Here is a 72089-nt window from a genome sequence, read left to right as displayed (position 1 = left end):
TCCCCAGCTCTCCGCCCTCCTCTCCCTTCCCTCCACTTCAGGGCCACACTGTCTTCTTGCCCTTCCTCAGACAAACTCGGCTTGCTCCAGCCCGGGGCCTCTGCTTACGAAGCTCTTCCCTCAGGTGACCACCCACAAGGCTTCTTTCCTCACTCCCTTCAGGGCTCAGCTCAGAGGTCATCACTGACGCGTTCTGTGACCTCCCTGTAACAAATAAAAAACCCCACCCAGACATAAACTGTCCCTTGAACGGCTTTATTTTTTCTAAATAATGCTCTTCCCCCACCACTGCACAGTGCATTTTACTTATTTGTTCATTCTTAACTTCTTTGACAAAAATGTGAAATACACAAGTGGCAGGGACTTTGTCTTATTCATTGCTTCATTCCTAGAATCTAGAAAGTGCCTGACATAGAGTGGGTGCTCAGCAACATTTATTGAATTAAAAGACTAAGTTTTAATGTGTGTTTTCTGCATGTATTTGCCCCTTCTCAGCCTAACATCCCTCCACCCCCCATCCCCTCCACACACACACACACACACACACGCACACGCACATGCACATACACATACTCAGCTCAATGAGCCTTGCTGTTGATAGAGGTCAGCAAAATGCTGTTGTCAGATAGATCACAGACACAGAGTTCTCAGATGCAAAAGACAGAAGTGCTTCTTCCTATCGAAGATAAACAAAAAAAAAAACTCTTGAGCTCTGAAGTAAGAAGCAGATGTCCACTACCCTCGGCCTGTGGCACACAGCATTGTGGAGCACACGTATATGGGCCCTGTCCCACGAGCGCTCCCTTGGGCACGTAACCACAGTTCCATATGGGGAGAGAAGCAAAGGATGACAGCAGAATCCATCACATGTTTTTTGTATTTTGTAATATAGAGAGCTATACAATAAATGGTAAAGACTTCGTATTATAGGGTATATGTTCAGTTATTCTCCAAATATAATTTCATCATCTTTTAAAAATATTTCCAAAGTACAGAATTTTCTTGTTTGTAAATGCAGATGCTCAGATCAGGTAGACCTTTAAGTGCCCAGAGATGGTACACTTAGGTGAGCAGCTTGTTCATTCAGAGTTCTGTCTGGATGTGCTTTGTGCTATATCAGCATGCACATTATTTTGATTAACAGACCCTTCCATGTAAATTCACATACCTGGAAATTTTGCCCTAAACCAAGGGTGGAAAGTTGACCTCATCTTACATGACAACTTCAATTCATCAGTAGGGCTATGTGGAGGGTTATTTTGAGAAGAATCAGATACTATGTCTGAGCACAACAGAAAAGAAAGTGACATGGCCCATGTCTGCTGAGGATAAAAAAGGGGAAAATGACGAGCATGTTGTGCCTTCATTTGCCATCCCTGCTTTAGTTTCCAGTAACGATTCCAAGCTTGGGGATATACTAACTAGGAGAGTGTTTCAGAATTGGCAAGGGATAGCACATGTCTGGTGTAACAAGACATATTCAAAAATCACCATTGTATAGATACTTTTATTGGTATATCATTTACTTTGAAATTCCAAATAACATCTGAAAAAGTGACACTTTTAATGTGTGGCAGAAAAAAGTGATGTGTTTTTAAATGCTGAGGAACATTGCTCTAGTCTTGATTCATAAATAACTTTCTTCTTGCATCTTGGCAATGAATATAGTTTAGTCTAACAAGCATTAATTGAACACCTATGAGTATGCCACTATGCTGCATACTCTGGTCAGTTCCTACAATCAAAGAGCTTATAATTGCTGAATCAAGTGCACATTCATGTATTTTTCTTTTATCTTGCGGTACTGAAACTCTGTACCCATTGAACAGCTCCTATTTTCTCCCTCCTCCCATCCCCTGACAAAACACTATTCTATTTTCTGTTTTTAAGAGTTTGAATACTTTGGACACTTCATATAAGTAGAATCATTTATTATTTGTCTTTTTGTGACTGACTTATTTCATATAGCATAATGTCTTCAAGGTTTACCCATGTTGTAAAATATGAGTTTCCTCTTTTTTAAGGCTGAATAATGTTTCATTGTATTATATATATATATATATATATATATATATATATATATATCATATTTTCTTTATCCATTCATCGTTGATGCACATTTAGGTTGCTCTCACTTCTTGGCTATTGTGAATAATGATTCAGTGAACATGTGTGCAACTATCTCTTCAGGATTCTGTTTTCACTTCTTCTGAATATATACCCAGGAATGAGATTGATGGATCATATGGTAATTCTATTTTTAATTTTTTGAGGAACCTACATACAGCTTTCCATAGAGACTTATGAATTTACATTCCCACCAACAGTGCACATGGGTTCCAATTTCTCCACACCCTCTCCAACACTTGTTATTTTCTGTTTTTTTGATAGTGGCCATCTTAATGGGTGTGAGGTGATACCTCATTCTAGTTTTGATTTGCGTTTCCTTGTTGATTAGTGAAATAAGCATTTTTTTCATATATCTGTTGCCTATTTGTATATCTTCTTTTGAGAAATGTCTGTCAAGTCCTTGGACCATTTTTTAATTAAGTTTTAAGGGATTTTTTGTTATGGATTTGTAGGAGTTCCTTATGTATTTTAGAGATTAATCCTTTATCAAATATATGGCTTGCAATATATAGATTTTCTCCCATTCTGTAGGTTGCCTTTTCAGTCTTCTGATTGTTTCCTTTGCTGTACAAAAGCTTTTTAATTTGATGTAGTCCCACTTATTTGTGGTTTTTTTTGTTTTTGTTGCCTATGCTTTTGTGGTCATATCTATAAGGTTAACGCCAAGACCAATGTCATGAAGCCTTTTCCCTATGTTTTCTTCTAGAAAATTTACAGTTTCAAGTCTTAAATTTAAATTTTTAATCCATTTTAAGTTGATTTTTGTGCATGGTATAAGATTCCAGTTTTGTTCTCTTGCTTGTGGATACCCAGTTTTCCCAGCACCATTTATTGAAGAGACTTTCCCTTCCTGCATTGTATATTCTTAGCTTCCTTGTCAAAGACTAGTTGACCATATATGCATGGATTTATTTCTGGGCTCTCTATTCTGTCCCATTGGTTTTTGTGTCTGTCTTTCTGCTAATACTATGCTGTTTTGACTACTGAATTTTTTTAAATTAATTTTTATTGGAGTGTGGTTGCTTTACAATGTTGTGTTAGCCTCCACTGAACAACAAAATGAATCATCTATATACATACAGATATGAAGCTTTGTAGTATACATTGAAATCAGCTTTCTTGCCTCCAGCTTTGTTCTTTTTTCTCAGGATCTATTGGTCTCTTTGTGGTCTTTTGTAGTTCAATATGAATTATAGAATTGTTCTTTTCTATTTCAGAAAATAATGTCATTGGGATTTTGATAGGGATTGCATTGAATCTTTAAATTGCTTTTGGAAATGTGGGCATTTTAACAATAAGTCTTCCAATCCATGTTCATGGGGTGTCCTTCCAGTTGTTTGTGTCTTAATTTCTTTCATCAACATTTCATAGTTTTCAGTATACAAGTCTTTCACACTCCTTGGTTAAGTTTATTCATAAGTGTTTTATTCTTTTTGATGCTATTGTAAATGGGTTTGTTTTCTTCATTTTCTTTTCAGATAGTTTTTTAGTTAGTGTATAAGAACTGATTTTGTATATTGATTTTGTATCCTGCAACTTTACTGAATTTATTAGTTCAAACAGTTTTTTGATGGTGTCTGTAGGGTTTTCTATATATAAGACCTGTAAACAGGAAAGATTTTTCTTCTTACTTTTTTTTCATGTCACATTATTTTCTTTTACTTTTTTCTTTTATTTATTCTTTTATACAGCAGGTTCTTATTAGTCATCCATTTTATACACATCAGTGTATACATGTCAATCCCAATCTCCCAAATTCATCACTCCACCACCCCCACTTCCCGCCGCTTTCCCCCATTGGTGTCCATACGTTTGTTCCTACATCTGTGTCTCAATTTCTGCCCTGAAAACCAGTTCATCTGTACCATATTTCTAGGTTCTACATATATGCCTTAATATATGATATTTGTTTTTCTCTTTCTGACTTACTTCACTCTGTATGACAGCTTCTTGATCCATCCACGTCTTCACAAATGACCCAATTATGTTCCTTTTTATGGCTGAGTAATATTCCATTGTATGTATGTACCACATCTTCTTTATTCATTCATCTGTTGATGGGCATTTAGGTTGCTTCCATGACCTGGCTATTGTAAATAGTGCTGCAATGAACAGTGGGATACATGTGTCTTTATGAATTATGGTTTTCTCTGGGTATATGCCCATTACTGGGATTACTGGGTCATATGATAGTTCTATTTTTAGTTTTTTAAGGAACCTCCATACTGTTCTCCATAGTGGCTGTATCAATTTACATTCCCACCAACAATGCAAGAGGGTTCCCTTTTCTCCATACCCTCTCCAGCATTTGTTGCTTGTAGATTTTCTGATGATGCTCATTCTAACTGGTGTGAGGTGATACCTCATTGTAGCTTTGATTTGCATTTCTCTAATAATTAGTGATGTTGAGCAGCTTTTCATGTGCTTCTTGGCCATCTGTATGTCTTCTTTGGAGAAAAGTCTATTTAGGTTTTCTGCCCATGTTTGGATTAGGTTGTTTGTTTTTTTAATATTGAGCTGCATGAGCTGTTTATATATTTTGGAGATTAATCCTTTGTGCATTGATTCCTTTGCAAATATTTTCTCCCATTCTGAGGGTTGTCTTTTCGTCTTGTTTATGCTTTCCTTTGCTGTGCAAAAGCTTTTAAGTTTCATTAGGTCCCATTTGTTTATTTTTGTTTTTATTTCCATTTCTCTAGGAGGTGGATCAAAAAGGATCTTGCTGTGATTTATGTCAAAGAGTGTTCTGCCTATGTTTTCCTCTAAGAGTTATATAGCGTCTGGTCTTGCATTTAGGTATAATCCATTTTGAGTTTATTTTTGTGTATGGTGTTAGGGAGTGTTCTAATTTCCTTCTTTTACGTGTAGCTGTCCAGTTTTCCCAGCACCACTTATTGAAGAGACTGTCTTTTCTCCATTGTATATCCTTGCCTCCTTTGTCATAGATTAGTTGACCATAGGTGCGTGGGTTTATCTCTGGGCTTTCTATCTTGTTCCATTGATCTGTATTTCTGTTTTTGTGCCAGTACCATATTGTCTTGATTACTGTAGCTTTGCAGTATAGTCTGAGGTCAGGGAGTCTGATTCCTCCAGCTCCATTTATTCCCCTCAAGACTGCTTTGGCTATTCGGGGTCTTTTGTGTCTCCATACAAATTTTAAGATTTTTTGTTCTAGTTCTGTAAAAAATGCCATTGGTAATTTGATAAGGATTGCATTGAATCTGTAGATTGCTTTGGGTAGTATAGTCATTTTCACTATATTGATTCTTCCAATCCAAGAACATCGTATATCTCTCCATCTGTTGCTATCATCTTTAATTGCTTTCATCAGTGTCTTATAGTTTTCTGCATAAGGTCTTTTGTCCCCCTGGGTAGGTTGATTCCTAGGTATTTTATTCTTTTTGATGCAATGGTAAATGGGAGTGTTTCCTTAATTTCTCTTCCAGATTTTTCATCATTAGTGTAGAGGAATGCAAGACATTTCTGTGCATTAATTTTGTATCCTGCAACTTTACCAAATTCATTGATTGGCTCTAGTTTTCTGGTGGCATCTTTACGATTCTCTATGTATAGTATCATGTCATCTGCAAACAGTGACAGTTTTACTTCTTCTTTTCCAATTTGTATTCCTTTTATTTGTTTTTCTTCTCTGATTGCCATGGCTAGGACTTCCAAAGCTATGTTGAATAATAGTGGTGAGAGTGGACATCCTTGTCTTGTTCCTGATCTTAGAGGGAATGCTTTCAGTTTTTCACCATTGAGAATGATGTTTGCTGTGGGTTTGTCATATATGGCCTTCATTATGTTGAAGTAGGTTCCCTCTATAACCACTTTCTGGAGAGTTTTTATCATAAATGGGTGATGAGTTTTGTCAAAAGCTTTTTCTGGGGCTTCCCTGGTGGCGCAGTGGTTGGGAGTCCGCCTGCCAATGCAGGGGACACGGGTTCGTGCCCCGGTCCGGGAGGATCCCACATGCCAAGGAGCGGCTGGGCCTATGGGCCATGGCCGCTGGGCCTGTGCATCCGGAGCCTGTGCTCCGCAGCGGGAGAGGCCACAGTAGTGAGAGGCCAGCGTACCGCAAAAAAAAAAAACAAAAAAAAAACTTTTTCTGCATCTATTGAGATGATCATATGGTTTTTATTTTATTCTTTAATTTGTTAATATGGTGTATCACATTGATTGATTTGCATATATTGAAGAATCCTTGCATCCCTGAGATAAATCCCACTTGATCATGGTGTGTGATCCTTTTAATGTGTAGTTGGATTCTGTTTGCTAGTATTTTGTTGAGGATTTTTGCATCTATATTCATCAGTGATATTGGTCTGTAATTTGCTTTTTTTGTAGTATCTTTGTCTGGTTTTGGTATCAGGGTGATGGTGGCCTCATAGAATGAGTTTGTGAGTGTTCCTTCCTCTGCAATTTTTCAGAAGACTTTGAGAAGTATGGGTGTTAGCTCTTCTCTAACTGTTTGACAGAATTCACCTGTGAAGCCATCTGATCCTGGACTTTTGTTTGTTGGAACATTTTTAATCACAGTTTCAATTTCATTACTTGTGATCGGTCTGTTCATATTTTCTATTTCTTCCTGGTTCAGTCTTGGAAAGTTATACCTCTCTAAGAATTTGTCCATTTCTTCTAGGTTGTCCATTTTATTGGCATAGAGTTGCTTGTAGTAGTCTCTTAGGATGCTTTGTATTTCTGCGGTGTCTGTTGTAACTTCTCCTTTTTCATTTCAATTTTATTGGTTTGAGTCCTCTCCCTCTTTTTCTTGATGAGTCTGGCTAATGGTTTATCAATTTTGTTTATGTTTTCGAAGAACCAGCTTTTAGTTTTATTCATCTTTGCTATTGTTTTGTTTCTATTTCATTTATTTATGCTCTGATCTTTATGATTTCTTTCCTTCTGCTAACTTTGGGTTTTGTTTGTTCTTGTTTCTCTGGTTCCTTTGGTGTAAGGTTAGATTGTTTTTTTGACATTTTTCTTTTTTCTTGATGTAGGCTTGTATAGCTATAAACTTCCCTCTTAGAACTGCTTTTACTGCATCACATAGGTTTTGGATCATCGTGTTTTCATTGTCATTTGTCTCTAGGTATTTTTTGATTTCCTCTTTGATTTCTTCAGTGATCTCTTGGTTATTTAGTAACATATTGTTTAGCCTCCCTGTGTTTCTGTATTTTACGTTTTTTTTCCCTGTAATTGATTTCTAGTCTCATAGCATTGTGGTCAGAAAAAATGCTTGATGTGATTTCAATTTTCTTAAATTTACTGAGGCTTGATTTGTGACCCAAGATGTGATCTATCCTGGAGAATGTTCCATGCGCACTTGAGGAGAAAGTATAATCTGCTGTTTTTGGATGGAATGTCCTATAAATATCAGTTAAATCTCTCTGGTCTGTTGTGTCATTTAAAGCTTTTGTTTCCTTATTAATTTTCTGTTTGGATGATCTGTCCATTGGTGTAAGTGAGGTGTTAAAGTCCCCCATTATTATTGTGTTACTGTCAGTTTCCTCTTTTATAGCTGTTAGCAGTTGCCTTATGTATTGAGGTGCTCCTGTGTTAGGTGTATCTATATTTATAATTGTTATATATTCTTCTTGGATTGATCCCTTGATCATTATGTAGTGTCCTTCCTTGTCTCTTGTAACATTCTTTATTTTAAAGTCTATTTTATCTGATATGAGTATTGCTACTCCAGCTTTCTTTTTTTGTTTGTTTGTTTGTTTGTTTTTTGTGGTACGCGGGCCTCTCACTGTTGTGGCCTCTCCCATTGCAGAGCACAGGCTCTGGATGTGCAGGCTCAGCAGCCATGGCTCACGGGCCCAGCCGCTCCGCGGCATGTGGGATCTTCCCGGACCAGGGCACGAGCCTGTGTCCCCTGCATCGGCAGGCAGACTCTCAACCACTGCGCCACCAGGGAAGCCCTCCAGCTTTCTTTTGATTTCCATTTACATGGAATATATTTTTCCATCCCCTCACTTTCAGTCTGTATGTGTCCCTAGATCTGAAGTGGGTTTCTTGTAGACAGAATGTATATGAGTCTTGTTTTTGTATCCATTCAGCAAGCCTGTGCCTTTGGGTTGGAGCATTTAATCCATTCACATTTAAGGTAATTATCGATATGTATGTTCCTATTACCATTTTCTTAATTGTTTTGGGTTTGTTTTTGTAGGTCCTTTTCTTCTCTTGTGTTTCCCACTTAGAGAAGTTCCTTTAGCATTTGTTGTAGAGGTGGTTTGGTGGTGCTGAATTCTCTTAGCTTTTGCTTGTGTGTAAAGCTTTTGATTTCTCCATCGAATCTGAATGAGATCCTTGCCAGGTAGAGTAATCTTGGTTATAGTTTCTTCCCTTTCATCCCTTTAAGTATATTGTGCCACTCTCTTCTGACTTGTAGAGTTTCTGCCGAGAAATCAGCTGTTAACCTTATGGGAGTTCCCTTGTATATTATTTGTCATTTTTTCCTTGCTGCTTTCAGTAATTTTTATTTGTCTTTAATTTTTGCCAGTTTGATTACCATGTGTCTCAGCGTGTTTCTCCTTGGGTTTATCCTGCCTGGGACTCTCTGCACTTCCTGGACTTGGGTGGCTATTTCATTTCCCATGTTAGGGAAGTTTTCAACTAGAATCTCTTCAAATATTTTCTTGGGTTCTTTCTCTCTCTTCTTCTTCTCTGGGACCCCTATAATGAGAATGTTGTTGCATTTAATGTCCCAGAGGGTGTCTGTCTTAGGCTGTCTTCATTTTTCATTCATTTTTCTTTATTCTGTTCCACAACAGTGAATTCCACAATTCTGTCTTCCAGGTCACTTATCCATTCTTTTGCCTCAGTTATTCTGCTATTGATTCCTTCTATTGTATTTTTCATTTCAGTTATTGTATTGTTCATCTCTGTTTGTTTGTTCTTTCATTCTTCTAGATCTTTGTTAAACATTTCTTGCATCTTCTCAGTCTTTGCCTACATTCTTTTTCTGAGTTCCTGGATCATCTTCACTATCATTATTGTGAATTCTTTTTCTGGAAGGTTGCCTACCTCCACTTCATTTAGTTGATTTTCTGGGGTTTTATCTTGTTCCTTCATCTGGTACATAGCCCTCTGCCTTTTCATCTTGTCTATCTTTCTGTGAGTGTCTTTTTTTTCCCACAGGCTGTAGGATTGCAGTTCTCCTTGCTTCTGCTGTCTGCCCTCTGGTGGATGAGGCTATCTAAGAGGCTTGTGCAAGTTTCCTAATGGGAGGGACTGGTGGTGGGTAGAGCTGGCTGTTGCTCTGGTGGGCAGAGCTCAATAAAACTTTAATCCTCTTGTCTGCTGATGGGTGGGGCTGGGTTCCCTCCCTGTTGGTTGTTTGACCTGAGGCAACCCAACACTGGATCCTACCTGGGCTCTTTGGTGGGGCTAATGGCAGACTCTGGGAGGGCTCACACCAATGAGTACTTCCCAGAACTTCTGCTGCCAGTGTCCTTGTCCTCACGGTGTGACAGAGCCATGCCCCACCTCAGCAGGAGACCCTCCAACACTAGCAGGTAGGTCTGGTTCTGTCTCCTATGGGGTCACTGCTCCTTCCCCTAGGTCCCAGTGCACACACTACTTTGTGTGTGTCCTCCAAGAGTGGAGTCTCTGTTTCCCCCAGTCCTGTCAAAGTCCTGCAATCAAATCCCACTAGCCTTCAAAATCTGATTCTCTAGGAATTCGTCCTCCCATTGCCAGACCCCCCAGGTTGGGAAGCCTGACGTGGGGCTCAGAACCTTCACTCCAGTGGGTGGACTTCTGTGGTATAAGTGTTCTCCAGTTTGTGAGTCACCCACCCAGCAGTTATGGGATTTGATTTTATTGTGATTGTGCCCCTCCTTCCATCTCATTGTGGCTTCTCCTTTGTCTTTGGATGTGGGGTATCTTTTTTGGTGAGTTCCAGTGTCTTCCTGTCGATGTTTGTTCAGCAGTTGGTTGTGATTCTGGTGTTCTCGCAAGAGGGAGTGAGAGCACGTCCTTCTACTCCGCCATCTTGAACCAAATCTCTGCTTCTTCCTTTCTTATGTGGATGCCTTTTATTTCTTTTTTCTTACCTAATTGCTCTGTCTAGAACTTCAAGTACTATGTTGAATAGAAGTGATGAGAGTGAGCATCCTTGCCTTGTTCCTGATGTTAGAGAAAAAGCTCTGTTTTTCACCATTGAGTATGATGTTAGCTGTAACTTTTTATATTTGGCCTTTGTTATATTGAGATACTTTCCTTCTCTTTTTAATTTGTTGAGAGTTTTTATCATAAAAGGGTTTTGACTTTTGTCAAACCCTTTTTTCACATCAGTTGAGATGATCATGTGATTTTATCTTGTATTCTGTAAATGTACTGTATCGTGGTATATGATCTGTTTGATGTGCTGTGGGATTCAGTTTGCAAGTATTTTGTTGAGGATTTTTGCATTTATATTTAAAAGGAATATTGACCTGTAGGTTTCTTTTCCTTGTGGTACCTTTGTCTGGCTTTGGTATGAAGGTAAGACTGGCTTCAGAAAATGAGTTTGGAAGTATTCCCTCCTCTTCAATTCTTTGGGAAGAATTTGAGAAAGATTGGCATTAATTCTTCTTTAAATGTTTAGTAGAATTCACCAGCAAAGCCATCTGGTCCTGAGCTTTTCTTTGTTAGGTGGTTTTCGATTACTGCTTCAATCTTCATACTAGTTATAGATCTGTTCAGATTTTCTATTTCTTCATGATGTAGTCTTGGTAGGTTATATGTTCCTAAGAATTTGCCCAATTCTTCTTTGTCATACAGGTTTTTGGTGTATGATTGTTCATAGTAGTCTCTTGTGATCCTTTTTATTTCTGTGGCATCATTTGTAATCTCTTCTTTCATTTCTTATTTTATCAATTTGGGTGTTCTTTCCTTTTTTCTTAGTCTAGCCAAGGGTTTGTCAATTTTGTTTATCTTTTAAAAACTCTTAATTTTGTTGATTTTTTCTATTTTTTATTTCATTTATTTCTGCGCTTATCATTATTTCCTTTCTTCTGCTAACTTTGAGCTTAGCTTGTTCTTCTTTTTCTAGCTCCTTGAGGGGAAAATTAAGTTGCTGATTTGAGATCTTTCTTCTTCTTTTTTTTTTTTTCTGCGGTACGCGGGCCTCTCACTGCTGTGGCCTCTCCCATTGTGGAGCACAGGCTCCGGATGCACAGGTCCAGCGGCCATGGCTCACGGGCCTAGCCGCTCTGTGGCATGTGGGATCTTCCCAGACCGGGGCACGAACCCGTGTCCCCTGCATCGGCAGGTGGATTCTCAACCACTGCGCCACCAGGGAAGCCCTTTCTTCATTTTTTAATGTAGGTATTTCTCACTATGAACTTCTCTCTTAGTACTGCTTTTGCTATTTGCCATATATTTTGGTATGTTCTGTTTTTATTTTAATTTTATCAAGATATTTTCTAATTTCTGTTATGATTTCTTCTTTGACTAACTTGGTTGTTCAAGAGAGTGGCATTTAATTTCCAGTTCATATTTTTTAAATGCTCTGTTAGAGCCAGCTATTACAAAGAGGCCTGAAGGAAAAAAAACAGACAAAGACTTTTGATGTTCTCCAAATAACATGGAAATGCAGGTCCCTTGTGTACAAATGAATTTAGTATACCTCACTTCAGAAATTTATGGTAAGAACTATATATCTGACCTGAAGAAGCCTTCACCCTAATATCATTCCTCTTTAATGTTTGCAAAATACCTAAGACAAACAAGCCCAGCTTCATCCTTTTCTGTCCAGTTCTAACTGGTTCCATCATTCAGAGTCTAGTTTCATCCTTACCCCTGAGCCAACATTTTCTTACCCTGCCCAGATTCTTTGCTAACCATTACTAATTAAAGACCTTTGGTCTCTGGCTACAGCGTGCTTTTCACGAGCTAGAGCTTAATCAGGCAAATGGGGTTTATAGTTTTCTATTTCTATATTGATGAATATGAGACATATAATTACCAGTGTCTGGAGTCTAAAAGGAGGAATAAGATATATAACTTGTAGTATCTACCTCTAGGTAATATTAACTCATAGACAGATTATATATTTTGAACAATACCCAATTTTAGCCATCAAATAAAATTCCAAGTGATTCCTAGAGAGAAGCAAAATTTTTCTTTACAATGAGCATAATGATACCATTTGCATTTATTATTTCCATTTATTAGTTCACTGGATTTTTATAAAATCTTAGTAAGAGAGGCAGGGTTTTATCTTAGAATAAATGCTCAGCATATGTAGATTTAATATGTGTAGTGTTAACTTTTGAAAGAAGGCCTACATTCCATGACATCAAATAACTAGCAATTTTGCTGAGAAATAAATTTCAACAGCATGCCCTATAAGCCTTTTTTGTTGGAATGAGTAGGGCATGCTAGAATGAGCCAGTGAGTGTAAGGGATCCTAACTGAGACTAAATATCCAAAGACAAATGAACTCAGTTGTAACCTCACCTCGTGCCCCCCCCCACCGACTACAGTGGAATTCACAAACCTTGAAAAAGCATGATAATATCAGGAGGAATTTCTCATGAATATAGAGATGTAGACATGAAGATTCAAAGAGATAAACAAGAACATGAGGGTTCAAAGAGAGAAATGATTTCCTAAACCTTGTCAGGTTGGATTATAGTAAAACTTGGACCAGAATCCTAATACTATAATTCTAGACTAAAACATTTTCTTCTACTTCATGCTGCAGTCAGCAGATATGAGCTAGTATCATTGAAAAAAAGAAGAAAGCTCTCTTTCCAAATCAGTGGACTGAATCAAACGCCATTCTGGCTCTGGGTAGATTAATTAAATCCAAATTGCATGTTAGAACAGAGAACTGACTACAACCCAAGATACATACCCTGGGGAGAGCTACCTCTGTGGAATGGTATGAAGAAATGATGGTCAGAAGGAGATCAGAAACCTACACAGTGTAGCAGGAAATTTTAGCAAAACTTAGGGTTTTAGAGAAGCCATGAATTCCTAATTTGGCTGTAAGTTTGAAAAGTGACAGGTTAAGGGATATTTACCAGATGCAAAAGATGTATACACAGAAAGTTAGAGACATTCTGTAGGTAGAAACTCACAGAGAATCATCTCTGAGATAGGATCTGAGTAAATGAAAAACTCTATCAATTGGACCTTATTTCTCCAGTGCTGTGGGGGTAGAAAGAAATATCTCTAGTTCATACCAGGGTTAAAGTGAGCTTTAAAAAATGGAAAGTAAACTGAAAATCACTTGGAAAAGCCTCATCTGCACCTGGTTATTTCATAGAACAGAATGTCTGAATTTCAGTTGATTTCCATGTAGGTAACATCCCTAGACTCCCTCAGACTTGTAAAGTTTTGGTACATTTTAAAGTGCTTGCTCTGCCTTGTACTAGAGAAGGCATGGAAGGAAGTTAGGGAAAAATATAAAAGAGAAATTAAAAGGGTAGAGATATATAGACTATGGGGAAGACTCATATTTTTCCATATGCTTAACTTAACTATTGAGCATTTTTACCTAAATGGAACATCCAGAACCTCAAATTCAACATGTCACATATTTAATGAAACCAGCTTTTGCTACATATGCTTTTTCTTTTGTATTCCTGTCTTAGTGAGAGGAACTAGCATCCATCAGGCTCCCAAGTTTAACAAAAACAAAAGCTAAACGTATCTCTCTCCCTAACCCCACATCCAGTGAATCACCCATTCCTTTAGATTCTTTACCATGAGTCTAGCTTAAGACCCTCATCCCTTAGATTACTGCAGTAGTCACCCTACTGGTCTTAGTTCCTCTAGTCCAGCCCCATAAATTCATTCACCAGACTACTGACATAACAATCTTTTTTTTTTTTTTTTTTTTTGCGGTATGCGGGCCTCTCACTGTTGTGGCCTCCCCCGTTGCGGAGCACAGGCTCCGGACGCGCAGGCTCAGCGGCCATGGCTCACGGGCCCAGCCGCTCCGCGGCATATGGGATCCTCCCAGACCGGGGCACGAACCCGTATCCCCTGCATCGGCAGGTGGACTCTCAACCACTTGCGCCACCAGGGAGGCCCTATCTTTTTAAACAAAAACTTGATCCTGACAATTATCTATTTAAAATCTTCAGGAACAGCCCAACTTTTAAAAGATACGTTTTAGAGACTTTACCCTGTTGTAGCTGGGGTAAAGTCTCTAATGATGACTTACATGACCATGGTTAAGTGCATGGTCTAAAGTGGGCTGTTTAATTCAAATCCAAATTGCACCAAGTTGTGTAACTTTGGGAAAATTATTTTTTTTGTTCTCTCTCATCTATAATTGAAATTACCAAGCATAGTGAATATGTTTGGAGAAATTTTTTTTTAAAGGATATGGAAAAAAGTGAATATCAAGCAAAAGATTATGATGAATTACAAAACAGATTTTGAGAATAACCAGATAGAATATAAATTGTAAAATTCAGAAATCTATAAAATAAATGCTTTAAGTTATAAATGCAAAAAAAATTATATATACAATACTACCAAGCAAAATCCAGCAATATATAAAAATATAGGGCTTCCCTGGTGGCGCAGTGGTTGAGAGTCCGCCTGCCGATGCAGGGGACACGGGTTCGTGCCCCGATCCCGGAAGATCCCACATGCCGCGGAGCGGCTGGGCCCGCGAGCCATGGCCGCAGAGCCTGTGTGTCCGGAGCCTGTGCTCCGCAACGGGAGAGGCCACAGCAGTGAGAGGCCCGCGTACAGCAAAAGAAAAAAAAAATATATATATATATATAACACAACATGGCAGAGTGAGATTTGTAACTAGAGGTACTTGAAGATTGATTTCCTAACTGGTGTTAGGAAAATGATTAATTACTTTAATTATGAATCATATGATCACTCTGATAGAAGCAGGAAAAATAGTTGATACAATTTACTTCTAATCATAATTTTAAAAAAATAAAGCTCTTAGCAGACCAGGAATAGTAGAAAATTCTTTAATTTGATAAAGAGCATCTAGAAAAAAATCTGCAAACATCCTATTTAATGATGAAACACAACAATCACTCCATTTACTTTCAAAAAAAAAAAAAGACAGGTATGCCCCAAATTACCATTTCTATTCATAATTTTAAAGTAAGCAAAATGCTAGATTCAAAAAGCCATAAACAAGAATTAACTGCATTTCTACGTATCAGAAACAAATGTATTGGCTGACCAAAAAGTTCATTCGGGTTTTCATAAGTTGGTAAAGAAAACTGAACAAACTTTTTGACCAACCCAATAAAAATTATGTATATCATTTTTTTTTTTTTTTTTTGTGGTATGCGGGCCTCCCACTGCTGTGGCCTCCCCCGTCGCGGAGCACAGGCTCCGGACGCGCAGGCTCCGGACGCGCAGGCTCAGCGGCCATGGCCCACGGGCCCAGCCGCTCCGCGGCATACGGGATCCTCCCAGACCGGGGCACGAACCCGCATCCCCTGCATCGGCAGGCGGACTCTCAACCACTTGCGCCACCAGGGAGGCCCTGTATATCATTTTTAATGGGTAAAATTTAAAATATCATCTAAGAAATCTATAAAATGTCTAAGACAAATGTAACAAACAATGTATATGACCTTTAGAAGAAATTTTTACAATTTCAATGAAGGAAATGAAAGAAGACATATCAGTGGAAGCAGGGGTCCCCAACCAGGCCGCACAGCAGGTGAGCGGCAGGCAAGCGAGCGAAGCTTCATCTGCTACTCCCCATCGCTAATGTTACCACCTGAACCATCCCTCCACCACCCTGTCCGTGGAAAAACTGTCTTCCACAAAACCAGTACCTGGTGCCAAAAAGGTTGGGGACTGCTGAGTGGAGGAATATAGCATGTTCATTGAGTAGAAGACTATATATTATAAAGAAATCAGTTCTGCTACAATTTATCAATAATTCCCTACAATTATAATCAAAATTCTGACAAGTTTTGAGTATGTACATATGGGTATATGTAAGGAACTTGGGAAGGTGATTCTAAAGTGATATGGAAGAAACCAAGAATATCAAAGAAACTCATCAAGAAAAAAAAGATGGGAGGTCCTTATCTTACCAGATATTCTGACTTACTAGAATGCTAATTAACTTTTAAAGGAAAGTATTGGAACAAGAATAGACAAATAACCAATGGAACAGAATTGGATGGAGTAGAGAAACAGATTAAGTACTGAAACCTTCTACCTCCATACTCAACCCAGAAAATGAGAACATAATCACACCTTATTACCATTATTAACATGAATCTGCTTTCCACTTTCTTCATAGCATTTCCTTATTCTTCCAGGACTCTCCTGCCCAAGTGAATGGTTTGCTTGTTTGTTACAGGAACTTCCCCAATGACCCAACAACTCTTAGATGAAAAGCATCAACAGTTTACACCCTAAGCCTCTTTGAAACCCTTGCCTCAAAATCCTCCTCTTTGTTTTTCTCCAATTCTGGACTATCATGATATTTACCCAATTGTAGTCAAGTCTTCACAGTGAAAGAGCAGCCTTAAACCAAACGTCCAGTTCTCAGTAACTTCTGGCTTTACTTTGTTCACTTGAAAATGGTGCCGAAGCTTTGTGAGGTGGTGTTCTCGCATACCACAGTAAGCAATAAACTCAAATTTTTCCTTTTTTGGGTGATATTTGGGGTGCCTAATTTCAGCAATAGCTGTGTTTGTACAGAAACTTGCCCTATGTCAGAGCTGGCTTGGCAGATCAGTGAGGAAATAGATTATTGACTTTCAATATAGTGCTGAAATAAGTGATTTTATCCTTATAGAAAACTAAAAAGTTGGACCATTTTGTACTATACACAACAATCTGTTTAAAAGGATATTAAAGACCTACATGTACGACGCAAAACTATAAAAATGTTAGAAGACAATATAAAAGAATATCTTTATGATCTCAGGGTAGATACAGTAAACCCAAAATACAAAAGACAAGATTGATTAACTTAACTTTATTAATATTAAGAATCCTAGTTTATCAAAATTCATCATAAAGAAAGTGAAAAGGCAAGCCACAAATTCAGATAAGGAAGCTAGCAACACATGTAACACATAAAGATTTAGAATCGAGGATACAGAAAGAATTCCTACTCATCAATAAGAGAAAAAAACTCAATTAAAAAAATAACAGGCACATAATAGGAGAAGAAAATAAACATGAAAAAATGATTAACCTCATTTACAATGAGAAAAATAAAAACAATATTAGGACACCATTTTGCACACAACAGATTGGCAAAAATTTTTAAATCATACATTATCAAATGTTAACAAGAATGTAGAACAGGAGTCTTATACTATACAACTGGGCTTGTAAATACATTTGTAAATAGAACCACTTTGGAAGATAATTTGGCATTATCTGACATATAACACACATCCTATTCCTGAACAAATTTTAAACTATTTTCTTATTATTCTTTTTTCAAGCATTTTAGTTATTTGCTCTATGATTGTTTCTGAAAAGCAGAAGAAGCAAACATTAAAATATTTTTAAAGTCTTCTTAGACTTTAAATCGTCCAATTCTTCACTTTAGCATGAATTCTCCAACCAGCCTCTAGTTCCTCAACAAGAGGCTGGGATATCAAGAAGGCAAAGGAACAGGAAAGAGAAATTGCTATTTTCCATACAAGGTTCTACATCCTAACTTGAAAGTGCCTGGAGATTTTATTTCTCCTCTAGATCTTACAGCCCTGAATTGGGTACCAATTGGAGAAGTCAAACATTGAAAGGAGAAGAGCAGTGATTTATCAGTGCCTTGGTCTGCAGCAATTCTACTAACTATAAAGTCTGTCTCCTTGATGCTATTTGGGCAGGTGGCTATAGGCATACTGTCCAGTCAGGGGGTCAGGTTTCCTTCTTTAAACCAGTAGAAGAAAAATCCAAGACAAAATCTTTACCCTTCATATTTGAATAATAAATTATTATTTTGGCTGAGTGAAGACCCAGTAAAAGGCTATTTCTCCATTATTTCTGCCTCTGCTCTGAATTTCCACAGCTCTTTGTACCAGCAAGACGCTTATTGGAGTTAGAGGGATACCACAGATTTCTATCCTGCCAAATTGTAGACCTTTTTAGGACATCTTCACATCCCTTAACACATGCCTTGCAAGTAGTTTGCACCAAATTGATGCTCTCTGAGTTGAAGCCATTCAGCAATATCCTAGCTCCAAGTGGCATACCTAGGTTATAGTACCCAATTTCTGTCTTCTTGCTAGGGAAGAAGAGACTGGTAGCAAGGGTTTCTGAGTCATGTTGTTTATCTCCTAATGCAGATATCCAAAGGTAAAGAATAGCACCAAAGATCCTCACATGAATCTGAATCAATCCTAATGTGAATTTAACTTCACAGTTTTCCCAACTTGTGATATATCTCCCATCTAGTGGATGATATATGAAAGGAAATTAAACACCCGTTGTAAATAACAGCACAATGATGTTTGTAAAAAGAAAAAACACCTGGAAAAAAGTCATCAGCATATCTATGGAGACTCTATAAATTATTGACACTGTTTCTTCTAAATAGCATTCCTGCTTTTCAAGCTGAAGCCATGAGTTTACCAAGGAAAATAGAGTACACGGCTGTCACTTTGGAGTAAAATTAAATAAATGGTGTCCTAATGGCCTAAAAGAATTAATGTACCTCCAACACATGAGCCATTTCCTTCAGGGAAATAAGGTCCTTATTAATCTGGACAAAAGATTCATGAAAAAGGCAGGTATAGGGAATGTGATCCCCATTTTGGGGATACAGCAAGCAAGACAGAGGAAACTGAAATGACTGACCTTTGTCATAAAGGGAGACGTGTGTCAGAGCTAATTACATAGGCCATCTTGGCTTCCTATTTTAAATTGTCACGCTTCACCAATTAGAAATCACTTGTGTTCTCAGTGTTATATTAATTTGTACTTATATTCACAGACTCAGAGACTATCATGTATGGACTAGCCTTAGAGGCCAGCCTGTTCACTGTTCAGATGAGAAAACTGATACCCAGAGATGCAATAAAACTTTTCCAAAGTCACACACACACTTAAAAATCAAAGTCTGACACTAAGTTCAATATTCTTTCCGTTAGTGATGCTATATTTTGGATAAAAGATATTCCTTTTAATTTCTTTTAAAATTATTTCTCATAATAAGTATGTACTATATACCTGTGAATTTTTAAAGTAAGTTGTAAATTTTTTAAATGTGCTCTTCTCATACATCATTATTTCCAGGAACCCTTTTCTGATATTAGCATGTATACCCAAATACATACATAAACACACACACTGCCACTGAAGGATACCGTCTCCTTAGGGTATCTGTAACACCCAGGGCATGCTTGATTATTGCATTAGACACATTTATAAAAATCTATTCATATGCCTGTCACCCCTACAATACTGTTAGTTCACCAAGTGTAGAGACTGGGTCTCACTCAGCTTTGTACCCCAAAATCTTAACACAAAGTAAACATTGTTGAAAGATTAAATTATTTATAATTTACCCTTTGCATGACAACAGTCTATAAATGATCCATGACTGTATCTGAAACTCATTAGCATTTTAGGTAATTTAACAAACAACACATCTTGGGTCTTCTGGAAGAAAGATCTCCTAAAAGAGTTAAATAGCAGCATCTCCTCTTTCAGTCTCAAAGAAAGAAGCATCCTATGGCTTGTCAAATCCAACTCTTCCATCTGGGTATAGAATCTTATTTTGTTATCTGGGCATTATTTCATTAGGCTCTCCTGGACCCTCAGTCTCTCCACTCATGTATTGCCCTCAGACCAACTACAGACAAAGAGACTTAAAACCTTTGCCTTGACCCTATAGCCCCCTCCAACTACTACTGTATTGCTCTCTCTTTCGCCCCTAAACCCATAGTGATCTGTACTCCTTATCTCTACTTATTGAGTATTACTTTTTCTTTTCTCCATTTTATATTCAACACATAAAATGAATGAATGAATGAATGAATGAATGAATGAATATGAGACCTTCAAAGCCTAAGCTTGTCCAGTTGAGCCACCAGGCCCAGTTGCCTCAACCTGTCTCAGTTGTTTCCTGGACACTTCCAGGTCTCCTCAGTTCCTCTAGATTCACATCAGTCTGTAGCCTCTTTGTTTCCCAGAAATGAAGACTGGTTCTCGTTCTTGGCTTTAGTCCTGCTTCTGAGTCATATTTAATTGGGAGGCATGGTGAGGGATGGTTTTAACCACTGTGGTAGAAACTTAACCTTATACAACCCACCATCCAGATACCCAAACCAAGGCATGGGTCTTTGCAGGCTTCTTTGAACAGTTGGTCCCAGCATCACTGCAAAGGAGATAAGAAATAAAACCTCATCAAGGTAAAAGAAGAAAAAAAGTTAAGGGAGGGCTTCCCTGGTGGCGCAGTGGTTGGGAGTCCGCCTGCCAATGCAGGGGACACAGGTTCGTGCCCCGGTCCGGGAAGATCCCACATGCCGCGGAGCAGCTGGGCCCGTGAGCCATGGCCGCTGAGCCTGCGCGTCCAGAGACCGTGCTCCGCAACGGGAGAGGCCACAACAGTGAGAGGCCCGCGTACCGCCAAAAAAAAAAAAAAAAGGGATAGAATTCATGAAATTGATTCTTTAATTTAGGATATCATTTGACACAGAAAGCTCTCTCATTACCCTCTCTACCCCAGGTCAAACTAAAAGGTTCTAAAGCTGTTCTGTAGTACCCAGGTACTTCTGGGGAAGAGATGCTCCTGGAGATGGGAAGCTGCTCCCACAACTCCCCTTCCAGCTGCTTTTGAGTCTTTCTCTCCTCCTTTCAACCCTCAGCCCAAAGCACCCTCTGCTCCGGCCACACCAGCCCTTCTGAGATTCCAGATTACGGAGATGTCCGTTTTATCTTGTGAGATGCTCTCTCAGATCTTATGGATCCCAGCACAGCCACAGGGATGGCCACATCAGTTACCCTGTATGGAAATACCAACAGTAGCTGTTGCCTGTGTACCAGGAAGAGCACAGAATACTTAAATCCCAGCTGAGAAACCTCATCAACAGTGTGAACTTGGTGAATGTCCTTAACTTTAATGAGCCTTAGTGTCCTCAGCAGAAAAACTAGATGTAGTAATACCTACATTGGGTATTGTAGTAAGTAGGAATTTTTTTATTAAAGTGCCAGCAAATGATATAAGCTAAAGAAATAGTTGTTGTTTTAGTTTATATGATTTCCAATTTTTTAATATTATAGCAGTGCTTTATTGCAAGTGGAGATATTTTCATATCTTCTGTGTCTTTTATCACAGTTTCTGACTGCAGTAAAGATGCCTCACACATGTGTAAACCTTGTGAAACCATATGTCAAATTTTCTCTCTATTATCAATTTCATTCACTGAAATTGAATTAAGTTATATAAATTTAACTCTATATAAGATTCATTCCTTAAGTTAAGAAATAATTATTATGTGCAAGGTGTTATGCTGGCCACTGGAGATAGTCATACAAGGTAAACAGTATCATTGCCTTCATGAAGTTTAGAAGCCTGTGGAAGGGTTAACGGCTTCTAAAGGTGGACGTGAGGACAGGGCTAGTATTTGCCAAAGCAAACTGCAGATGAGAGGGCCTATGTGTCAGAAGGATTTTTCTCTGCAGGTGACCCTGGTTTCCCTGATAGCACAAGAGGCGCAGCTGCAGTCTTGGCTACCAGTTGGCTAGATATGTTAAAAGTGCTGAGTCACCTTTGAAATCTAAGAAAGTGAAACAGAACTCTTTGAGGTACTAGCAATTCTAACACTGGCTTTATTCTCATATGATGGTAGCCATTTATGGTGGGATAGTAACAGGTGGCACCAAGACTGTCCACTTCTCGAAAGACTCAATTAGGAAAGCCAGGCTGTACAGCCTCGTGCTTATTCAAATTTCCTGGCTCCCTCCCTCTAACAGGCAAAGAATCTGGCCTAAGTACCAAGAGTGTCGTAAAATTCATGATTTTTGCTTCTTCTTTCTGTATTGAATGAACCCCAAATGATTTTCATGAAGCTAATTCTGCATAAGCCCCTTTTCATACCTTAGAGGTAGAGGGGTATTGGTGTTGTGTGGGGCAGCTCAAGGATTTGGACTTTAAGCACAAAGGCAAGCATGCATGTTCAGCTTCACCTTCAAACTCTCTGACCTGCTCTAGAGGGTGAAGGGGCACAGTGCATTTGAGGAAGAAAGAAGCCAGTATGGGTGGCAAAAAAAAAAAGGAGTATGAGAGGGAAAGTGGCAAGAGATAAAACTGATGAGATAAAGGGAGATCATATTATGTAAAACATAGGCCATGTTAAAAAAAAATTGAGTCTGATTACAAAAGGCAATGGGAAATATACTGCCTTCTTTAAAGGTTCAGAAAAGCAAATGAACTCAAAGTGTAAAAGAAATCTCAGAATGACATAAACATTCTGCTGGAAAAAACAATTCGATATAGTAATTTGATTGCTGTGACTTCTCTTTGAAACTGAAGGAGACACAGGAAATCATCGGGTTTTTATGTTTAAACCATTCACTTGGGGAGCAGGATTCATTGGTTCCACAGTGATAGATTTGGATTAGGCCTGGGAAGATCATACAGCTCCACTCCCTGCCAACAGGCGCATGAGTCAGGCAGTCAGGACAGAGAGAAGAGATGGCTTTAATAGTGTCAAAGAAAATGTGTGTCTGTATGAATATATACATATATACACAAAGACATTCACAAACGTGTGTGTATATATATGTCCTGTATACATATATATGTCTTATGTATGTCATATATATATTTATATAATTAATACTATCCTAGTGTCTTCTAAAGAAATTCACTCTTAGTGACCATGGGGATATTTGGGAAGCATTCTGGGGAAGCATCAATGGTAGGAGACCCAATGACTGGCTACTGAAGAGAAACTCTAGTGAAAAAAAAAATGTGTTCATTCAACAAAAATGTATTGTGTGACTTCTATTTTCTAAACAAGATTTTAAGTAATGAAAGCTACAGCTGGAAATAGAACAGACAAAATTTCCACACTCATGGACCTGTCTAAAGGAGAGAGGCAGATAATAAACCTGTGAACAAGGAAATCTAGAGGACAAGTAAAATGGAGGAAAATTAAATAGGGAAGGGAGACAGAGAGTGCTGTGGTCAAAGAAGGCCTCACGGGTAAGACTGGGTTTGGACAGAGACCTGAAGGGAGGAGGGAGCTCCCCATGTGGACACCCAGGGAAGATACTCAGCAGTAGGTGTGATGAAGGCAGGGCCGCAAAGCAGAGTGCGCTGGGGCAGAGGACAGGGGAGGTCAAAAAAGGAGCAGAGCTGGCTTGTCTTCAGAGTTTTATTAAGTTGTTTGCTACATGGTGGGCAATATTGACCTCCATTTCCTCATACGGTCCTTCAGTAGAATCCTCACAAGTGGCTCTTGGAAGTGATTTGGATGCAGTAAATGACTCGTTTTTAGTTTTTTGTTGTTGTTTTGTTTTTATTGGTCTTAGACTGTCACTTCAGGTTATGCAAGAAGGGCCCCAAGTACCTGGATTAAAGTAAGAATATGATTAAAGGAAGACATATATTGGAAGATTATATCTTTAAAATATTTACAAGTTCCAAGAACAAAAATTTGTCTTAAGGGAGTAAACCCATGGACTACGAAAAGACCTTGAATCTCAGCCCTGTCCTTTGACTAGGGAAGAGTCCCTCCCCTTCCCCAGATTCAGGGGCAAACCCTGACTGACTCAAGCCAGTCCATTTTTTAATGCTGATGGTCATAATGCTCAGGAATGGCACATGACCTAAGCAATTTCCATCAAAGTGACCGTTGGAATTTTGCTAGAAACTCTGGGTATCCTTGGTGCAGCTACTGTATTAACATACCACAGATTGGGTGACTTAAACCACGGAAATTTATTTTCTCATAGTTCTAAAGGCTAGAAGTCTGAGACCAAGGTATTGGCAGGTTTGTTTTCTCTCGAAGCTTCTCTCTTTGGCTTATAGATGGTCGTCTCCTCTCTGTCTCCACATGATCTTCCCTCTGTGTGATTCTGTCTCCTAATTTTCTCTTCTTACGAGGACACCAGTCATATTGGATTAGGGCTCTCCCTAAACGACCTAATTTTAACTTAATTACCTCTTCAAAGACCTATCTCCAAATACAGTCACATACTGAGTTACTAGGGGTTAGGACTTCAACATAGGGAATTTGGGAGGACACAGTTCAGCCCATAACACTGCCACAGAGACTAATTTTCCTGGGAGCCATCCTAAGAGGTGACTCTTTCCCTTTCACTGGAAATAGTGATATGGAGATTTGAGGTCTTCAAAGGAAGCAGCAATTCTGTGATATAGCGGGGCAATGGAAGGTCCTTTGTGACAACTTTGAATTGCTGTATCAAACCTCACCTACAGAAACAAATGAGACTTTTCAGTTACACAGATCGATAAATTACTTTTGTACTTACACCCATTTTGCCTGGTTTTCTATCCACTGAAATTAAATTATTCCTTATAGATAAAGCCTAGAGTGAGTTCATTGATTTAAACAATTCATAATATATGGGATTTATATTCAGAGTTCAAATCACTTTTTCCCTACACCATCAACTGAAGTCTCTCAAAAACTCAAAGAAGTCAAGATCCCCAGATAGCAATAGGACAAACAGATAAAAGATAAAGGTAGCACAAATGGAAATGCATTTTTTTCTTCTAAAAAAAGCATCAAAATAGTATTCTAAACTAAAAGATTAAGCAGACAGTTGAGAACAAGAATTTCTAAACTCTACCATCATTTACTCTGATAGTTTTTATTTATCTTTGAATAAACATAGGCTGTACTCGGTACATCTGCTTAGTTGTTGTCTTCCCTTTGAAGTAAACAAAAGTACCTCCTCTGCTGTACACACAGTTTTTCTGCCCCAGAAACTTGATCCCTGGAGGGAGATGAGTATCATAAGCTTGGGTTCATCATGACTATATATAGTAGATCTTTTTAGCAAAGCAATCAGAATTAGGAAGTAACAACTATTCATCTTTAATGACAAAGGCCAACTCCAGAGATTCATGTCATGGTATTTAAGTAATCATTATTTCAGGTTTTATGTATATTACAGTTTTCTTCCAGCTCTCTGTGCTAAATGCTGAAGTCACCTAGAAATTTTTAAAAAACAAGATTTTCTGAATGAGTTCCAATGTTTCTTCCTCCTTGGAAAAAATGGAAAATAATATTCTTATAAAATTCTTAGTTTTCTTATACAGTTCTGGAATTCTTTTCTTGATTCCTTACACCAAAAAAACAAAACAAAACAAAAAACAGTATTAAGGAAGTTTCATCATGGAAAGAGTGACTGAGCTGCCAAAATAGCTGATCTGAAGAGTCAAAATTCAAAGCTACTATATCATCTTGTCCTGAAACATTTTCTATTTCCCTGTTTAAAGCATGAGAAGAATTATAGATAGGAACAGTTTATGATAAATCTAAATGTTGTTGAATTTATGGTTTGTTAACATTACATATTCAACAGGTGAGGAGGTAACATTCGAAATACTGTCAAACATGTCAAACATGAAAACAACTTAAGAGGACAAGAAACTTTGAAGGAGGATGCAACTCACAAACTTTATGCGTTAAAATGAACCGAGATCTTAGTCACCTGATGGAAGCTATATGGTCTAACTAAGTCTTGAGTCTCATGTTGCAGAGGATTAAGTGGCAATGAAGTTGAGTTTCCTTGCCCTTAGCGGTAAAGAATAAGGTTGCCTCCTCTGTAGGACTTTTATTTATTCACTTCTCATCCTTACAAGCGTCTCTCTCTTCTTTCACCTCAGGTCAGGGATGTTTGACGCCAGATCTTGCCTTGTTCCCGTTTTAGCTTTTGTCAATGGCCCTGAGATTGTCTCATCTCTCTTTTATCCTAAGCAAAAGTTAGGGTCAAATTTTCAAAACTTACTTTCAAGAAGCAATTATATACCATCCCCAGTAGTCTAACACATCAGGTCATAGTATTTTCAAGCACACAACAGGACAGAAGGGGGATATACATATTTCCCCCCACAGCCCACAAGAAGGGTATTGGCCAGGCATCATTCTCCAGACAGAAGAGCCAGTTGTAGAGAAAAATTACAGACTACCTCTGCTTCTCAGCACAATTGAATTACATTGTTCAGTCACAGATCTATCTGGCCATTTACCACAAACTCAGATTCATACCTGGGCTTCCTTACTTGCCCTGTTTGTTGAAATGTCTCTGTAAAGCCAGCTGTGGAAGATTTTCCTCTAAAAGTTAATTCAAAAGCAAAACAACTTGTAACTGCTTTTCAACTTTTAAGGGTAATTCCTCTTAATGCTTTCTAGTAGACCAAGAAACCCCACTTACCACGAATATTTTACATGTTGAAAATACTGTCTCTAGTTATATTAGGGAGGATCTTTAAATAAATAACCAACATTGGAGAAGTAAGGCATTACAAGAAAAAAATATATATATCATGACCTCTTTATTGATAATGCAGTTTGCCAGGGTTTTTTTCTTTCCTCTTTTTTAACTAGAGAGAAAACAACACTGTCCAATACAAATATAACATAAGCCATATATGTCATTTAAAATTTTTTAGTTGCCATATTTTTAAAAAGTGTAAAGAAATTGTTTAAATTAATTTTAATAGTATATTATATATTACCTTTATATATATTAATTATATCCAAGTATTATATTATCTACTGATAGTATATTATATCCCAAATACTACATTTCAGCATATAATCATATAGAAATTATTAATTAGATACTTTGCATTCTTTTTTTCATACTAAGTCATTGAATCTGGTATATATTTTACACTTATGTCATATCTCAATTCAGGCAAAGCACATATCAAATGCTCAATCGCCACATATGTCTAATGGCTGCCATATTGAGCAGAACAGCATGGAAATATGTTTTGTATGCTCTCTGACTTACATGGGTATCATTATATGTCACTATTTATGTAAACCTTTGACCTTGGTATGCTTGTAAGGAAAAGCCCTTCGCAAGAGAGAGAAAGCATTATAGTTACCTCTCTGAATAACTGATCATCCTGAATAATCAGATTTATAAACCCACACTTCAAAGAATTGCTTTAGGGTTGTCAAATGCTGGCTCCCCACATATCAGCAGCATAAGCTTTTGAGAAGATAAAGCTGAGGTGCTGACCACAGTAATGGACGATACCACCTTACCTTTGGTAGCATCTTGGAGATGGAAGGCCAAGTCAGGATTTATTGAGAATGGAAAGTTTGGTATAAAGTGGATCTTCCAATGCAGGAACTTGACTAGGATTGGGTAAGGATCATGATATAAAATTTAGAATTGGTAGAAATAGCCAGTAAGGATTTTTGAGGAAAGGGATTCAAACTATCTGTAGGTAAAATGTTCTGTTGATGCTTTCTGTTGAAGGGTTGTTGTGTGTTCAGAAATTTCCTATGATGAACAGTCAAGTTATTTGCCTGGGCAAGACTCTCCTGGCATAGTAAAGTTATGCTAATGAAGAAAAGGAATACTTCATGTAGTCATGTCAATGTAGACAGTAAGTTGTGTGTTGGGGGGTAGGTCATTTTGCTTTCCAAGGGGTGTGTGTGTGTGTGTGTGTGTGTGTGTGTGTGTGTGTGCGCGCGCGCACGCACGCTAATTGCAATACAAACAGATGTCCATCAGAGAGAAATCCCTCCTTTTTCACACATCTGACAAGTCTGGGAAATATTTACACAAATCAGCTCTATCTTTACAAGGCCACTTCCATGTAACCAAATACAGAAAATCAAGTAATAATAGGATAAATTGGTAAAATGTTTAAAAAACATCGAGAAATCTACTCTTGAACCCAAATGACCTAGATCACATGCTTAAGGTTGTCTTTATTTATCCGTGAATAAGCCACAGAAAGCACCTGCCCTCAGGAAGTTTACTTTAGAGTCTAGGGAATTTGGGTAACTTTTAAAAGGAAACAAACAAGAAAGCAATAAAATAAGGAACTGGCATAGGTATGCAATTGTTAGAAATAAGAAGACACTATAATACTGGGGGTGGAGAGGTGCTGCAAAGGACTTTTCTAAGGATTTGACCTTAATTTGTTGCTTCATAAAGGTAGAGTGGGAGCCAGCCCAGGAAGCATGAATACTGCAATTAACTGTGGCAGAGTGTTCCCTGGCTTGGAATAGCCAAGTGCAAATGTTCTGAGCAGGAGAGAGTTTAGTATGGTCAGGAAGCAGAAACAAGGCCAATGTGGCTAAAGTTCAGCAGGTAAGGAAGGGATTGGTACAAAATGAGGCAAGCTTCCTGTGCTTAAAAGGGCTCTGGGCTAGCTTGTATCTCTGCTGTTGTTGCCTTGAAAACTCTTAATAATTTTTAAACAACAAGCTCCTCTGTTCAAAAATTATTTGTGCTGAATCCCACAAATTATGTAGCAGGTACTACTGGTAAACCATAGTAAGGATTTCAATTCACACATAGTGTGAATGGTTTCTTTTTCCCCTTTGCACGTACAGGAAACCTGGAAATAATTAGTCCAGGGCTGATGTAGTCTCTGTGGTATCAGAGCCTCTAATGCCTTATACCTTGTTGCTCTGCTATACAGGGATTTTAATCCCAGGAGGACCCTGGACTCCAAAATGACTGCTAGCACTCTAGCCACTACAGCTTCTTCCTAGCCATGATCAAGGTCACCTCTTGAATTACCATACCATTTCTACCTAACTCCCATTGACTGATCTAGCAAGTGGTCATATCTAGCTGCAAGGCAAGCTGGGAAATACAGTCTTTATTCCAGAAAGCCAAGTGCCCAGCTAAAAACTAGAATTTCTTTTCCTACATAGAAAGAAGAAACCCGTATTGTCAGCTCTGCAGTATACTCTCACTTCTTTCTTTGACCTGAACTATACATTCATTTATACTTTCATTCATTCGACGTTTATTTACTCAATTTTATTGACAGTCTATTTGTGCCAGGCTGATAGCAACTGTGGAGAGGAAAATAATTAACAGTTGGACCTTAGAAAATAGCATGGGGGGCAGGGGAGGAAGACCACAGGTAACTGCTCCAAAGAATTAGAATAAACTGTCTAAAGAGATAAGGTCGTGAATAACTAACTGCAGGTGTTGAGGAAACTACCCAGAGGATATGAGGTGAGAGGTAAGCTAGGTTTTACAAGGATAGATAACAGACAAAGAAGGGAAATGTATTTCCAGGTTATACCTTATACCGTGAAGTGTGATTTTGAAATAATATGTGGAATTTCTGCAGTTCTGTTATAATTATTAGTCAGACTTGATAGATAAAACATGGCCCAGCCAATTGTTTGGTGAAACCACTTAGTGATCTTATAGGTCCCCACACAGGTGTTTTGGCTGCAGCCATCAGAGCCGATGATAAAGAGATGCCGATATGAACGTACTGGCTATGTTACAACTCAGTTCACCAGCAGACATAACCTCAAAGGCAAAGAAATATACCAGCTGACAGAAGAATTAGACACTGCCTTTATGTTTCAAACCTCTAGCTCCACAGCCATCCAACTGAAAAATCCCCCATCTGTTCTCAACCTCTCTCCTAGACCAATCATACTGCATCAGAGACCCTCCAAGCCAACAGCTTCCCAAACTACCCTGGGATTATAGGAGGACATCTTGCTCATGACACCCCACCCAACTTTGAGAAAAGATTCCCATATCTAGTACTGCCTTTCTCATCTTCTCCCAGAAAATTTGTTTTAAAAAATAGAGCAAGATTTGGGGGAATAATGTTGAGCTTTAGAGAACAAACAAAAGGATTTCTCAATTTGGAAAATAAGATATATTCAGAATTTTCAGACTTTTCAGATCCACCGTCTGAAGTCACAGTCATACCCCTACTACGAGGATGTCTGTCACCTTCACAGTGCTGACCCTCCTGTGCAGCTCTTTTCTTCTGAAACAAACAAAAAGAGCTCTGTGATAAATCACATCTGCAAGATGTGTTTCTTGTCAAGCACACATTGCTTCTAAATCAAATGCTGATACATGACTTATTCCGTCAAAAGTAAGCAGAATGCTGTAATTTATAATCATCCTGAAGCACACTGTAGGGAAAATGAAAGCAGACCATTAAATTTTAATGCCTGTTCGGTTCTCTGAAAAGAGTGTTTCTGGCCATGTTTGAAGCAAGGCAGTGTTCCCCACACCATTGTGCACACCCCCCAAAAACAGTTTGTGTTTGCCAACATTTGTGGAAACTAATTGCACAAATGATTTAGCTGTCAAAAGCTGCCATCCGTAGGGAAGTTCTCCTGAGTGCAGAAGGTGACGGCAGAGAAGCAAGTCCTGTCCAGTGCTCCCCTCCCTTGGCTTTTTAACAATTGTCTGTTGTTGTGCAAGCCAGCTCCCCGCAGCAGAGCTGGGAGCAAATATTCATTGAGGTGTCATCTCCGCTCAGGCTCTCGTCCTGCACACCTATTCATCTGTGTTAAGTGAAAAGCAGCATCAGCTCAAATTAAGCTGGCTTGAAAACAGCCACTGTTAATAATTTCTGCTGTGATTCAACTTAGCTTTGGCTAACAGGTGAAGATGTTTCATAACGGAGGCAATTACAGCTCTGAGAGCGCTTTCCCACTGCCTGTTTTAATCAGAAGAATGGAACACTAGCTCCTCGCACACGGGGAAGGGCCAGCGCAGCCACCATCGGGCTGCATTCGTTATCTGCTACATTGAACAAGCTGCCTGCCGGGGACAGATGCTTAGTGCAGTGATTAGAATATAAAGCAATTGTAAAGGCTGAGGGGATTGGAGTCAGTCTCCTTTATCTCAACTTACTACAGGCTTTCTGGTCAGATAACAAGTCTTCCAAACCAGTCTTTGTAGATGAGAAATCATATGTATATCAATGCATGAAGACTCATGCATATTCATTCATCTGTGCCCTGTACGAATTTTCCATTTAGAGTAAGAACTCTTTTCTTTTTTAAAGGAGGGTGGGGGGGTTCTTCAATTCCATGCAAGTTCAGTTCCTTTTATAAGCAAATTTTTATGACAAGGAATATAGAGAGGCACTAACTGTTAAACCAGTACAATAAAAATGCTTGCCAATTTTCCTTTATTATTTTCTGAGATTGAAAAGTCCAATGGTTTTACTCATTTCCAAACAACTTTCATATTTGGTCTTTTTAAAAAAAGGAACATGGGTGAAAACTTCAAAATATATAACCCTAGGTTTTCACTTACGTTAATAAGCAAAGAAAACTGAAATTATGTGTATGTTTTGCTACTTTTTACATTATAGAGATAGCATATTTCCATGTAGAGGGAAATCTATTATTCCAGCACAAAATAATTTTTCACATCAACTCTGCATAACTTTAAATTATAGCAAAAACATAGCTGTGTACTTCCTAATTGTGGGGATTTTCAAATAGTTCTTTTCCAGCCAAACATTTTTCCTCTTCTGCTAAAAGAAAATCAAGCAGTCTAAATTGAATTTTTATTCATTACAATTTCCTGAAATGTAGTTCTTAATGGTTTCTGATGCGCCTGAAGGCATGAATGTTAAACTACTTCCACCACATCCCCCCCTCAACTAAAGAACTAGGGAAATGAAAAGGACCCCCCCTTTTTTTTTTACTGGTATTAAATTTCCATTGTATACATTAATCTGCTTTCAGAGTATTTTCCTTCAGTATATTTTCCATCAAAGGCCTTTAATAAAATCCTTCGTAGATTACGCTTACCGAGCAATTGATTACAGAGTTGCGTATCCCTGAACTGATCATGTTTTCTACAAACAGCAAAATAGCCAAGAGGGATGGGGAAGGGTGGTGAGAGGTTAGCCATATGCTTACTTTTATTTTTTAAATATTTTAAGGGCTTGGGAATGATTCTGATTTCATAACACCAAGGTTATACTTAGAGCAACCAATTTCCATCTAGGTTTTTAATGGAGATTGTAGTCTTCATCAATTATTTAGTAGTCTTCGAGTGTGTATGTGTGTGTGTGTGCGTGCCTCTGTGTGTGTGTGTGTGTGTGTGCGCGCGCGCACGCTTAAGTTTTGGGATACAGGAATAAACAGGAAAAACAGAGTGGTAGAGTTTGCATCACTAAACATATGGTTCAACACTGTGTTTAAAATACCTGCTTAACAAGATAGCAACTTGCCTTTTTTAAGAGGTATTTCTTTCTCCCCTCATTCTTTAGAACTATCCATCTAGCCTCATCTTGGAATATTCTCGGCAAGAATCCACTGCCCACTGAGTTTCCCCCTGACAATTACTGTTGCTCCTTACCCTTGAAGCTTTGGAAGCCTGTGTAACATTAGCCTATCTAGCCCAGTGAAAATGTCTTTACAGATTAGTGTAATGTTAATACTGCTGGCTCCTTGCTTTTGACCTGAAGTGGAATATATTGCGCTGCTGGAGCAGATGGAATCAGAGTTTCACTGGGCTACAGAGATTGGTTGGCTGCCTGCCAAAAATTCAGTGCTCGTGGCACGGAGGCTCAGGCTCAGAAAAGCAGGCATGAATCTATTCTCTGCTCTTGGAGAGAGAAAACAAAAGTGTCACATAAGTTTGTGTGGAATCAAAATACATTTGTTAAGATCATTCATCTGCAGATGTTTACCCAGCATTCGAGAAGTAATTGAATCTTTTGGTGTAAAATGGAGACATCTTTATTCAGTTTTGCTGAAAGACAGGAGACAAAAGCCAGAGCAAAGAATAAAAAAAAATTATCTGAACTCCATTTAACCTTCCAGTTGAATGCCGATCTCACCCTAAGAATACAAATGTGTACATGTGGAGTGTTTAAAGTCTGTCTCCTTTTTTATGAGTGCAAATAGATCTTAGTCTGAAATAATAACCCAAATTCATAAATGAAAAAAAAAAAGAGCTGTGTTATGGAACCAAAGTAAAACAATTATGCAAATAGTTCCAAACCAGGATCGAAAACTCTGGGGGGGTGAGGGTGGGAGATCGAGAGATGTATGTCCTAAATTATTCACACTGGCTCTCTTCTTGACTGCATCATTCAGACAACTGTTCAAGACCCCTGCTGGCTTTGTGTGCACAGAAAGAGCCTGGAATGGTATTCTTCCAGAATAGATATGCCTGTTGATGGTTTCCTTTTCACCCGGTACACTGGGAGCATTGGTTTAAAACTTTAATAACAGCAACACAAGACTGTGGTGGTCATATTGAGCAAATAAAAATACAGGACACCCATTTAAATTTGAATTTCAGATAAGCAGATGTCAAATAAATATTCAGATAGAATTCATGATATTTAGCATGAGTGTCTCCCAAATATTGCATGAGACATGGGACAAGCAGTATTTGGGATATACTTACACTAAATGTTTATGCATTACTCATCTGAAATTTGATTTAACTGGGCATCCTGCATTTTATCTGGCAACCCCACAATGTACTTTTCATTGTCTCACTTTTGGAACATGGTAAGTTCTGCCCTACACACACCTGCGCGGGCACACGCACACCTAACTTCCAATTAGCACACTTTTTTGTATTTATCCGTAAAGTTATTTCTGAGTTTATTTTAATCATATTTTCCTCTCAAGTACTGCCTTTCCACAGCAGTAAAACATATGCTGTTTGCTGCCTAAGTAGATGGGTAATGTAAGCTGTGATGTGGAGAGGATTCTTCTCTTATCCGTTCTCTCTGAGGGTGTCGTTACAGAAACATATATATGTGCTTTTATCTGTGATAAGAGCTACCATCTGCTAGCTGCAATGTGCACAGCTTACCGTCTGAAGTGCTTATACATATTATGAAAACACACAGCTTTTGTGTATGTTGAGAATACATATAGACAGTGTTCTAATAAACCAGAATATTAGCTATTTGAATATGTCAAATGGTTGCAAGATAGAACCGCAATTATGGACAAGAGCAATTAGAATGGGCCCGTCACCATGCATGTATTTACGCCAGTAACATTTTTGTGACCTTTTAATATTGCATTATTTGCAACCTCTTCCCATGAGATAATTATTTTAAATCAATGGAACCTTTCCAATGAGAAAAGGCCTTTGCTTCATTCAAAGAGTAGAAGCTTCATGCCAGGGTTCCCCAATCCCTGAGATGTGTGCTGCCTATATGTGAGCAAAGGGAGAGACTGAGGGCGATGGAACGTATAAATTTGAGTTACTTTGACCTTTAATCCAGGAGAACATGAAGAGAAATGCACTAGGAAGGTTGGTTTGTAGCTGTCTTCAGACTGATAAGCTGTAATAAAGGTGCACTCAGTTGCAATTCATCTAAAGCTTCCATTGCTATCATCCTCCTTTTTCGATTTTTGTTACCTCAAGTACTTATCTAAATCCCTTTCAATGCCAGCTTGAATGCACTCTGTGTTCTCTCCAACTGTGACTAGGGCTGTCTGTGTGCGTCAGTGTCTGCGGCACACACTCTCTCCCTTGTTTGACAAGAACCAATGCCAACACCTAATTAAGGATAAGCCACAGAGCTCTCGGCTTTATCTTTGTCAACTGCTCCATTCCTAGCTTTCTGCCTAGTTGAGTTTTTAATGACATGAGCAACAGTTCGGTTCAGCATTCCTCAGGCCCACGGTTCCCATCTCAGTCACTAACTATGGCAAAGCCGGGACAGCAGGAAGATGGCGGCCATTGTACAAACAGCACAGGGAGACATGGCCACGCTGCTGTCTGGGTGTCACCTGCCCCACCCCATGCACACAATGGGGATGTGCAGATGTGTTGGAGGGAATATTCAGGAGTCCTTCCAAAAAGTGTTCAGATTTTCCAAGGACCTAATTTATAAAGAAAAGGTCCATCCGGTTCAATCTCATATTACATTGTATTAAACATTCTAACTCAATTTTGCAAATGTAAGAGTTCATCATTACCGAAAACTCTGGCAAAACCAAATTTAAGTGTGTGATACTGACTTTCAGATAGCCAGTAAACTGTGAATTTAAAATTAAAAGTGTGACATCTTTACATATATATAGACATATATACACACATATACATATGTATGTATATATACATGTGTGTTCAGAGAGTGAGCATGCCTTGTGTTTTTCTGCCTGTACTTCTGTATTATACTCAAAGAGGTACGATATTTTCCTAGAGGTAGATTTTACTGTTAATATTAAATCTGTGCCTTTGCTTTTCTCTTTGTTCTCTGGCTACTGGGTAGAGCTAATTGTTTTATATGATCAGGGAAATGTCACAAGGCATCGAGCTGTCCCGAGACAGTATGATTCACTGAAAAACCATTGATGTGATTTTTTTGACTGTATCAAAGGCACCTACATTCATTGGAGAAGGAATGGATTATTTGTCCCATTTTCCATTGCTATTTCATTTGAACTTTATGGTTTCTTTAAAATGACTCAACATCTTTTGTTGGCTCTTTTTTCAATTTACTTCAGTGTTTTGACTCCACTCAAACTTTTGTTTTGTTTTTAACTGGTAATTCTATGTAACAGAAAAGAAAAAAACAGCATTTTATCTGCAGACAAGAAGGAGTTAACATATTCTGTAACAAAAGAAGACAGCATTAGTAAAGGAGGCTATTCAATAATTTTATTTCACAGCCATTCCTAGACTGGTCCCTATGTGCTCTGTAGAATGCATAAGAAATGGGTAAAAAACATGGTGTAGAATGGATAAGAAACATGATAATCCCTAAATGACAGGAGTTTAGAGTACAGTTTAAGAGATAAGATATCTTACATCTAATATCTCCCTACATGACCTTTGGAAATAGTAGTAAATCTCTGCAAATATTGTAAAAAGAGTCTCAAATAGGATATACTTGTTCCCCTTTTTTCTGAGTTGACCATCCCATCCCTATCAACAAAAACAAGGAATTGAGTCTCTTAGGAACTTAATTGAAACCAAACATTTGCTTTTGCGCACACTTTCTGAATACTTTAGATAAAACTTTTGCTCACCCAAGTTACTCAGGCCTCAGTGTTTTCTGCCTGCCAGTAGAGAAAGCCTCCCTTCCAGATACCACCCTAGCATGTCAGCATCAGCAGAACTGTCTGCTCCTGCCACCTCTCCTCCAGGATGTCGAGCTGATGCTTTTGATGTCTCCCCTGATTAACTGTGTTTTTCTGAGTGGTGGTGATGGGTCTGTACTGGACCATCTGTACTCTGTTATAAGGCACCCTGAGAGACCAAAGGCACTCTTAGCAGGATGACTATGGAGAGATTTGTGTGCATCCTCTGACCACAAAACTGAGTATTTCTCTCCCCTGTGTTAATTGGACCACATTGAAATCATTGAAACCTGCTTTCTCTCTGATTAATTGGTCCAGCTCCTCAAAGCTAGAATTCTAAAATATTGTTTAGCTCAGAAGGTGGCAAATGCAGATTTCTCAACAGGCTAGTTCATGTGAGAGCCTGACAAATTGGAAAGGGTAGGTCTACCTCTTCCATAATAAGCCGATTCCTGAACCAGTGCTTTTGTAGCTGGGTGGATTAAATCAGAAATGTCATGTGATCAAGATCTCCTAGCTCTGTGAAGAATTTCTCAGTTGTTAGATGGATCTCCCACTGAAGAACTATACTACCTAAATTCTACAGTAAGAACAATTCTGTTCAGAAATATATGATTACAACCCATTTAAGGGTATCATACTGATCCTAGAATGTCTGCATTTCATAAGACAGTGAAAAAGCAGCAGTATTTCATAGTCAAAATTGAAAGTACAATGGTCCTAAACATAAGTTGACCAAAAGTGGACAACAACAAAAAAATTTGTCTGGACTTTGCAAATAAATGAATTTTTTTTTCTGTAGGCAGAAGTAGTCGACATTGTTTCCCTGTCAAACTTTCAAATTATAATAATAATTATTTGGTTTTTTTTAAAACAAATAAAACCTGAGGGCCTATTGCATCAGTGGTTGATAGAGAATAGCTTTGTGTTCTAGACATGAGAGTCTTATTTAAAGTATTCTTATGGTTTACTCTGGTCATGTTCATTTTAATTAGGAAACAAAAGTAAGCATATTGTTGAAAATGCAAAAGCATAATATGTGTATTTGGGAATTACTTTGAACAAATTACTTGTGCGTTTTTGTTAACCATGTGCCAAGTATGAACAATATATTTTTCATTTTCTAATATCTCTGTGCATACACTGGTGTCTCTAGTTAAGCCAAGCTTCTCTGCAGATGGACCGATGGATTGTCACATTAGCACATTTTTCTGTATGCTCAGGCTTGGTGTTTTAAGTAAAAGAGAATGCTTGTTCCAGGTAACATTTATTTACATACATGTTCCATTGAATTCCCTACCAAAAACTATCAACTATACCAGAGTTCAGTGTGCATAAAACATTTCTGTCTTCTAAGAATAAACATACTGTTATTGCTAGGGGGCTTCCATAAATATTTATTTTACATAAACTAAGAAATTCAAATTTATATTAAAAATAGATTTACTAGTTAATAGGCCACATTCAATCTGATTAAATGCATGCAAGAGTAATCCATCTATTAATAAGACCTGTCCAGAAACCATTGTTTTAATAAATGAGGTGACCTATTTGTTTTGCTAGACAAAAGTCTATGTGTCATGGGTCGATAATTAACCTCCTCAATGTATATCTTTCCTAAGTCAGTACCTTAAGCTGCTTATACTTAAAAGTAAATGAACTGCATAGTGAGATAAATTGCTGTGACTAAAACGTAGCATCATGTGTTGCTCATCCATGGTTTGGAAGAAATCAGTGCAGATCTTTTATAAGAGGAACACCAACATGGAGATGTAGGTTAGTTTCACCTCCGGCTGAATCTGATGTCAGTGTGGTAATTACCAGGCCCAGTCAATAATACCTCTCCTCAGTATAATTGCAAATCCAGTACAACCATGAACAGAACTAAATTGCTTCAGAACAATCAATAGGAATCTTCTGATTGTGTTCCCGGGTGTATGCATCAAATATAAAGAGGAAAACTGTCCATTTAAGCAAAAGGTCAATTTTATAAATAAAAAATACTGTATAAAAGTCATGTTACGTTTTATGTTCTTTCCTGGTAGAAGAAACCAGGTATATTGGTTAGTTGTCCATGGAAAGAAAGTGTGTGGAAAGGAATTCATCATCAGACAGATAGCAATGCAAGAATATTTTTGAGTGAGAGATATCTGTGACTGAGGATGAGCTAGCCAGTTAAGCAAACACCTTCCTTCTATTTTGAAACAGAGCTTTGAACTTAAAGGTAAAATCCTCATACCCTTTGGTAAGCTTCAGTCATTAAAGGGGCGAGTTAATTAATGAGTCCCGTAAGGTGCCAGTTACATTAGAAAATAAGATTAGAGCTATTAATTTCCTATCAGAGGCATATAATAATACAGGTTACATGAAAAGGTCAGTGTCCCATCTGTTGAGATCCGTGCTCCTTAAACTGGCGAACAGAATTTTCGGGTAGATGAGAAGATTACAATCATAGAGCTACAGAACTAAGCAAGAAGTAAAAATAGATGTTTGGTGATGATGAACTTAGGCTATGTTCTGTTGTCGTACATCCGACCAAATAAGAACATCTTTGGGTCTAAGAAAATCAGAATTGGGTTCCAAAAAGTTGGTGATGACGATGCCACAATGAGGTTAAGTAAAAGGGATAGGGGAGTGGGCAGCATAAAAGGGAAGAGAGAGACAGAAAAATACATGAGGATGCTCATGAGATTATGGCATAAAAAAGAAATTTAAAACCAAATGTTTAGAGCTTTTATAATAATTGTCATAAGACATTCTGCTTCCCTTTCCTTAAGGTATTCTTTGGTCTTATCAAAGAAGTTGGAGAATAGTTGCTAAATCATACTTGCCCAACTCTTCTAATCCCTTCTTCCATTTCTCAGTGGGAAACTTGAGTTGCTTAAAACAATATGCCCTGATACCCTCTGCTCCACTGTGCTCGATGACTTTCCATTAGCTAGCAAGAAGTTTCAAGCCTCTCGTTATCCCATTCCAGGCCTTTCATAATCCACCCTTAATCCACCTTCCAGTAGGCCTTTCAGTCTTCTCCCCAGGACATCACTCATCTACTATGTGTCTTAGGCTCCCAACAACTCTGCACAATATTCTACACACATACGTTAGCTTTCACCATGACTTTGCTCTTGAGGTGATTAGAATGTTCTTCCCTCATCCCTACCCACTGACATCCTACCCGTTCCTCCAGTCCCAGGGCAATGCCAGCAACCTTCCCTGGGTCTTCTATTGTAAACGATCTCTGCTTCTTCAGTGCTTCTCCTTCACTCAGATTCTACATAGCCATGTACATATGGAATTGAGTAATAATGGAATAAGAGAGCAATCAACAAAGGCTAATCACCACCAAGAGTAATTATAGTAATAATATGCTACTACTGAAAAATAATATAAAAGTTGACTAAAATATTGGCTGCATAATGAAGTCGAATTGTATGCAATTTAGAATTAACCATACTGAGAGCTGGCCCTACCCACCAATGGGGCCCTTAGGAAACTGTGAGGGAAAACTGAGACTCCTAATTTCAAAGGTTCTCTAAATGAAGAAAACCATTTTGATATAAAAACACTACTTTATATCATTTCTTGAAATGTTGCTGATATACCATATACAATAAAACAGAATAAAAGTGTATAAAAATTCTCACTAGCCTATACTGACAACTCTTTACTGTCAGTGTAAATTACACTGGATCTGAGGTCTTCTTGCATGACCAAATATTTTTAGCAAATGCTAAATGAAGAGAGAGAGAGAGAAATTAATTTAAATGCTGTAGTAATTTCCAGATTCTAAAGAAAAGCCTGTCTTATGAGAGCATGCCTTGTATATATCACCTTGTCTAAGCTCCTTTTTACTACTCCACCCCCACTAGCAAACAGGGATTCTACAGCTGGCATTTTTGCATTAAGGTATAAATGAAAATGTTGCAGTCAAAACACCCTAAAAGGCTGTTAAATAGCTGATAATTTCATCAAGTCAAAAATGAATGTAGCTGTATTAGAGGCATAATGCTATAAACATTTTCAGTTATCTCGCTTAACCCTCGTAGGAAGCTAATGTTCTTGGTGAGGCCGTGGACTAAGGAGCATAATAGCGGCCCTCTGGCCCCCTCCCTCGCTCTGCCCTGGCGTCCACTGTAAGGGGACTGTGTGGACTGTTGCCCACATCAGTTTTAAATTGCTCCAGCAATTGTTTCTTGTAGATTAATTTGTAATTCTAAATTTCTAGGCGAATGAAATGTGAGCTGGTCCCTCCCTCAGGCCATTTGCTGAACTATGGCTTTCCTGTAATCTGAGGCTGAGTGTTAACACGTGAAAACAAACGGAGAGAGGGGACCTAGCAGGGAGAAGGAGAGAATGGGGGTGGGGTGGGGACCACGCGCAGACTTCCAGAGAGAGAGAGAGCGCCTATAGGAAGAGTGGGTGAGATAGGAAGGCTAGTGCGAGGAAGGCGGAGACCAGTACTAGGATCCTTATTCCCCACCCTCTCATCCTCAGCAGCGTTTCCTGCATCCTTACACGACTGGCAGTTTTACACAACAGCATTGTCCTTGCATGTGATTCCTCATCTCACACACACAAAAAAAGCAAATGAACAAACAAAATAATTTTGAAACAGGTTTTTGCAATACTGGGAGACACATGTCTACAGTATTCACAGTGAAGTTGTATTCATAGGTTTCATAATGGACTAGTTAGTCCTCTCCCTTATCTAGGACTGCCATTTGCTTTGAGGCTGAATTACCTGTCATATTGTGGCACAGTTTGGGTTCCTGAGAGGAAATGCATTCTCTAGGAGCAGAGCATTGAGGAATTGCTCCTACGCAGTGGTTTCACTCAGTCAACAATCGTTGAACAGCCATTTCTCAAAGCAAACTATATGAGACCATGTATTTCTTTAAACAAAATACTTCCCCACAGTCCACAGTTTACTGCAGTGATATTTAACCTTTCTTTGGGACATGGACCCCTTCAGGAGTTTGATTTTGTAAAAATATGAATCCTCTTCCAAAAGTCACATAAGCCCAGCCACCAAACTGTGCATTGGTCCTAACTTTCCTTCACCAAGGCAAAATAGAAAAGCAATCTTTATGCAAATTTGTATTTTGCACAGCCCACTTTTCCTATTTCATGCAAATATTTATGGCTACTTCCTAAATATAACTGAAATCAATCCAAAATTTACCCAATCACGTCAATTTAAATTTTACTCAAAAGTAAGTTTCAATAAGAAGTCTGCCAAAGTTTGCCTTTAAGCAGACATTGAAAATGTGGAATGGTCTTTGACATAGTCATGTGTGTGCCACTTTTGAGCTGCTGACTTGAGCTCTTTTTTTTTAAAGTCAAGTCTTAAAAACCCTGACTCACAGTGATATGTAGATGCCAGGAAACAGAAGCAGAGTTTCCATAGCTCTGTTTGCCTGACAAAGGGAGACTTACATTAAAGAATTCTAGTATGTTCCATGTTGCATTATTTCCCTCATCTGCTTAGTTTATAAGACCATTTTTGGCAAGCTCTGAATCACCAACCTTGTCAATGTTACAACATCATTATTGTTTTAGGGAAAATGGAATAAAAGATCTATGAGGTCAGAGAGTGTGTCTGAATCATTTTCTGCTGGACCTTTTACCATGGTGGTACAGGAGGCAGTGTCACGAGAGCTTGGGGAAATTCCTTCTCCACCAGAGGATTAGTGTCTCACATGCAGACAAATTATGAGTTGCTCCATCTGTGCACATATACCCAGAATTTTCTTCTAGTAGAAGTTTCACGTGACCAGGCATCAAGCACAGTACCTAGAACACAGGAAGCATTCAATTGATATATGTTGAAAAATTTGTAAAAGGCAAAACAGAATTCTAGTTGTTAGACTGTCTCCATATTTTGTTAGTTTCTAATTTTAAATAATTTATTGGGCATTAAACTACCAGTGAAGTAAAAATGAATGCCACACTTTGAGAGAGAAATTATTAAAATTTTGGAAATTCTGTGCACTAAACTGTAGATGACTGAATGGTGAGATACATAAAAGTTTGCAGAATATGAGGGGCTGTTTAAAATAGCTTCACAGGGCTTCCCTGGTGGCGCAGTGGTTGAGAGTCCGCCTGCCGATGCAGGGGACACGGGTTCGTGCCCCGGTCCGGGAAGATCACACATGCCGCAGAGCGGCTGGGCCCGTGAGCCATGGCTGCTGAGCCTGCGCGTCCGGAGCCTGTGCTCCACAACGGGAGAGGCCACAACAGTGAGAGGCCCGCGTATAGCAAAAAAAATAAATAAATAAATAAATAAATAAATAAAAAATAATAAAATAGCTTCACAGTTTTCAAAGCTCACTGACTCTGCAGAATTTCCTTTTGTCCTGGAAAATGTAAATTGACCCATACCCACACCTATTTCCCAGGTCTCTTCGTGCCTCCCTTGACCCTGGACACACATGTAGATATCTTCTTAGTTGGCCTCTTTATTTTTTTATTGAAGTATAAAAGTCTTGACTTACAATGCTGTGTTAATTTCTGCTGTACAGCAAAGTGACTCAGTTGTACAGATATATACATTCTTTTTTTTAATATTCTTTTCCATATGGTTTATCGTAAGATACTGAATATAGTTCTCTGGCCTTTACAGTAGGACCTTGTCTGTCCTCTATGTCTGTGAATCTGTTTCATAGATAGGTTCATTTGTGTCATACGTTAGATTCCACATATACGTGATATCATATGGTATTTGTCTTTCTCTTTCTGACTTACTTCACTTGGTATGATAATTTCTAGTTGCATTCTTTTTGTTACAAATGGCATTATTTCATTCTTTTTTACAGCTGAGTTGTATTCCATTGTATATATGGACCACATCTTCTTTATCCATTCATGTGTCAATGGACATTGAGGTTGTTTCCATGTCTTGGCTATTGTAAATAGTGCTGAAATGAACATAAGGGTGCATGTGTCTTTTTGGATTAGAGTTTCATCTGGATATATGCCCAGGAGTGGGATTGCTGGATCATATGGTAATTCTATTTTTAGTTTCTGAGGAACTTCCATACTATTTTCCATAGTGGCTATACCAACTTACAATCCCATCTAACAGTGTAGGAGGGTTTCCTTTTCTTCACATCCTCTCCAGCATTTGTTATTTGTAGAGTTTTTAATGATGGCCATTCTGACCACTGTGAGATGATACCTCATTGCAGTTTTGATTTACATTTCTCTTACAATTAGTGATATTGAGCATCTTTTCATGTGCCTACTGGCCATTTGTATTTCTTCTTTGGAGAAGTGTCTATTTAGGTCTTCTGCCCATTTTTCAATTGGGTTATTTGTTTGTTGTTCTTGAGCTGTATGAGCTGTTGGTCTATTTTGGAAATTAAGCCTTTGATTGACGCATTGTTTGCCAATATTTTCTCCCATTCCATAGGTTGTCTTTTCATTTTTTTTATGGTTTCCTTTGCTGTGCAAAAGATTGTAAGTTTGATTAGGTCCCATTTGTTTATTTTTGGTTTTATTCCTATTGCCCTGGGAGACTGACCTAAGAAAATATTTGTATGATTCATGTCAGAGAATGTTTTGTCTATGACCTCTTCTAGGAGTTTTATGGTGTCATGTCTTATGCTTAAGTCTTTAAGCCATTTTGAATTTATGTTTGTGTAAGATGGGAGGGTGTGGTCTAACTTCATCAATTTACATGAGGCTGTCCATTAGTTGGCCTCTTTATTTATTTTTTAATAGATCTTTATTGGAGTATAATTGCTTCACAATACTGTGTTAGTTTCTGTTGCACAACAAAGTGAATCAGCCACATGCATACACGTGTCCCCATATCCCCTCCCTCTTGAGCCTCCCTCCCATCCTCCCTAACCCACTGCTCTAGGTCATCGCAAAGTACCAAGCCAATTTCCCTGTGCTATGCTTCTGCTTCCCACCAGCCAACTGTTTTACATTCGGTAGTGTATATATATCGATGCTACTCTCACTTCGCCCCAGCCTCCCCCTCCCACCCCATGGCCTCAAGTCCATTCTCTATGTCTACCTCTTTATTCCTGCCCTGCAACTAAGTTCATCAGTACCATTTTTTTAAATCTTCCATACATATGCGTTAACATATGGTATTTGTTTTTCTCTTTCTGACTTACTTCACTCTGTATGACAGACTCTAGGTCCATCCACCTCACTACAAATAACTCAATTTCATTTCTTTTTATGGCTGAGCAATATTCCATCATATATATGTGCCACATCTTCTTTATCCATTCATCTGTCGATGGACATTTAGGTTGGTTCCATGTCCTGGCTATAGTAAATAGTGCTGCAGTAAACATTCTGGTACGTGTCTCTTTTTGAATTATGGTTTTCTCTGGATATATGCCCAGTAGTGGTATTGCTGGGTCGTATGGTAGTTCTATTTTTAGTTTTTTAAGGAACCTCCATACTGTTTTCCATGGTGGCTGTATCAATTTACATTCCCACCAACAGTGCAGGAGGGTTCCCTTTTCATCACACCCTTTCCAACATTTATTGTTTCTAGATTTTTTGATAATGGCCATTCTGACTGCCATGAGGTGATACCTCATTGTAGTTTTGATTTACATTTCTCTAATAATAAGTGATGTTGAGCATCTTTTCATGTGCCTCTTGGCCATCTGTATGTCTTCCTTGGTGAAATGTCTATTTAGGTCTTCCGCCCATTTTTTAACTGGATTGTTTGTTTTGTTGATATTGAGCTGCATGAGCTGCTTGTATATTTTGGAGATTAATCCTTTGTTGTTTCATTTGAAAATATTTTTTCCCATTCTGGGGTTTGTCTTTTTGTCTTGTTTATTGTTTCCTTTGCTGTGCAAAAGCTTTTAACTTAAATTAAGTCCCATTTGCTTAATTTTGTTTTTATTTCCATTACTCTAGGAGGTGGATGAAGAAAGATCTTGCTGTGGTTTATGTCAAAGACTGTTTTTCCTGTGTTTTCCTCTTAGAGTTTTATAGTGTCTGGTCTTAAATTTAAGTCTTTAATCTATTTGGAGTTTATTTTTGTGGATGGTGTTAGGTAGTGTTCTAATTTCATTCTTTTACATGTAGCTGTCCAGTTTTCCCAGCACCACTTACTAAAGAGGCTGTCTTTTCTCCATTGTATGTTCTTAACTCCTTTGTTGTAAATTCGGTGCCCATATGTATGTGGGTTTATCTCTGTGCATTCTGTCCTGTACCATTGGTCTGTATTTCTGTTTTTGTGCCAGTACCATACTGTCTTGATTACTGTAGCTTTGTGGTATAGTTTGAAGTCGGGGAGCCTGATTCCTCCAACTCCATTTTTCTTGCTCAAGATTGCTTTGGCTATTCAGGGTCTTCTGTGTTGCCATACGAATTGTAAAATTTTTTGTTCTAGTTCTGTGAAGAATGCCATTGGTAGCTTGATAGGGATTGCATTGAATCTGTAGATTGCTTTGGGTAGTATAGTCATTTTCACAATATTGATTCTCCCAATTCAAGAACATGGTATATTTCTCCATCTGTTTATGTCATCTTTGATTTCTTTCATCAGTGTTTTATAGTTTTCTGAGTACAAGTCTTTCACCTCCTTAGGCAGGTTTATTCCTAGGTATTTTATTCTTTTTGTTGCAGTGGTAAATGGGAGTATTTCCTTAATTTCTCTTTCTGATTTTTTGTTGTTGGTGTATAGGAAAGCAGAGATTTCTGTGCATTAATTTCATATCCTGCAACCTTACCAAATTCACTGATTAGTTCTTGTAGTTTTCTGGTGACATCTTTAGGATTTTCTATGTATAGTATCATGTCATCAGCAAACAGTGACAGTTTTACTTCTTTTTTTCCAATTTGTATTCCTTTTATTTCTTTTTCTTCTCTGATTGCTGTGGCTAGGACTTCCAAAACTATGTTGAATAAGACTGGTAAAAGTGGACATCCTTGTCTTGTTCCTGATCATAGTGGAAATGCTTTGAGTTTTTCACCATTGAGTGTGATGCTTGCTGTGGGTTTGTCATATATGACCTTTATTATGTTGAGGTAGTTTCCCTCTATGTGCATTTCCTGGAGAGTTTTTATCCTAAATGGGTGTTGAATTTTGGCAAAAGCTTTTTCCGCATCTATTGAGATGATCATATGGTTTTTATTACTTAATTTGTTAATGTAGTGTATCACATTGATTGATTTGTGTATACTGAAGAATCCTTTCATCCCTGGGATAAATCCCACTTGATCAGGACTGCTGTTAGCTCTTCTCTAAATGTTTGATAGAATTAGCCTGTCAAGCCATCTGATCCTGGACTTTTGTTTGTTGGAAGAATTTTAATTACAGTTTCAATTTCATTACTTGTGATAGGTCTGATTATATTTTCTAATTCTTCCTGGTTCAGTCTTAGAAAACTGTACCTTTCCAGGAATTTGACCATTTCTTCATGGTTGTCCATTTTATTGGCATATAGTTGTTTGTACTAGTCTCTTATACTCCTTTGTATTTCTGCAGTGTCAGCTGTGATTTCTCCTTTTTCATTTCTAATTTTATTGATTTGCGTCCTCTCCCTTTTTTTCTTGATGAGTCTGGCTAAGGGTTTATCAATTTCATTTATCTTCTCAAAGAACCAGCTTTTAGTTTTATTGATGTTTGCTGTTGTTTTCTTCATTTCTATTTCATTTATTTCTGCTCTGATCTTTATGATTTCTTTCCTTCTACTGACTTTGAGTTTTCTTTGTTCCTCTTTCTCTAGTTGTTTTAAGTGTAGTTAGATTGTGTGAGATTTTTCTTGTTTCTTGAGGTGAGATTGAATTGCTATAAACTTCTCTCTTAGAACTGCTTTCGCTGCATCCCATAGGTTTTGGGTCATCGTGTTTTCATTGTTATTTGTTTCTGTGTATTTTTCTATTTCGTCTTTGATTTCTTCAGTGATCTCTTGGTTATTTAGTAGCACACTGTTTAGCCTCCATGTATTTGTGTTTTTTACAGTTGTTTTTCCTGTAATTGATTTCCAATCACATAGTTTTGTGGTCAGAAAAGATGCTGATATGATTTCAATTTTGTTAAATTTTCTGAGGCTTGATTTGTGACCCAAGATGTGATCTATCCTACAGAATTTTCCATGTGCACTTGAGAAGAAAGTGTATTCTGTTGTTTTCGGATGGAACGTCTATAAATATCAATTAAATCTATCTGGTCTATTGTGTCATTTAAACCTTGCGTTTCCTTTTTTATTTTCTGTTTGGATGATCTCTCCATTGGTGTAAGTGGGGTGTTAAAGTCCCCTACTATTATTGTGTTACTGTCAATTTCTCCTTTCATGGTTGTTAGCATTTGCCTTATGTATTGAGTTGCTCCTATGTTGGCTGCATAAACATTTATAATTGTTATATCTTCTTCTTGGATTTATCCTTTGATCATTATGTAGTGTCCCTTCTAATCTCTTGTAACAGTCTTTATTTTAAAGTCTATTTTGTCTGATATGAGAATTGCTACTCCAGCTTTCTTTTGATTTCCATTTGCATGGAATATCTTTTTCCATCCCTTCACTTTCAGTCCATACGTGTCCCTAGGTCTGAAGTGGGTCTCTTGTAGACAGCATACATATGGGTCTTGTTTTTGTATCCATTCAGCCAGTCTGTGTCTTTTGGCTGGGGCATTTAATCCATTTACATTCAAGGTTTTTATCAATATGTATGTTCCTATTACCATTTTCTTAATTGTTTTGGGTTTGCTTTTGTGGATATTTTTCTTCTCTTGTGTTTCCTGCCTAGAGAAGTTTCTTTAGCATTTGTTGTAAAGCTAGATTGGTGGTGCTGAATTCTTTAGCTTTTGCTTGTCTGAAAAGCTTTTGACTTCTCCATTGAATCTGAATGAGATCCTTGCTGGGTAGAGTAATCTTGGTTCTAGGTTTTTCTCTTTCATCACTTTAAGTATATCATGCTACTCCCTTCTGGCCTGCAGAGTTTCTGCTGAAAAATCAGCTGATAACCTTATGGGGGTTCCTTTGTATGCTATTTTTTGTTTTTCCCTTGCTGAATATTTTTTCTTTTAATTTAATTTTTGTTAATTTGATTAATATGTGTCTTGGTGTGTTTTTCCTAGCGTTTATCCTGTATAGGACTCTCTGTGCTTCCTGGACTTGGGAGACTATTTCCTTTCCCATGTTAGGGAAGTTTTCCCCTATAATCTCTTCAAATATTTTCTCAGCCCCTTTCTTTTTCTCTTGTTCTTTTGGAACCCCTATATTCAAATGCTGATGTGTTTAGTGTTGTCCCAGAGGTCTCTGAGATTGTCTTCAATTCTTTTCATTCTTTTTTCTTTATTCTGCTCCTCATCAGTTATTTCCACCATTTTTTCTTCAAGCTCACTTATTCGTTCTTCTGCCTCAGTTATTCTGTTATTGATTCCTTCTAGAGTATTTTCCATTTCAGTTATTTTGTTGTTCATCTCTGTTTGTTCTTTAGTTCTTCTAGATCTTTGTTAAACATTTCTTGTATTTTGTTAATCCTTGCCTCCGTTCTAATTCTGAGATTCTGGATCATCTTTACTGTCATTACTCTGAATTCTTTTTCAGGTAGATTGCCTATATCTTCTTCATTTATTTGGTCTTGTAGGTTTTTACCTTGCTCCTTCATCTGTGACATATTTTTTTGCCATCTCTTTTTTTTTTTTTTTTTTTTAATGAGTGGGATTGTGTTCCTGTCTTCCTGGTTGGTTGGCTTGAGACTTCCAACACTGAAGTTTGTAGTCTGTTGGCTAGAGCTGGGTCTTGGTGCTGAGATGAGGAACTCCATGAGACCTCACTCCTATGAATACTCCCTGGGGTCTGAGGTTCTCTTTTAGTCCAGTGGCTCACACTCAGAGCTCCCATCACAGGAACTTTGGCCCAAACCCCAGCTCATGAACCAAGATCCCGCAGGCTGCATGGGGTGGCAAAAAAAAAAAAAAAAAAACAGTAACAAAGTAAAAAATAAAATTAGACTAGGAAACTAACATATGTTAGAAAGAATATAAAAATAAAAATATAGATGAATCAACAACCAGAAGGTACATCAGTACCACAGTAGTAAAAAAAAGAGGAGGGAAAAGAAAAAAAAAAAGTGGGGTGAAAGGCCTTGGCTGTGGAGGGCGGGGCCTAAGCAAGGGTGAGGTTTGGGCAGTGGGAGGGACCAATGCTCAGGACCTACAGGGCTGGAAAAGGCCCTGGGGGCTGTGGAGGGTGGGGCTTAGGCTCAAGGAACAGAAGGGGCCCAGGCATGCACCCCCACTCCTGGTCTCAGAGGGCAGGGGACCTCACCTGGGAATTCAACAGGCTCCCAGGGCCTGAGTGGGTGGGGCAATTACCCTTGGCTCTTCTCTGGTCCTCCTGGATGGCCCCTCCCACCTGCCTCTCCGATCTCAGTGGCCTCCCTCCTATGCCCACAGGACCCATGCAGCCTGGATGGGGCTTTAACACTCTTCCTGGAGAGTCCCTCTGCCTGCCTCTCCTGACCTCCCCGGCCTCAGGGGCACCGATTGTGTCTGGCCTCCACTTCTCCTCCTCCCTCAGTCCCCCTACATCCTACTGGTTCACTCTGGGGCTCCTCCCATCTCCTTGAGCATCAGAGTCCCCCACCAGCGGCCGGCAAGCACCCTAGTTGTGGGGAGACACTAACTCCGCGTCTTCCCACACCACCATCTTGACTCTGCCTCTAGTTGGCCTCTTTAAATCATACATTATTGAAGCTCTCTCAGCTCAGAATACAGCTTTCCTTTCTTTTTGATATACAGAGAAACTAGTGAGAACAGAAGTAACATTTTCTCCAAACAAATAAACCATGTTTCTGCAAACACATGGATGGTGCCAGACCCTGGGATGACAACCTTGAATGGACTGCTTGCACTTGCGTGTGCCAGGCTTAAATGATGATGGCTCTAGACTCCTAGTCTAGGAAAGCCTTTTAGGAATATTCCAACTATGCCAGGAAGCATCTGATAGACACATGTAAACATGATCATAAATTCCAAACTGGGACTGGAAGTCTTAGGAAAATATAAGTCCTATTGTAAGATGACTACTTAATTGGATGCAGCCCTATCCCTGTTATTCTTCAGTCCTAGATGTAGCTAGACTGAAGTCCTAGATGAGTGTCTTTCTTCTGTAATTGCAAAAAATAGTCCAAAAAAATTGCTGTCAGATAACACTTAGCCCAGGACTTCCCTGGTGGCGCAATGGATAAGACTCAGCACTCCCAATGCAGGGCGCCTGGGTTCGATCCCTGGTCAGGGAACTAGATCCCACATGCCTGCCGCAACTAAGAGTTCACATGCCACAACTCAGGAGTCCATGTACTGCAACTAAGGAGCCCACCTGCCTCAACTAAGACCCCATGCAACCAAATAAATAAATAAATAATTCTAAAAAAAAAAAAAAAAAGAAAAAAAGAAAACACTTAGCCCATCATCTTTCCCCAGAAACTACCCCTACTGAGCAGTGTCCTTGTACCATGCCAAGGCTCACTTGTCAGGTGCCCTTAGTAGAGGTGCCAGTCTCTTGTCCAATTAACTGAAGCCAAGTGGTAAAAAGCCAGACTGCAGTAGGGAAACAGTTGATGGTCCATTGAAACTCTCAAAGTAGCACCTTGCACGAATTACCCAGGATGTTAAATATTATGATCTTAATTTCATCTAAAATATAAAAAATATTTTCTTTTTCAATGAGAGAGCATGGCAGGTAGTTTTTAACATGTCTCCAAAAAATAATAGGGTGAAATGATATCATTGAGATACTTCTAGAAGAATATAGAGACAGCTCCCCATTCTGTTCTGATATTTCTTTTGTAACCAACTCTGTACCATGTTAGTGATTTGCATATAATAGCCCCTGGCACAAATTAAATAGAACAAGGTCCCATTGCAGCTAATAAACACACTGTAACAACTCCCTCAACTTTGCCTGGTCACAGTGCTCAGCAGAATCACCATATGTGGAACTGGATTGCAAGATGAAAATAGCATTGTTTTGTGCTTTCAAACCCATACAACTCTATATTGCCTCTTAGGAAATAGATTTTGTTTAATAGTCAGTAATTAGCTCCTCTCTGGCTTGTTATAATACCAATTTTGGGTGTGTTTGTATGTTTTTTTAAATCACTAGTGTTATCTGTACTTTGGAAGAAGAGTTACAATTAAACATATTTTGAACAGAAGAGGAAAAGGCAGCAGAGCTCTTTTGGCATCAGTTCACACAGACTATCATTCCAAAACATTGCTGGTTTTACACTGATATCATCAACCAATGTCAGCACAGCTGAGGTGACTGTGCTAATTAACTGTCCTGCCCAACCAGCTGAGAAAGGTTGTATAAACTCCATGGGAATATGAGCTGTTAGAACGAAATTCTATCCAGTGGAGCTATGGACTGAACCCAAATATAGAATCAAAATATGGAACAGTCGCCCTTAACCATCAGGTGATAATATCATCAGCTCAAGATGTTAGAGAGTTAGCAGAGTTGAATACAAGGCTGGTATGACAGAATAAAAATTAATCACATGTGAAGAGTTCAAGACCTCCTCCTGTCTGCTGTTTACAACAGAGATTTGGGAATAGCCAGCCAGCATAGCATCTCCGAAGACAGAAAGCCCTCCCACTCCAAAGGTCCATTCTCAAGAGAAAACCAGTCCAACATAAGAAAGGTTATAATCTCCAAGGGACTGTTTGAGGTGTGTACAACCAGGTGGGAGTGGGGACAATTGTCCTGGGAATGTGATGAAACTGGAAGTGTCATTTGGTCTAGACAGTAAGGGTCAAAGGCTCAAGAGGGTGTGTGTAATATGGCACATGGATAAAAAAGATTTTGTTTTGATTTAGGCTGATGAGAGACTACAAGGAACTTCAGGATATTAAGGGATAGGAGAGAGAGTTTTATAAAGTTTCTATGGACTATGTACCCCTACCACCAACACTAAAAAAAAAAATCTGACAGAATGGGTAAAGGGGATATAAATTTATTTTTTAAAGTTTTAAAAAGACAGAATTATGTATTATGAAGCAATCTGAAGATGCTTCCATTTAGGCCAAACAGGTCAGAAGTGTTAGAGGAGAAACCAAGAGTCTTTTAAGCCATCACACTTGTAAGGTCATTATTTGGCTTCAAGAATTCAAATATAAAGAAAGAGGGTACATTGTTTATTGAAAACTGAAAGTCAGTTTTCATGTCATGGGGGAAAATATTGATTACCTCCTATAACCATGTCATTAATGAAGAGAGAGAGAGAGAGAGATGGGGGGAGGGACTATTGGAAGATAATTCATCTGAAAGCACAGGTTTAAGGTAAAAACTTCTTGAAATGAAGCAGGCTGGTTTCAGATCAACCTGAAATTAAGAGAGTTAAAATCCTACCCCATCTTTACTGTCTCCATCACAAAGAGAACCAATGTTACACCAACAGAGAGTTGCCCCAGAAAAAGACTTACATGCTGTACTTCATAGAAGAGTGGTTCCAGCAGACTCTTGCATCTAGTTAATAGTAGATTGGATACCTGGATGTGGGAGGTTTACAACCAATTCAAGACAGATAAGTCATTATCTTATTAATTAGCTCAGTCTAATTTACATTTCCTTTAAGGACAGACCCATAATCATCAAAACTTTTCAATACAGTATGGATATCAGGACTCAGTGAGAAAAGGGCTAGACTCTTGTTTCCCCTAAGGGCCTCTTGTTTCTTTGTGTGTTTATAAGTATTTCTGTATGGGAATGGGTACCTTGGGACCCATGCATAATGGAATGTTCACTCATTAGGCATGCTTTATTTTAGAAGTGGTAGAACCTGGCCAACACTGAGGCTACCAAATAATAATAAAAAGCATATGTAATAAAAAATAAGACTCTTGTTTGGGTTGGGCTGTCTAGATACAACATTAAGGACATCTTGGGCACTGTGGAGTTGCAGATTGGTAGGCCTCTATCAGGACTGTGGAGGATCTGATATTTTACCCTGCTTGCAAGTGAACAAGTTAACCTGGCAGAACACAAGACTCACGGGACAAGACAAAGGACTTTATTACACACAGCAGGCAAACAGCATGAGCTTCATGTTCACATCAGTTCCCTTCCCCCCACCCACATCCCATGGGCTGATGCAAAGTGGCTCAGGTGGATGCTGAGTACACTGTTGGTTTGTCTCACAGCTGGGGAACCTCAAGCATAGGGAATCTGCATCTTTTATAATGGGCTGCAAGCAAACCTGCCTGAGCCTTGCCCCAGAAGGATGCATATCTTCATTATACTGGACAAGAAACAAACCATTACCTCTGCTCCATAGGAAGACACTATCCCTGTCTTCCAAGGCTGTTTACCATGCAGACATCCTTGAAAAGACAGTGCTTCTGCTCAGAAGATGTGCAGAAATGTCAGGGACCAATGGAGATTTGTCTCCTGACAGCCTTACAGTAACAGATGCTGCTGATAGTATAAGTCATGCTCTCCACTGCTTACTCACCACCAGCCACAGAGGAAACTCCAGGGCGGCAGCCAGTAAACATAATGAGGCTGTGTAATTTCTACCCTGTTCTTGAGGTTGTGCAGATCTGGGAGTGTCTTCCTGGCTCTAGATCATGTGCAGGTATAAGAGACACCATTCATTTGACCTCAAATCACATAAAAGGAAAGCCTGGTCCATACTGAATCATTATGTGAATTGCCTTCATATTGAGGAAAATGAATATAAATCTCACCAGTCCTCCTTTTTCTGGCTTTGTCTTTATTTCTTCCAATTCCTGGAATTTCTTAGGAGGCAATAATCTCCCAAATCCTTAGGCTCTTGAAGAGAGAAGGGTTACACACTCTTATAGATAGCTCAAAATGTCTGCTAGCTTGACTAATCAAACCCTTTGGGCTATAGAGCTGGAGAAAACAACTTGGAACATCTAGTTCCTTCTTAAATGATGCTATGTGAGGTGACATTGCATCCAGATTATCCTAAGGAAACAGGAAGTCAGAAGTTAACTACTCTATTCAAATTTCCATGGCATGAGTGCTTTAGTGAAAAAACATGGGCCTGGAATCAGAGAGACTCAAATACAACACTATCACTGTATTCATGACCATATGCCCTTTAATAGGTCTAATTTAGGTCTCAATTTAGTCATCTGTAAATTGGGGCTAGAAATACCTACATCCTAGTGTTGTTAGGGGGATTAAATGAAGGAAATTTTGGTAACACACTTTGCACAGGGCCCGGCTCTCTGAATAATTATTGTTATTATTGGTTTATCCTATCACTCTTGGGAAGCCATAAAATGCAATGTGGTAAGTGTCCTTAATTTACTGCCAGGCCTGAGAGCCATTCTTACAGTTGCCAATAAATCAGGAGTCAGCTCCCAGTACTCCCATCATCATGGAAGTGTGTCCTGTTGTTTGATATGAATTTGACTTGGCTTCTTTGATGGTAGACTCCACCTTTGTCACCTAAATAACAGAGTTCCAAGATGCATGCCTGTGGACAACGATGAGCTGCCAGGAAACCTGGTTTCTGTAGAGCTTAATCACCTATGAATATCTTATCTAGATCCTAGTGCAGGAGTCTCTTATAAAAATCTTTTTAAAAATCTTTGTCCTAAGGATTAATCTCCAAAATTTACAAGCAGCTCATGCAGTTCAATATCAAAAATACAAACAACCCAATCCAAAAATGGGCAGAAGACCTAAATAGACATTTCTCCAAAGAAGACATAGAGATTGCCAACAAACACATGAAAGGATGCTCAACATCACTAATCATTAGAGAAATGAAAATCAAAACTACAATGAGATATCACCTCACACCAGTCAGAATGGCCATCATCAAAAAATCTAGAAACAATAAATGCTGGAGAGGGTGTGGAAAAAAGGGAACACTCTTGCACTGTTGGTGGGAATGTAAATTGATACAGCCACTATGGAAAACAATATGGAGGTTCCTTAAAAAACTAAAAATAAAGTTACCATACGACCCAGCAACCCCATTACTGGGCAGATACCCTGAGAAAACCATAATTCAAAAAGAGTCATGCACCACAATGTTCATTGCAGCTCTATTTACAATAGCCAGGACATGGAAGCAACCTAAGTGTCCATTGACAGATGAATGGATAAAGAAGATGTAGCTCATATATACAATGGAATATTACTCAGCCATAAAAAAAACGAAATTGAGTTATTTGTAGTGAGGTGGATGGACCTAGAGTCTGTCATATACAGTGAAGTAAGTCAGAAAGAGAAAAACAAATACCGTATGCTAACACATATATATGGAATCTAAAAAAAAAAAAAAAATTTGGTTCTGAAGAACCTAGGGGCAGGACAGGAATAAAGACACAGACATAGAGAATGGACTTGAGGACACAGGGAGGGGGAAGGGTAAGCTGGGACGAAGTGAGAGAGTGGCATGGACATATATACACTACCAAATGTAAAAGAGATAGCTAGTGGGAAGCAGCTACATAGCACAGGGAGATCAGCTTGGTGCTCTGTGACCACCTAGAGGGGTGGGATAGGGAGGGGGGGAGGGAGACACAAGAGGGAGAAGCTGTGGGGATGTATGTATATGTATAGCTGATTCACTTTGTTATACAGCAGAAAATAACACTTTATTGGAGTATAATTGTAAAGCAATTATACTCCAATAAAGATGTTTTTAAAAAATAAAATAAAATGTTTTATTCAAAAAAAATCATTGTCCTTTTTCAAAGTCAGATAACATATAGTATGACTGTATTTTAAATTAAGGTACTTGAGTTCTGGAAAACTGCAGTTTATATAGGGTAAAACTAGTTAGTAGTATTAATGTCTGTAATATCACCATGCTCTTTACCCCAATTTTTACATCATCAAAGCAGTTAAAACAGTAAACCCCTGGAAGTTGAAGAAACTGGACTCAGAAGAAGTATTAAGTTGTTCGGTGCCTTTCCCATTCAGTAAATTATCTCACCTCTGTAGCTGAGTCATTAACTCACTAGGCTGATATTTATTGAGATTCCATCCATGAGCAAATTACTATCCTGGCCCCTGATTATTCCTACATGATTCAGGTCTGGTGACCACAGTCAGAGAACTTACTGCTTAAAAGGAGAAGAAGCAGCTTTAATATTGCATCTGCCAGGGTCCATGCACAATGTTAGGTGTTCCTAAATACATATAAAGTAGGATTATTTTGCTTTCATGTAACAGAAAAAGTCAACTCACCTTGTTTAAAATCTAGAGTAAAAGACATCATGTTCAGCAGTTCGATAATACCATCAAGAAACCAGATTTTTTAGGTAGTTAATACAGATAAAGTGCTTTTTAAAAATATCTGGCATCTAGTAAACACTCATTAAATTTCATCAATTATAATTGCCTAGCATATTTCCCCCAGACTTAGGATTTATATATAAAATAAATAAAAGCAGAGTGGATTTTATACAGGGAATAGATAGATTTTACAGAGAAAATATTTAAGCTGGTTCTTGAGCTTAAGGAGATGATTGCCAACTAGACAAGGAAAGTCTTTTAAGGCAGAGGAAGCAACATGTGCAAGGCAAGGAAGTTTGAAGGGCAGAGTGAGTAGTTAAAGAAATGAGGTTCATCTGTACAGTGGGATAATAAGCAGCCATTGAACAGAATAAGATAGAATCTATGTGTTAAATAATATGCTTATTAATGGAAAATTAAGGTTATACAATAGTACGCACAGTAGGCTCTCATTCAGTTTTTAGCTATTGTATTATTTGAGTAATTTACAATCACATTATCAATTTTTTTAAATAGATGAGAAATTATATTGTAGAATCAGGAATTAGCAAATTGTTTATTTTAATGGAGGAATGGAGGATGATGAAATAGCAGTAGAATTTGGTATTAGACTATATGCTATACTAGAGAATTTGGACCTTATGCTCCAGACTAGATCAGAAGTTGGCAATCTTGGCCCGCCACTTATTTTTGTAAATGAAGTTTTATTGGAACACAGCCACTTGCATTCGTTTACATGTGGTCTGTGGTTGCTTTGGCACTGCAGCAGCAGAGTTGAATAGTTGTGAGAGAGACTGTAAGGCCCACAAAGCCTGGAGTATTTATTACCTAAACCTTTACAGAAAAAAATTGCTGACCCCTCCTATAAATATGAAAAAACATCAAAGTAGGGGGCGGCATCATCAAATCTGTTTATTAGCAAGATAATACCAACAGAGCCTGGGAAACAGATATAAGAATGTTAATTGCAATAATTCTGACGAACATTCTGCCTTATAGAAATTTCTCAGTAATTCTCATACCATCCTAAAAGTAAATATAACAATTTTTGTATCCTTTTGGTGTGTCTCCAAATAGAACATAAGTTCCAGGAAGAACAGGACTTTGTCTTGTTCACACTTCTGTCTCCAGCACCAAGGACAGAGTCTGACACATGCTCAGGCATCTAAATAAATATTTACGGACCAAATGCAAGAAGGAATCAATGAATAAATAAATGAATGAGTGGGAAATTCATAGGGGAGTGGAGGCAGCCTCTTAAAGTCACCCTGCAGAATCAGCAATCCAACTTTATCGTCTTTCCAGTGCTTCCGGCGGTGACTTACTCGACATCTTCCATATTGTTTTAGGAGCTAGGAGCCAAAAAAACCTACCCAGGATCTACAGATTCTCTCTTAGCTCAAGGCTTTCTCACTCTTCTCTATTCTACCCGAAAAGAGTTGTCTCTTCATTTATCTGATTTGTTTTTGCTGTGTAGCACGCCCTATTTTCTTCCAATTTCTCACATCCGGTTCATGTCTACCCTTTAACTTTAAGCAGTTCTGGGGGTCCTTCCCATTGCTAAAGGGATTCCTCACCCCTCAGCAGGTTACCATCCATTACCCGTCCAGTAGACAGCGCTGAGTGTTGTCAAACACTGGTGTTGCACAGTTTCTGTCTAGTTCTTGGTCTTTCATCTGCACCAGCCCTTGAAAGCTGACAGGAAGAATTGCTTGCTTTCCAGGCCTTATGTTTATCTCCCTTCAGATCTCACCATCTGCTGTGATTTGGAAGCTCAGGTGAAGTGCATTTTTCCCACTTCTTTAGGTTGCTCAGCCTCCTGCAGGTATTGCTATGTCTCTGTCCTCTCTCCCTTCATACGTCATTTCCTTGGAACTGATGGGGTTTATGTTGAAATTGATGGATGTGCCTGGTGCTTTTCTTCTTCTATGTTGTCTGTCATTCTTTGCATTGCACATATTCTATCTGTCCACTGAGGCCTTCATGTAAAGCAGGCAAAAGCATCTTGTGAAATCACAAGATTGTGAAATCACAATCAGCTGTGTCCTTTCTTCATTCCACTCTTAACTGTTACTTCACAATACTACTTTCCTTCGTGTCTACGCCAGAGATGGCTTATCCTGAAAGTGACTCAGAACTTGGAAATTTGATTTTAAAAATGGAAGCCTGTCTTCCTTTCCAGATTTGAAAGAAGTGGTACCCTGGGGCTTGTGTTTTTCTTTGGCAAAAACAGGCAGGAGTGGGTTCTCAGCTACATTCTTTTGATGCTGTTCACACTCTGAAGATTTCCCCAGTTTCACTGCTTCTCCAATCTATCTTTATATCTAATCAGCATAAAGTGTTTATCATTGCTCTTTATGTTTAGACTTTATAGTTTGAGCTTTTTCAAACTCTGGTGTAAAGCCAAGTTTCCAAAATCCTTTTAGAGAAGGGTCAATCAACTTTTTCTTTAAAGTGCCAGAGAGTAAATACTCTAGGCTTTGAGGACCATATGGTCTCTGTTTCAGTTACTCAACTCAGCCATTGCAGAATGAAGACAGCCATAGACAAAACTGAACAAATGAATATGGCTGTGTTTCAATAAAACTTTATGCACAAAACAAGAGCTGGCCCATTTGGCCATAGTTTTCTGACCCCTATTTTAGAACATCACCTCTGATTTTGAAACAGCTACAGTGCATCACTTAATATTATCCATTCATTAAGGAATACTCAAACTATATTGAATTATTACAGCAACTGGTACAATCTACTTCCATGCTGATTAAATGAGTTTGTGTATATGAATGTGTATTAACATGTAATCTTCGCAGCTCCAATTAAATGATTTTAGAGAGGCCTGAATTTGTTTTCTAGATTTTAAACATTTATGGCTTTTATGAAGCCTAATAAAATATTATATATGCACTACTAGATCCTTAAAACGTTGTTTACACAAGTAAATAATAGACCCTAATGAGACCAATGCTGAAATTATTCCCTGGTTCTAACGCGGTTCCTTTGGGAGCTACATTATCTGCTTTAAGTCACCGTGGAGCCATTTAGCATACTATAACAGAAGACACAGTCACTTAGTACCCTCCCAGAAACCATGTCCCCTGAGACTGTCATGGCCCTGGGGAAATATTTGTCTCATATCTCTCATATTTGTTTAGCTCTCTACATTGGTTACAGTCAGTACAGTAAAAACCCAACTAATCTTCCTGGAGATGTTTCTTGATGAACTACTAAGTGCCAGTGCCGGGCATTTTATATATATATATATATATATATATATATATATATATATATATATTAGGGTTTGTGAGAATTAGAGACTATGTAAATATGTGTGTGCATATATATATATACACACATATATAGTCATATTATAGTAATTATGTGTAATCATTCTATGTATAATCTAATTCTTAGAACACCTAACTTTACAGATGAGCAAACTGAGACTTAGATGTTAAATGGCTGGTCCACGTTACAGAAGTTCAGTGTCTCTGCCTCTGAAGCACATGCTTAATCACGATGTAATGGTTCCCCTTAATATGTTTTCTATATGTTTATTCCCTCCACAAACACTAAAAAGAACGATTTCACTTAGTACTTGATGCAAGCTTTAGGATCAATAAATCTTTCCTGAATAATGAAAACTTTTCTCTTGCCAACATTTGCCCCTCTTCTCAGGGATCCTGTCTTAGTTGAAAAGCATCATTATTTACTCAAATATCCAAGCTAAAGGCAATGCCACCCACCCCTTATTTTCCTCACCCTTAGTTCTCCATCCAGTTGGTCACTGTGATGGTTAATTTTCTGTGTCAGCTCAGCTGGGCCAGGGTGCCTAGATATTAGTCAAACATTATTCTGGATGTTTCTACTGAGGTTTTTTTTTGGTTTTTGGTGTTTCTTTTAGATGAGATTGATGTTTAAATTGGTAAACTTTGAGTGAAGCACGATGTCCTCAATATTGTGAGTGGGCCTCATCCAGTTAGTTAAATGCCTTTAATGCGTGACCTCTGCCCCACTCCTCACCCCTGAGCAAGAAGGAATTCTACGAGCAATGGCCTTCAGACCTGAACTGCAACATTGGCTCTTCCCTGGGTCTCCTGTTTATTCTGTCTCTCTGGAGAACTCTGACTAATATAGTCGCTAAGAATCAATTCTTTCTCTGAAATATTATTCTTTACCATTCTCAATGCTCTACATTGGCTCAGGTCCCAATCTTTTGACTTCTAGTTAGTCTTTCTGCTTCTAGTTTCTCTAATTCCAATCTGGAATTAGGTCGGTGGCTCCCAGATGCCTGCGAAGCAAATTTAGGCCCCTCGGCATGACATTCAAGGTCCATCACAATTTGGGGCCAGCCCCTGACCAGTCCCTACCCAGCTTCCCCACATCAATCAGCATTTCATGAACTTGTCCTGCTTTCACTCCTCTGGCTCTTAAAACTGTTTTTGCCTCGCTTTTTGTGTTGGGAGAAGTTCTTCTGGACATCTGAGCAAGAGTTCCAATTACCAGGTATACAATCAAGTAGAAGTTGAAGATTTGGGTTCCATTGTCTTAGGTGGCCTTACCAGTGACTTTGGATCATGAGTTAAAAGCAAGAAAAGAGCTCAACCTTCCCTAAGAATCCTTTCCTTAACCTCTGTAGATCATATAAACCCATATATGCCCTTTAGACTCTGCTCACACAGTGAAAGAACAACCAGTTGAAACAATAAATCAGTAAGCACTTTGACAAGCCCTGTTTTACTGCTTTTTTGTTCACCCGATGTTTTTCACTTAACTTACATAATATCCCAGTTATGTTTTCATGGGTAGCAACACCTTCAGCAAAGAGATGATGTGAGGGGCTTCCCTGGTGGTGCAGTGGTTGAGAGTCCGCCTGCCAATGCAGCGGACACGGGTTCGTGCCCCGGTCCAGGAAGATCCCACATGCCGCGGAGCGGCTGGGCCCGTGAGCCATGGCCGCTGAGCCTGCGCGTCCGGAGCCTGTGCTCCGCGGCGTGAGAGGCCACAACAGTGAGAGGCCCGCATACCGCAAAAAAAAAAAAAAAGAGAGATGATGTGAGGCAGGGGCCTATAAAACTTCCAGGATAATTTGAAGTCTTTTGTTTCATGTTGTATTGAATTTCATCAGCCTGATTTCTGACTACCTGTCATGAATGTTTCTTTTGTTCATTAGAATGTAAGATTAGGGTTGCTTTAAAATTCCCTTTGGTGAATTGTTAAGAGCTGTGAAATGTTATCGAAAGGTCACTGAAATACATGCGCCAGTAGCTATTAAAGTTAATAGACAGCGTGGCCAATTCTATATCTGGAAAATGGCCCAGTCAAGAATGCAGATACAATATCACCAATTCATTCAGCAAAGGAGATTGAGTTCCTCTCCACTGTGCTAAATCTAGGAATATAAAAATAAATGCAGTATACTCTCTACCCTTAAGGAGCTTAATAGACAAAGGAAGAAAACAGCCAGATTAACAAACCACAGCTTTCTGTATTGTAAATAATGCTTATAAACCTAGAAGGTTATGCATCAACTTAGGAAGTAGCCAAGAGAGGCCCCACCAAGAAAGGAAACAAAAGCAATTTTGAGCTGAGTCAAAGGATTTCAAGTAGTTGAAAATCTGGTTTCCTTTAGAGAACTGATTCTCAAAGCGAAGTCCTCATACCAGCATCATCAGCATCATCTGGGAACTTGTGAGAAATGCAAACTTGGGCCCCCATTCAGACCTCCTGAATCAGATGCTCTGGGAGTGAGACCCAGCAATCTATGTTTTAGCATGCCCTCTAGATGATTCTGATACACGCTTAAGTTTGAGAGTCACTGATTTAAAGAAGAACGCACAGCCTAGCGCACCTGGTATCTGAGGAGTGGCCGTGGGTGAGGGGGTTGACGAGGGCCACAAAGAATGAGGACTGTAGACCGAGGACAGATTGTAAGGAATCCTAAATAACTTCTTAGAAAGTTAAGACTTTATTCTCTAGGTTATGGGGAGATATTAGAATGTTCTAACCAGGAAACTATGATATTTAGCTGTGTGATTTTAGAAAAATAACTGTGGTAGCAGTTCAGAAGATGAAGTCAAGATATGAAGGCAGTAGATGAAACAAGAGGCCACTGTAAAAGTTTAAGCCAATGACTTGAGCCTGAATTAAATACCCAGTAGCGTTGAGAGCGGAGAAGAAGAGAGAGATTTTAGAGTCTTGTAGGATATGAAATTGCCATCACTGTTTTTTGACTAAATATCTAGATTCATCTGTTTCTGTGTTGACATTTTATCTTTCACAACTGAATGTTCAAACCAATTTTAAATGGGTTGAGGAAAAGCAGAAACTTTGCAAGTTGGTAGGTGAGGTGAGAGATGAGAGAGCACTTGGGAGAGAGGTATATTTTAAGGTTTGAGTCTGGGTGCCTTGTGGTGTCTGGTAGAATACCTATAGCAGAGGTCAAGTGGAATATTTATGTTCATATTTCCATTGCTTTTTTTAAGTCTTGCTTTCTTGCTATTTCTTACTTGATTTTTGGAGTACCCTAATAAAAGAAGAGGTTACATATTCTATATGAATTTCAACTCACAATAAAAATTCCAGATAAGGATTTGGCTGTCTGCATTATCATCTTCACTTGATGGATTTCTTTACGAATGACTACAGTAAATGGCAACTCTACTCTCCAAATTTGTACCATAATTTTGCTTAGCTGAGAACTGTGTAGACAGGAAGTTTTCTAGCATAACTACTTGGAACTTCCTTAAATACTTTTGTGTGGTAGTTGATTCTGAAGACTTTTAAAACATAATTCTGTGTAGGTTACTAATATATCCAATTACAGTCAAATGGGGAGAATATTTTTTTAGCATCAGCCCTATTTGTCTTTATCTGATTCAAGGGAGAAAATTTTTTTGTCCACATTTATGTTGTCCAGATGAGCACAGTTCAGCAGGTGACATAGAAGGGGGAGCCAATCATTTCAACCACCTTCAAAGTCCTTCTGGAAGCTCATGATGGCAGATTGACTGTGGTACTCCATTCTTGTCTCATGCATGGATGCGAATTTTCTCCCTCCTCTATTCATCTCCAAAATTTACCCACTGGAAGAGGGTGCCAAAACCAAGTCCCCTAAAATCTGAGTCCCTGCTCTTACAGTCAGCAGAATATGAAAGGACCTCAAGGATCATATTCACCTCAGAGCAGCACTGCACTAGAAGCTGCTTACGTTTAGAATTGATGATGACCCCATGACCACACGGGAAAGAGGAGTCCTGTGTCTTCTCTGATTTGAACTGCAGTGCAGCATGGAAGTCAAGGTTATTGAGTGGGCCCAGAGTTAGCTCTGTTAGATATTAGCTGCATGAACTTGGGGCAGTTACTTAGCCTGTTTTTAATGGGGAAAAAAAGTCCTCCACTGATCATGGGAATAAAAGGAGCTAAAGTAGGTATTTTGTATTATGGCTTCATATTATTATGCTTAGAGTAGTCATTATTCTTGTCTTTTTTTTTTTTTTTTTTTTTGCGGTACGTGGGCCTCTCACCATTGTGGCCTCTCCCGTTGCGGAGCACAGGCTCTGGACGTGCAGGCTCAGTGGCCATGGCTCACAGGCCCAGCCGCTCTGCAGCATGTGGGATCTTCCTGGACCGGGGCACGAAACCGTGTCCCCTGCATCAGCAGGCAGATTCTCAACCACTGAGCCACCAGGGAAGCCCCTATTCTTGTCCTTTTTATTCTGGACACTCCAAGGCTCCAGAATCCTGGCATTGCTTGCTGGACAGGGACCCATATCCTGGGTTTAGAATCTATTCTAAAGAATTATTTCTTAGAAGAGGCATAGAGGATTATATCATCCTGTATATTTTAGCATTGTCTTTGCTTATTAGTTCTACCATAATATTTCTCAGTCACTTGAATTTTGAGATTCAACATTATCTCCTGCAATGTTTGTGTTTGTTAGTAATTCACCTCATTTTAAGAGCAGATTTGTAGAATATCTACACAATAGGATAGAAAATTACAAACAGATTGTTTTAAATGCTTAGTATCCTTTGAAAGCACAGGCAGGCATACCTTGGAGATGTTGTAGGTTTGGTTCCAGACGATTGCAATAAAGCAAATATCACAATAAAGTGAGTGACACAAATTTTTTGGTTTCCTAGTATACTCTAAACGTTACGTTTACACTATACTGTAGTCTATTAAGTTTGCACTAGCATTATATCTAAAAAAATTTACATACATTAATTTAAAAATACTTTATTGCTAAAAAAAATGTTAACCATCATCTGACAATGCAGGGTTGCCACAAACCTTCAGTTTTTAAAAAACAGTATCTTTGAAGTGCAACAAAATGAGGTTTGCCTGTATGGGTATATTAAGCATTTACTTATGCTTAGCACTGATTAATTTTTCCTAATATTTGTATAAGTGTTTGTGGTACTGTCTCATCAAATATAATCACTTGACTCTCACAGCACTCTGGTAGAAAAATTACTCAGGAACTTTTTTTCCTTTACTAGAGATTGAAAAATCCTGTATTTATTACTTTTAGATTTCAATCAGTTGAGTTCAGCTCATGACTACAAACTGTCCCAATTATTTAAAGTTTTAATCCATATTACAAAGGCTTGCCCAATTCATTGTAGGTAGCAACTGAATGAATCAAACTAATAGTCTGTCCAAATACGAATGTCTGAAAGATGTCTGTGTCTCATTTGAATATGAAGCTTTTGTTAATCATTGTCCTCTCATTGTGTTGTGAAATGTGCCTCCTCCTTAAAATTATCTAGAAGATAGTTATAAAATTTCCTTGAGCTTGACCTACTGAACATTTGCCAGAGTTTCTGTGGAGTAAGCGTGTAGGAATCCATTTTGTTTTTAATCCCCAATTATTCTACTATAAAGATGATTGCATGGACCCAGAACATAACCTGTAGTTTTCTCCATTTTATTTCTAGTCAAAGCCAGTTCCTTGCTCTGCAGCTGTAGTCAACCTGTTTCTGACTTTTCTTACAATTAACCTACTTCTCCTTAAAGAGAACCCCCTTTAATATGTCTGTTAGAAAGGAACCCTCAAGCATATACCCTTATGTAATAGTAAGCTCTAAATTGCTATTTCTCATTTCCTAAATATGAATATCATTATATCAAAAGCTTTAAAACAATATATTAAACCATGTCCTTTTTTCATAGTAACTATTTTCTTATTTTTACATTGGAATTTTAGACCTCAGATATTATTTTTAAGGAGAAAATTCTTAAATGGAACTTTGTTACCACTTCAAGATAGATGTATTTTTTTGTTCTCATATGATCCATTTAAACTCACCATCAAAGTGAACTATGGACTCATTTTGGGAAGAAAATATATCCCATAGACCATAATTCCCCAAGACCTTTATTTATTTGATTTCTGCTCCCTGGGATCACGGCCTCATGACATGCAATTCTCAGTTCTGTGAGCCTCCCAGGAAACAGCATTCATAAAAATCATTTCACAGCAGACTTCAATGCCAACCCAATAATAAAATATTCCAGCACATTCTCACACTGAAGGCAGCCACGGACAGCCACTGCTCTTTTATTTTTATGTTGAAAAGACATCTTTTGGTAAAGACATCAAAGATATCTGCAGAGCAGACTGCATAGCAACCTCCTTTTAATAGAGGTGTCCTCCATTAATGTCAAACTCCAATATAATCTAATTGGCACCTTAATAATTCCAGCTACTAGAGATTTAAAGATACTGTCAACACACAAATCCCTGTAATTCCTTTTTTTCAAATGAGGAAGTAATTTTGAATATAAAACTGGAGGGAATTCACACATAAAATGTAAGTGGATCTTTAAAGCACCTGGTTCTTCACTTCTCTCAAAGCTAACCATGAAATCATCCCTCTTGTTGTCCTAGGGGGAGAAATAATCCTCTGCTTCACTTGGTCTCTGTTGAGTCTCTTTCCACCATGGATTCTCTATACCTTAAAGCCCTTTAATTCCTTCCTCTTCCACAATCCCACCTTATTCTCCTTAGCTTTGAGTGTGGTGTCATCCATTGGGTGCCATCAAATTTCACTTTCTTTGGGACAAGGAGGGAAAAGCTGTTCTGATTCAGAGAAGAGCCTCTACAATATATTGAGATTCTTGCAAATAGACTTCTTTTTGACATATCTCCTGTGCTTTACAATATGAATTACAAACAAATAAGCAAAAAACCAGGGTCCCTTTCTCTGACTTCATAATGTTAAGTAAGTTTGTTACGCTACGTTTAAGTGAGATGCAAGGGGCAGGATATTTAAGAACACATTTGTCAAATTGTTTGCACATATAACCTGAATTTACTGTATAACTTCTATTAAATTGCTCAACTTATTCATTCTGTGTTTATCAACACAGTGGTAGTCACAAATAGAAAACTACTAAACATTTTGCTGTGTTTGCGGGAATTGATAGGAAAGCTAATCTGACAAATTAAGGTAAATGAGGGCTTTGTCAAATATGTAACTTTGAGCTATGCTAAGCAGCTTCAGCACAGTGGAAAGACACATGTACTATGCATTACAGTTTCTGCTCTTTTACACTAACCGTTTGGTACATTTGGACACAGGGCAAAGCCTTTCTAGGCAGTGGTTTCCTTATCTGCAAAATGAGCAGATTTGAGTAATAGTTTCCATGATGCTTATAGATTCAAGATTCTGATTTGAAACTCAAAAAATAATTTGTCCTGATGACTTCTCTTAATACTTCCTTTTTAACTCGAAAGTTAATCAAGTTTTCATTCCTCTCTGATTGTTCACATATGACCCAAATCTTAAAATAGTAATAAATCAAATTTAAACTCAATTCCAGAGGTTTGATATCATCCATACCTGCCTAGAATCTGATGATTGATTTTTATGATCTTTCATCTCTCTAAGCATTTTTGCAAAAGACTGAGTAAATTGGATGTACATCCATTCAATCATTTAAGAACATTTATTGACTCCTGGTATCTTTTATTTCTATTTCTTTTTCCTAAAACATTTAAAAGCAAGTTGCAATCAATGTGACACTTCACTTCAGAATATATCAGTGGATATCACCTAAAAATAACACCTTCTGGTATAACAACAACACTATGGTCACACCTAAGAAAAAGCGACAATAATTCAAAAGTATCTTCTAATACATGTACTACATTTACATTTCTCCTGTTATTCCCAAAATGACTTTTATAGTTGGGTTGTTTTTCATTCTGTGATCCAATCGAGATTCACAAATTGCATTTGACTGTTATGTTTCTTCATTTTCTTTAAATCTAGAACAGTGGTTATCAAATTATAATCCATGGGACACTCCTGCAGGGTTTGTCCTTGTATCTCAATCTAAGGAGGATTTTCACATTTTTGAAGAGTTGTAAAACCAAACAACAAACAAACAAAAAACAAAGAAGAATACCAGAGAGCTTATATGACCTACAGAACATGAAACATTTGCTATCTGCCCTTTACAGAAAATGTTTCCTGACTCCTTTCTTATCTAAAACTGCTGATTCCACGAATAATGTACAGTTTTGTACACAAAAGTTACTTAAATGTATCATTCTTTATGTGTAGTTATATAATAACTTGATTTAGTTAAGCCAGTTTCTTACTGATTATAATCAATTAAAGGACTTTAATTTTTTCATCCATTTTCATCAAATTTAATTTTTGAATATTTAAAACATTTATGTGATTCAAAAGACAAACAATATGAAAAATTTATTCTCAAATAAATTTCCATTGGTATCACTGTATCCCCAGTGCACCCTTAGATAAAAATATTCATTTGTTTCTGATTTATCTTTATATATTTCTTTTTGCAAAAAAAAAAAAAAAGACCATCACACTATATACCCTTTTGCATCTTGCTTTTTTAACTTATCTATGCATCCTGTAAATCAATTAGTATCATAAGGAACTTTTTTAGTTTTGTTTGTTGGTTTAAGGACTACATGGTGTTATGTTGTATGGATACAACATAGATTATTCATCAGTCTCCTTTGCACGTTATTTATTTATTTATTTTTTGCATGTGAATGTCTAGTTGTTCCAACACCATTTCTTGAAATGTTGAAAAGATTATCTTTGTTCCATTATACTGCCTTTTTTCCTTGGTCAAAGATCAGTTGACTATATTGATATGGGTCTATTCCAGGGCTCATTATTCTGTTCCACTCACCTATTTTTCTTTTGTTTTGCCAATTCAACATTGTAGCTTTATACTAAGTCCTGAGGTCAGGTGGTGTTAGTTCTCCTTCAATATTGAGCTGGCTATTCTGGAACTTTTGCCTCTCCATATAAACTTTAGAATCAATTTGTCTCTACCCACAAAGTAACTAGTTGAGATTTTGATTGAGGTTGCCTTGAATCTATAGATCAAATTGGAAAGAACTAATATGTTGACAATATTGAGTCTCCCTATCCATGAACATGAGCTATCTCTCCATTTATTTAGTTCTTCTTTTATAACTTTCATCAGAGTTTTGTAGTTTTTCTCATATAGATCTTGCAGGTATTTTGTTAAATTCATACCTAAGTATGTTACTTTGGGGGGTGCTAATGTAAGTGGTATTGTTTTTAATTACAAATTGTGCTTCTCCACTGCTGGCGTATAAGAAAGCAGTTGCCTTTTGTATGTTAACCTTGAATCCTGAAACCTTGCTATAATCACTGATTAGTTCCAGAATTTGTCCATTCTTTCAGATTTTCTACAAAGGTGATTATGTCACCTGCAAACAAAAATAGTTTTATGTCTTCTGTCTCAATATCCATACCTTTTATTTCTGTTTCTTGTCTAATTGCATTAGCTAGGAGTTCCAGTTTGATATTAAATAGCAGTGATGAAAGGGACATCCTTGTCTTCTTCCTGATCTTAGCAGGAAAGCTTCAAGTTTCTTACAATTAAGTATGTAGGGTTTTGTGAATGTATTAGATTAAGATGAGGAAGTTGCCCTCCATTCCTAGTTTGCCAAGAGTTTTTATCATGAATAGGTGTTGGATTTTGTCAAATGTGTTTTCTGCACCTATTGAGATAATTATATTTTTATTTAACCTGTTGATGTGATGGATTACATCAGTTGATGTTTGAATGTTGAATCAGCCTCACATGTCTGGGATAAATCCTACTTGGTCATGGTGTATAATGCTTTTTACATCTTGTTGGATTTGATTTACTAAAATCTTGTTAAGGATTTTTGCATCTGTGTTCATAAGAGATATTGGTCTGTAGTTTTCTTGTAATGGCTTTGTCTGGCTTTGTTATTAGGGTAATGCTAACTCAGAGGATGAGTTAGGGAGTATGCCCTCTGCATCTATCTTCTGGAAGAGATTGTAGAGAATTCGTATAATTTCTTCCTTAAGTATTTGGTAGAATTCACAAGTAAACTCATCTGGGTCTGTTGCTTTCTATTTTAGAAAGTTATTTGTTATTAATTCAATTTAATTAATAGCTGTGGGCCTATTCAGATTGTATGTTTCTCCTTGCATGAGTGTTGGCAGGTTGTGTCTTTCAAGGTATTGATCCATTTCATCTAGGTTATCAAATTTGTGGTCATAAAGTTGTTCATCGTATTCATTTATTATCGTTTTAATGTCCATGGAAACTATAGTGATGTCCCCTCTTTAATTTATAATATTAATAATTTGTGTTTTCTCTCTTTTCTTAGCCTAGCTAAAACCTTACCAATTTTATTGATCTTTTCAAAGAACCAGTTTTTGGCTTCATTGACTTTTCCCTATGATTTACTCTTTGCAATGTCATTGATTTCTGCTCTAATCTTAATATTTTTTTCTTTCTGCTTACTGTGATTTAATTTGTGCCTCTTTTTCTAAGATAGAAACTTAAATTATTGATTTTAGATCTTTCTTCTTTTCTAATACAATACTATAAATTTCCTTCCAAGTAGTGCTTTTGCTGCATCTCAAAAATTTTTTAAAGTTGTGTTTTCATTTTCATTTAGTTCAAAATATTTTTAATTTTTCTGGAGATTTTTTTCTTAGACCCATGTGTTATTCAGAAATATACTGCTTTATCTCTTTGTATTGGGCGATTTTCTACCTATCTTTTTAAAGTTGTTAATTTCTAGTTTAATTCCACTGTGGTCTGAGAGCAGATGTATGATTTCTATTCTGTTAAACTTGTTAAGGTATGTTTTATGGCTCAGAATGTGGTCTGTCTTGGTGACTGTACCATGTGAGTTTGAGAAGAATGTGTAATCTCCTGCTGTAGGATAAAGTAGTCAATGGATGTCAATTATACCCAGTTGTTTGAAAGTGCTGTTGAATTCAACTCTGTCCTTACTTTCTGCCTGCTGAATCTACCCCTTTCTGATAGAGAGGTATTAAAGTCTCCAACTATAATAGTGAATTCATCTATTTCTCCCTGCAACTTTATCAGTTTTTACCCCACATATTGTAATGCTTAGCTGCCTCCTGGGTCTTATTGGACAACCAACTTTAGACAAATACCTGCAAAAAGAGACTTTAGCATTGACCCATGGTGATAGGGGAAAGGTAGAGGGAGGGAGATAAATGCTTTCAATGCTTGATATTGCCAACATTGTGATCTACCTGGAGGCAACCCTGCTGCTACCATTTCTTGTGTCCCTGGTTCCTCTGATCTGGTCGTCCATGCTTCCTGTCATACCTGTCCTAGATCTAAGCTGCTATGAGCACATAAGAGCAGAGACTCTGTACCTATTGCTACACCAAATCCATTGATAAATAGAGAATGACTCCCTTTTGCCCATCCCTCCCAACTCTTATTATTCAATGGGGCAGAAATGGAGAGAATCTGCTCTCTTTCAATCTTCTATTCATATACCTTACTGTTGTAGGGTGAACTCTGAGATCAGCCCTTCTACAGTCCATGTTTCTTCATTTTAAGCTGGGTGCATCAATAATGTGTTCTTAAGAAGTAGGAAGTGTGTCTCTATAGTTAAACTTGTGCCTAAAGCCAGGTTTTCATTGGCATATGCTCTAGGTATTGACTTCATCTGGGTTTTTCAAAACAAGGGATGAACAACTGAAGTAGATTTTAAAATGAGGGATGTATGACTGTTCTTCTCAATTTAATTTTGACTCAGGTTTTTGAATTAAAGTGACTGAGCCAAATGATATCCTAGCTAAGGAAAGATCCAGAGTACTCTGAGCTCCAGCCAAGATGAATGATTTACAGATCCCAAGAACAGCCACTTCTCTGCCTTTGTTCACCTTCTGTTGTATCTAATATATCCTTCTCCTGTCTTCCTGAAGTACAAGGAAAAGATGCAAGCCTTCCAACCCCCACCATTTTTTCCAGGGTGAAAGAACTTACACATCACTTTTTTCCTATACCATTTTCATGAAACTTTTGGCTTCCCCTTCAATTACATAAGTGCAGCTCTTATTTTCACTGCTAGATTACTAAACCCAGAACTCACAGTATTGAGCTCTGAAACCTACTATTTAGATGACAATAAATAGTCTATGTAAATCCTCAATATGTACACAAATACACACATGCACATAAACTTTACCTACATTCCAGTCCTTTCCATAGGTTCAACAATAATGTTTATACTTAAGACTTTTAGGAAATAAATCTAAAATGTAAATAAAACTCCAAAGGGTAGGGAAAAAGATGAATGAATGGAATTGATTGTATGACTTGTTGGGGAAGTAAAACAGTAAAATGTATGCTTAACTAGGAAAAAACATACCAATAACCAACTTTCAAATATAGTTTTATTTATTTTGCAGTATCAAACTCATTTACTTTTTTTCATTCAAATGTCTTATCAGAACACATATATTTGTGGTC

This window comes from Mesoplodon densirostris, chromosome 3 (assembly GCF_025265405.1).
Source record: "Mesoplodon densirostris isolate mMesDen1 chromosome 3, mMesDen1 primary haplotype, whole genome shotgun sequence".
NCBI lineage: Eukaryota > Metazoa > Chordata > Mammalia > Artiodactyla > Ziphiidae > Mesoplodon > Mesoplodon densirostris.
The sequence above is the reverse complement of the archived record's forward strand: the minus strand, read 5'-3'. Positions refer to the sequence as shown.